Source organism: Castanea sativa, chromosome 5 (assembly GCF_040712315.1).
Source record: "Castanea sativa cultivar Marrone di Chiusa Pesio chromosome 5, ASM4071231v1".
NCBI classification, from domain to species: domain Eukaryota; kingdom Viridiplantae; phylum Streptophyta; class Magnoliopsida; order Fagales; family Fagaceae; genus Castanea; species Castanea sativa.
Genome location: NC_134017.1, coordinates 19939928 through 20000875, shown reverse-complemented (window position 1 = coordinate 20000875; position 60948 = coordinate 19939928). Strand labels below are relative to the sequence as shown.

The 60948-nt window shown below is 35.4% G+C and overlaps 4 protein-coding genes across 5 annotated transcripts; 2 read left to right on the top strand and 2 right to left on the bottom strand.

The window, feature by feature from the left end:
- Positions 1-4711: 4711 nt before the first annotated feature.
- On the bottom strand, positions 4712-7357 carry LOC142634878 (uncharacterized). Its single transcript, XM_075809126.1, has 4 exons — positions 6707-7357; positions 5845-6556; positions 5170-5484; positions 4712-5010 (listed from the first exon to the last, which is right to left on the bottom strand). Exons 1-4 carry the CDS (start codon positions 7355-7357, stop codon positions 4712-4714), a joined length of 1977 nt encoding a protein of 658 aa, XP_075665241.1.
- A 4661-nt stretch (positions 7358-12018) lies between these two features.
- Positions 12019-14893, top strand: LOC142634345 (G-type lectin S-receptor-like serine/threonine-protein kinase CES101). 2 transcript variants are annotated; one of them, XM_075808642.1, is made up of 2 exons: positions 12019-13250; positions 13979-14893. In XM_075808642.1, the coding sequence occupies exons 1-2, from the start codon at positions 12110-12112 to the stop codon at positions 14008-14010; spliced, it is 1173 nt and encodes a 390-aa protein (XP_075664757.1). In that variant the 5' UTR covers positions 12019-12109; the 3' UTR covers positions 14011-14893. The 2 variants fall into 2 exon arrangements, with proteins under 2 accessions (XP_075664757.1, XP_075664756.1); XM_075808641.1 differs by lacking the exon at positions 13979-14893 and adding an exon at positions 13596-13720.
- A 9852-nt stretch (positions 14894-24745) lies between these two features.
- LOC142634877 (uncharacterized) lies at positions 24746-25156 on the top strand. Its single transcript, XM_075809124.1, has one exon. It carries the CDS (start codon positions 24746-24748, stop codon positions 25154-25156), a length of 411 nt encoding a protein of 136 aa, XP_075665239.1.
- Positions 25157-55103: 29947 nt separating this feature from the next.
- LOC142634346 (dirigent protein 22-like) lies at positions 55104-55734 on the bottom strand. The gene has a single exon (XM_075808644.1). The coding sequence runs from the start codon at positions 55676-55678 to the stop codon at positions 55142-55144; it is 537 nt and encodes a 178-aa protein (XP_075664759.1). The 5' UTR covers positions 55679-55734; the 3' UTR covers positions 55104-55141.
- Between the last annotated feature and the right edge of the window lie 5214 nt (positions 55735-60948).

Sequence of the window (60948 nt, the reverse complement as noted above, 5' to 3'; positions counted from 1 at the left end):
TCACAAATATCACCAATTCCCACAATGTCGGCATAACTATCATTGCCCATCTTCACTCTCCCAAAGTTTCCTGCTTTGTATGAAGTGAATAACTCCTTTCTTGGAGTGACATGATAGGAAACAGCTGAATCAATCACCCATTCAACATAAGGATCTGAAACTATACAACAATCATCTTGTCCTATGGCTAGGACCTTATCTTCGAACACTATAACAACTGCAGTGTTCTCATCATCCACCTTTTTCTAATTTTTATCCTCTTTCTATTTGTTCTTTCAAGCCTTGCAATTTCTTTTTATGTGACCTTCTTTATCACAGTAAAAACACTTGAATTTTCCTTTCGACTCTGACCGACCTCTGGATTTACCTCGCCCTTTAGAACTTCTACTCTTACTTCTCCCCTTGTTCTCTATGACAAGAGCTTGTGCAATATCCTTGCCCATATCCTTTCTTCTAGTTTCTTCATTAAGAAAACTATATTTAACCATGACAAGTTGTAACACACCATTCAGAGAAGAATTACTAAGTGACACTACCAAAGCCTCCCAACTGTCAGGTAAGGAACTCAGAAGCAATAAAGCTTGTAACTCATCATCAATTACTAGCTTCATTGTAACCATCTGATTAACCAAGTCTTGGAACTCATGAAGGTGCTCGGCAATGGACTTACCCTCTTTAAGCTTCAAATTCACAAGCTTTCTAGGAATAAAAGCTTTATTTTGAGCTGTTTTTCTTTCATAAAGACTCCTTAATTTTTCCCAAAGAGCCTTTGCATTTATTTCCTGAGACACATGGTGAAAAACACTAATGTCAATGCATTTTCTAATACACCCAATAGTTTTTCTATTTAATTTCTCTCAGTCTCTATCTGACATATCACTAGGCTTGACACTCTCACCCTCAATAGGGTCATGCAAATCCTTGCAATAAAGGACATCCTCCATCATTGGCCTCCATATCGAATAATTCGATACCGAGAGTTTAATTATAGTATTCATATTCATATTCTCCATTTAATCCAACACAAGACAATTAAACCCAAGCAACCAAAAGCTCTAATACCACTTGTTGGGGAAAAATCCTAATCCCCTCTATGTCTGTGTGAATTAAAATATATAACTACCAAGCAATAACAATATTATGGAAACAAAAAAAATTTCAGCAAGCACGACATAAACACAACCACACAAGAACACCAAATCTTACGTGAAAAACCCTCCAGTGTAAAGGGAAAATCACGGGACAGCTCCGAAAAATATCCACTATGAAATAGAGATTACAACTATCAAGTTTATGCTAAACTTGAGTCCACAATAAATTGGATATACAACAAATAAATCTCAAGGAGTAAATACAATCTCACCATAAAACTAGTAGCAAAATCTTCCTCTGAATACTCCAACTCTCCATGGTTGTAGCACTCAAAAACTCCATGAAAACTCCACCAATTTATCTTCCTTGTGTGTAACTTGAGCAAAAAAAAATTTCATTTTTCTTTTTCACTCTCTCACACTCTCACTGTGTTTCTCTCTATCTTTTCAGACTGCACCTCCTGAAGCTCTCACTTGTGTTTTTCTCAATGGCCGAATTGCCCTCTCTTGCTTCAGCTTTTTCTCTAAGGTCGAATGGCCTTTCTTTTCTTTTCTTTTTCTTTTCTTGTTCTTTCTTTTCACCTCAGCGTGTCTCACACTCTAACTCAGCTTTGCATCACTTCTCATTAAGAGAAGTCAGACTTTCCCATGCATGCTCAGCTTTGCATCAAACCAAGGTCTGACTTTGTAGGCTTGAGAAGACAAACTCATAAATGAGCTTTGACAAGAGGCAAGCAAGTGGGCTGGACCCATTAGGTGCCACGCACCCAACACTAACTTCCTTCATACTAATCATTGTTCTCTTCGTTCACCACAACTTCTCCAGTCGCCGAAACAATATTAGAAGCCACTCCCATGTTCAAACACCCTAGAGGAAGGTCATGGACTTGTATCCAAAAGAACGCCTTATCAAAGAGCACTCCCTTGACCTCCGTGTTTCGTCGAACCTTCTTTAGAGCCACCAGATTCTTATCAAACGACCACGGCTCCCCCAACAGGATCTTGTCAACATCAGACTCATCTGAAAACACAAACGGAATTTTGTGGTCTACCATATCGCGCACCTCAAACTCCTTCTTGGTGTGCTAGAGAAGTTTAAAGGTACGAGCCACAACTTCCATACTCAGCGCTCTACCAGTAAAAAATTTCGTAGCAAGCAGAAATTTTCCTTCGTAGCCCTTCTCGTAAACCTGATATTTATTACCTTCGGACTCTGAAAGCGAGGAGTTCTCCCACAGAACAGACAGATTTTCCATCCTAGAGTGATTGAGAACGAACTCCACGCTGAAGAGAGCAAGAAAAACACTGAAAGATGTCCAACGGCAGCCCAACTCAAGGAGTAGGCATAAATTCTATGGACAGCAAGGTTTTAGGAAGCCCTAGCGTAGAGAAACATTGCTTCCTTTTCTTACCACATTATGCCCACGTGCTACTCATCTAATGTGTCTTGATGCATTTTCTTTTTTTAAAAGGATGAATAGTGCGATAATGCTTGTGTTGCTTTGGTTGTGAGACAACGCAGATGGTTATGGATGAATAATGTGATAATGCTTCTCTCTCTCTCTCTCTCTCTCTCTCTCTCTCTCTCTCTCTCTCTCTCAAGCTTTTGACTTTTGTTTGACCTTCTAATATTGTGCCACACCAAATTTGCTAGCTTCATAATTTTACACCTTAGAATTTATTTTTAATTAAGTTTTTAGTTCAACTTTTACCTGATATATCTCTCCAACTCTCCACTCTATAAGAGCTTCTTATTATTATTCTTCCTCTAACTTACCAGCATACATTAGAAATTTGCGTTAAATACATCAGAAACTATCGCTGCATAAGCTAAACAGACTACTTCTCTAACCAAACACTCAAGAGTTGGCCAAAATTTTGCAAGTAATATTTGCTTTATGCAGGCGTTGAAGTGCTTTTGCTACATTTATTTCAAGGTTGCATTAAAAACACTAGTATCTAGGGCAATTGCTTTGTGATAAGAATATAAAGTGAGAGAGAAAGACTGAATAGTCTGTATATTCTGTGTAAACAATAATGTACAATAGAAAGGCTTATATAGGCTAGGTATGTGTGCAGTACAAGTAATATGAGTAAATTACAAGTACATTATACTAGGCCAAGCCCAATGGGCTAATCTAGTCTAAGCTATACACTAACATCCCCCTTCAAACTCGAGGTGGCAAGGAGGAAGCCAACTGGAGTTTGGATATAAGATCTCGAAGACGACTAGGCGGGTGAATCTTGGTGAAGATATCAGCAAGCTGGTCAGCAGAGGAGATGGAGAACAACTGGAGATTGCCTTTCTTGAGATGTTGGCGAGTGATGTGGCAATCAATCTCAATGTGCTTGGTGCGCTCATGGAAGACATCATTATAAGCAATGTAGATGGCACTACGATTGTCATAATAAAGAGGAGTGGTAGTAGGCTATGGAGCATCCATGTTAGTCAAGAGCTAGCGAAGCCAGACAAGCTCGTAGGTGGTGTCAGCAAGAGCACAATACTCAGCCTCAGTACTGGAATGGGAAACTACATCCTGCTTCTTGCTACGCCATGAGACAAGGGAAGTACCCAACAGGAAACAGAAACATATAATAGAGCATCGATCAGTCGGATCACCTGCCCAGTCTGCATCTGAATAAGCATGAAGCTCGAGAGAAGACTGAGAGGAGTAGTGGAGACCATGATAAAGTGTGCCTTGACATATCGGAGAATCCAAAGAATTGTAGCATAGTGGACAGAACGAGGGGCATCCATGAACTTACTAACCATACCCACAACATGTGAGATATTCGGACGAATAACGGTGAGATAGATCAGACTACCAACCAATTGACGATAACGAGTAGCATCAGATATAGGTTCACCATCCAAGGGTGTGAGCTTTGCATTGTATTCCAAGGGAGTGGAAGCAGTCTTGTTGTCAGTGATACCAGCTTTGGAGAGAAGATCAGAAGCATATTTAGCTTGGGAAAGACAGTATCCATCAGAGGATGAGGTAACCTCAAGCCCAAGAAAATAGCTAAGAGTGCTTAGATCTTTCATCTTAAAATGCTGACTAAGGAAGTGCTGAAAAGAGCGGATACCTGCAAAATCACCTCTAGTAATAATTATATCATCAACATAAAGAAGAATAAGAGTGATACCAGCAGAGGATCTTCAAACAAAAAAAGCAGTGTCATGAGGACTTGAAGTGTAATCCTGCTAAGCAACAACTGAGCTAAACTTCTCAAACCAAGCTTAAGGAGCCTGCTTGTGGCCATAAAGAGCACGACGAAGGCGACAAACTTGACTTCCTGAGTGTAGATAGCCAAGGGGTGGTTGCATGTACACTTCTTCTTGGAAGTCTCCATTGAGGAAAGCATTCTTCACATCCATTTGATGAAGAGGCCAATGGCGAATAGCAACCACAGTAATGAGACATCTGACAGATGTAAGGCGAGCAATAGAAGCGAATGTTTCCTCATAGTCAATGCCATACTCCTGAGTAAAGCCCTTGGCAACAAGGTGAGCCTTGTATCGTTCAACAGATCCATCAACATTGGTCTTGATCTTGTAAACCCACCTACAACCTACTACGGACTGACCAGGAGGCATCTAGTTCTTCGTTCATATCTTGCTACCAAAGAGGGTCAGTATGGGTCTCACGATAGGTGTGAGGTTCATAGAAGGTGGCAAGAGCAAAAGAGCAGTGATAATCAGTGAGATAAGGGGGAGGAATGCTTACCCGGGTGGAACGACAAAGTTCAGGACCAACAGGTAACTCAGGAAAGGGTGGTGCCACAGGATCTAAGACAGGTGGGTCATATGCTTGGGACAAAACCGGAGATGAGTCGTCGGGAGAGGTAGCCAATGTCGAAGAATCCTCCACAAGTTCAGGATAGAGAGGGAGGAAAAGATTGGTAAAAATGGGAGACTCTGAGGAAGAGGATGCAGGAAACTACTGAAAACTCTTGAAAGGATGATGGTCCCAAAACTCAACATGACAGGAGACACGAAGCCGATGAGAAATGGGATCATAGCAGTGAAACCTCTTTTGAGAGACACTATGAATAAGGAAACAACAAAGACAAGCACGAGGCTGGAGCTTTGTTCGTTCATGAGGAGAAAGAGAGACAAAGCAAGCACAACCAAAAACCCGAAGAGAGGAGTAGTCAGGGGTTTGATCGTAGAGAAGCTCGAATGGTGATTTTTTATGTGTAGTTGGTGAAGGAATACAATTAATGGTGTACACAGCAGTGAGTACTGCCTCACCCCAAAAGCGCTCAGGAAGAGAGGCAGAAATGACAAGGGTGCGGACAACATCAAGAATGTGACGATGTTTTCGTTCTACACGACCATTTTGTTGAGAGGTGTAAGGACAAGACCGCTGAGGAAGTGTACCATGACTGTCTAAAAAGAATAGGAAAGATTTATCATTATATTCTTGGGCATTATTTGATCGAAAGACTTTGATGGTGCGATTAAACTGTGTTTCAATCATTTTATGAAATGTTTGGTAAATAGACATAAGTTCAGACCTATGGTGAAGCAGATAAATCCAAGTATATCGAGAAAAATCATTCACAAATATGACAAAATATCTAGATCCCCTCTCAGTGGGAATCAGTGCAGGACCCCAAATATCAGAATGTATAAGATCAAAAGGTGCAAAAGAAAAAGAGTCACTATTATCAAAGGGCAATTTTGCTTATTTGCCAAAATGATAAGAAGTACAATCAAATTTTTGAAACTGAATTGAACCTAAATGACCTTGATAAGCTAACAACTGAAAACGAGATAAGGATGGATGACTAAGACGAGCATGCCATAAATTAGGTGAGGGGGTGGCAGTGGTAGCAGCTGCAGAAACAATTTGTGAAGGAATCTTCAAATCATGAACCTCAAATATGCGACCAACCTTACGCCCTGTCCCAAGCACTTGACCCGTCTGGGGATCCTGTACATCCACACCATGATTAGTAAATAGAAGGTCTGCGCCTAATTCACAAAGTTGACCAACAGAAAGCAAATTGAGGGATAACTTTGGGATATGAAAGGTGTCACTAAGGGATAAACCAGGAGAAGAGATTGTTCCTTTATGACTAACAGGCAAAGGAGTTCCATCAGCAATGTAAATAGTGGTAGGGTGTTCTAAGGGTGCCTTATCTGAAAATTGGGATTCATCAGGAGTCATATGGTTACAACATGCAGTAACAAAAAACCAAGGTTGTTTACCTGAGGTGACAGAAAGGGTAATGGCAGTTCGGGATAAAACCTGTTGAACTACTGCCTCAATATCAGCCGTAGTAAGTGACGAAGGCAAAGATGGACCTGTAGGAACTGATGGATCTGAAGGACATACAACAGTTGCCCGAGGAAGAGAAGCTTTATTCTGCTCTTGCACAAATTTTTGCAGTTTGCGACAAACTGAGACGTCATGGCCTTTAGCACGACAAAACTTGCAGTGAGTACCTTTGGAAGACTAAGAGGTGGGACGCCCAGAGTTTATTCGTGGAGGAGTAGTGAAAGTAGCAACAGGAGGCTGTGGAGATGGTGTAGCCAAGACATGATCAGATGATGATGACATGTGATAAGTAGGCCAACGATTTTCCTAAAAAATGAGCTCCTTAACTGTAGCATCAAGAGAAGGAGTAGGAGACCGGCTCAGCAGAGAAGCCCTAGTAGGCTCAAAATCTTCACGTAAACCCATCATGAAGTGCATAAATTTACGGCGATCCCGATATTTGACAAAGAACTCAATGTCCTTAGAACACATTAGTGGAGGATCTGCAGCAGAGAGTTGTTCCCACATAGTAGAAGTCTGAGAATAATAATCAAAAAAAGACTGACCTGTCTCTTGGCGCATTTGATAAAGCTTTGATTCAATGTGGAACTCCATGCTTGAATCATTAGTGCAATTATAGCGATCAACCAGAAATTTCCAAGCTACCTCAACAGTCTCAAGACGAGGAAGAAGATTATGAATAGAGGGAATAGAGGTATTGATAAACCAAGACAAAACCTTACTCTGAATACTCTCCCATTCCTCTAGGCATTCTTTATAATCATCCACTGTAGTAGCGGTCTTTGAGGCATCTTCAGCAGCTGTGGCTATGGATTTAGGTTTTGGTATTGGCTTAGGAATTGAACCAGTCACATATCTCCACAGTTTACGACCCTTTAGAAAGACAGTCATATTCTGAGACCATGCATGATAGCTAGCAGGACCATCCAACATAATAGTGATAGGACGTATGATATCTTGTTCGTTTTGTGGAGCCATAATGAAGAAAATGACCAAAAAACTGAGATTTAATACCTCAAATGCAGAAACGGAGCTCAAAATCGGAATCTATGTGAAAAATTGAGCAAGACAGGTCCCGTTGAAAATTTTTGACTTTGGTCAAAAAGTCAACAGTCAAAGTGATGGTCAACGGTCAAAGTCAACGGCTGGCATGTGCTGACGTAGGTAGATGACTTAGACGCTGACGTGTGCAGGATGACACCAGCCTAGGGCTGACGTGGACAGACGCGGATGGTCTCAGGCGCGTGGCACGAGTGAAGGTGCGTGGAGGATCTCGTTCCGGCGCGTGCAGCGCGTGAAGAACCTCTAGTGAGATTCGAGAGTTATAGGGACTGTGGGCGTGATGGCGGTGACTCGCTTCTGACAGTGGCTACTGGATGAAGGCGAGGGCAGCGGAAGAACGCCGAAAATGTCCACAGGAACCAGAAAGTCAAAGGAATGACTCTGATACCATGTTAAGAATATAAATTGAGAGAGAAAGACTGAATAGTCTGTATATTCTGTGTAAACTAGAATGTACAATAGAGAGCCTTATATAGGCTAGGTATGTGTGTAGTACAAGTAATATGAGTAAACTACAAGTACAGTATACCGGACCAAGCCTAATGGGCTAATCTAGTCTAAGCTATACACTAACACTTTGGACGCGGCCATGAGAGATGAGGCTACTAAAATTGGGACCCTTGATTGCCTTCGTGTGGACCTCAAAATTATGACCAAAATCGTCTCTCGTTATTATTCCTAGTATAAGCTCCATATGTATACTCAATAGCTTTAATAGCCCAAATGACTTATACCGATTTGGAGATGGAGTTTGCAATCTAAGAGCACTAGCATTCGAAGATGCAAAAAAAAAAAAAAAAAAAAAAAAAAAACGATTTTGCATCCTCAAACACTATTTTATATATTTTACTAACCCATTTTATTACTCACCCTACATCCTAGTTTTTATTTTTACATACAACCTAATAAAATAATATAACTACCTAATAAAATAATGAAAATACTGTTCTCCCTCTTTTTCCTCCCACTCTCTTTTTCTCTTCACACAACCACAAGATTAAAATAATTTTTTTTTCTTTACAACCTATGAACCATAAGGTTGCATATGGTTGTGTGTGAAGAGAAAAAGAGAGTGGGAGGCAACCTTACTGTTCATAGGTTTCAAATTTTTTTAAGTTTACAAACCCAGATGGTGTGGGTTTTGGGTGTTTTGGGTTGTAAAAATAGCAATTGGGGTGGCTTTTACACCTCCTAATACTAGTGCTCTAACTTCAAATGACTGGATTCAATCTAGCTCTACCATTTAGAATGGTCCAACTATGTCATGTGAAGTAGCAAGGAAATCGACCAGCATGCATTTTGGCTCAATAAGCCAAAGGAGTTAATACTTTGTAACTTATATATAGGAAAATTCTACTTTTCAATGAAAGTTACAGTATTCTTATTAAAAAAAAAAAAAAAGGGTATGTGTACAAGTGCCTATTTGATAAGGGCTATACATAATTGTGATTAGACTAGAATAGACATGCTTGTATCCTTGTGTTTTATGATTTTTATTAGAATTGGTAATAACTAGTATATGCCTAAGCCTAATTTTGTTTATCTTTCTTCTTACTATAAGCAATGAGAGGCATTATTGTAAAAGTGTCCTTGCTTAGTTAACTAGACGTATCTGATATAATGAATGTAGTGATAGATATGTAATCTTGATCATTAGTTAATAAATGAGCATTTGGATTGTGTTAATTTCTCCTGCGTTTGCGTTTTTTTTTTTACCCTGGACAGTGCCTCTTGCACTGTTCATGGTCCATGAACAGTGCATTTAGGCTTATGAACAGTAAATTCTTTGTTTACGAATACCTTTTTTTTTTTTATTGTTTTTAATTTTTAATTTTCAACAAAATAAGCAGTATCCAAACAGACCCGAAATGATAACAACATCGCGCACCTTTGGTGCGATGGTCACTTCACAAGTATAAATGCTCGTAGGGTGTGGGGGCAAGGATCGAGGTTTAAGTCTCTAGGAGAGAGCTTCACATACATTTACACTTAGAGAAGAATTTCTATTTTGAATATTGAAAAAAAAGTCATAACTAAGGTTATAATTGAGTACTAACAAGTAGTGAATTGTTGAACCTAACTCAACAATAATAAAAAATTTGTTCAAAATCGACTCGAACTAATGTCAAGCCTACACAAAGCGTTTGAACTCAATCTTGTCAAAAAAACCCAAAAGCTTAAGCTTAGCTTGACAAGATTTGATCCATTACTAAAGTTGAGCTCAAACTCTATATTGAGCTTAAAAATCAAGCTCTTGAATTGGAGCTCAAACACAATCTTGGTATCAAGCTCATGCACTCAAGCTTAAACTAAAGCACATAATCAAATACCTAAATTTGAAAAAAAAAAAATTTGATGATAAAAGATACACACAAATTACAATGAAATAAAAATCCTGATTTCCCAATGCATTGTTTATTATTATTAACAATTGATCAACTTACAATATTACCGAACTGACATTATTATTATATATTGTTAAGTGCATATGCCTACACTTATATTGTTAATTTTACATTAACTTTAAAATTTGGTACATAAATCAAATAAACTGAATAGATTAAAAAAAATTATAGAAAACAGTCTCTGCGATTAAATATGATATAACACCCTAAAGCGACCTGGCCAATATTCTTCATCAGCTCCGAGACTTATAGTCTAAAAAACCCAATCAATAATATTATAAAGATTATGAAGCATCTTTGAAAAATAACCGGATTAGGTAGTGTATAAAGGATCATATATTAATAGAAGAAAAGACAGATCTATATATATATATATATATATATATATATATATATATATATATAATTCAGTTATATAGATAATTAAGTAGAATAATCATGAGTTTCAAGTAGTTCAACTGGTAAAAATTTTTATGGTTGAGTAAGAAATTTGAGATTCAATTAGAGGTTGAAACTCTCTTTAAAAAAAAGAAAAAGAAAGAAAGAAAGAAGAATAACGAAGCAGAACTGATATTTTGATGTTGATTGTAATTGTAGTCCTCCTCCCCTGGAATTATTCTTATTTGTCAATTGGGTATTCCAAATTACGTGGTTTAGGGGCTTAGACTTGTCAGTCATTGATAAAATACTGTATTGAATCATTGATGATCACTATGGGCCACTTCGTTCCTCCTTTTTTTTTTTCAAGAAATATAATTCATTCCACTCTGGAATTTGAATAATTGGAGGTTCCTCAAAATAGGTCAAGACCCCTGTTGAAAATAGGGAGCGACAAGCCCAATTGAACATTTTCCCAGTTTCGGGGGCCCGCCCCGAGGGAGTGGATATGTGATTGACCGGGCACTAATTTTTTAAGTAAATGGAAAACATAACAAGGAGAAACATTTTGTGGTCTCTTAGGTGAGCAGGGGCAGAAGCCTTTATGTGAGGTCTTCCATAGGCCATAGCTATTAGTTTTCTAGATTTGAGAATAGTAAAGAAGATAAGAAAGTGATAAATAGAGAACGAAAGATTTGAGTGTAAAATTGAAAATTGTGAGTTAGTGAAAGACAGATTTTTAGATAAGGAAAGTGACATTTTTTTCCTTCTTAAACGAAAAACTAAAAAGTGGACCTGCTTAAATTGCCTGTCAACCTGACCCAACCCTCTATTATAGCAGGTTGTATTTGGGTTGATCCATTTTTCAAGAATTAGAAAAAAAAAATAATAAATAAATAAATAAAAAAACTTGTAATTATACTTATTTTTATTCTTTTTGTTTGGGTAATGACTAATATGGTTGGGTTCAAATTTGCAGAGTATAGGACCTGTTTAGTCTACCTTTTGAAGAAATTTTCAAGTGCTTTAAGATCAGTATTTATTCTATTTCAAAAAAAAATTTATGGTTTATTCACTGAACAAAATAAAATGAAGATATGTGAAACAATGCCAAATTTTAGTTGGATTATTTTTTAGGAAAAAAAAATCATTTTGATCTCTATATTTTAAAGACATTATCAATTTGAACCATGTTATTTTTTATTTGCAGTAATTTAGTCCTTCTCATAAACTCACTTATAGAAATTGACTGTAAATTAAAAATAACAAAACCCAAATTAACTACTAAAATATATGGACCAAATTGATAATAATTATAAAAATGTAAGATGCAAGATAATATTTGTGCCTATTTTTTAATCAATTCATGGCTTGGCTTGGGTCCGAGATTTCTCAATCCGTGGTCCATGGATTGAAAAAAGAAAAATTGAAAACCAATCAACTTATGGGCCGGCTTTATAGAACGGACCACAAACCACTCACAGATTATGGACTTTTTTGTTTTTTAGCAAAAAAATTGTGGACTTCATTACAAGGGGGTAAAGTGATGTAAATTGATTATAGATTGAAAAAAAAAAAAAAAAAAAAAAACATTAAGACCAAATTGATAATAATTCCAAAAGGTAAGGTCTAAAATCCATGGTCCATGGATTAAAAAAATTAGAAAATCAATCCACTTATGCGCCGGCTTTATAGAACGGAGCACAAACCAAACCAGTCACAAATTGTGGACTTCATGACAAGGGGTGGACCGATATTCAAACTTTCTCATCTTCAACGTCTGTTTCTTTTCCTTCCATTTTGACAACAGTTGGTGGATTTTGGTCTCGCAGATTCTCTTCCTTCCGCCTCTCTTAACAAAAATAAAAAAATAAAAAACTCTGTTATGGCCAGCAAAGTGAGAAATCTTATCCCCTGTTTGTTATGTTTACTACTCTTCGTAGGGCCATCTTCTTCTCTGCGAGAGACATTAGTGCAAGGACAGGAGGTGAAGGATGGGGATGAATTAGTTTCAGCTCAAGGAAACTTTAAATTAGGATTCTTCACGCTTGAAAGTAACAGCTACTACTTAGGAATATGGAACAACGACAACCGTCAACGCCAGGACAATTTAGTTTGGGTTGCAAATCGAGACACTCCTATCTTTAACAATTCTGGAAGTCTTACCATTGATGGTAGCGGGAATTTGAAAATTTCACACGATGGGGGTCTTCCTATTGTTCTATATTCAGGACAAGAAGGAAGTAACACAAGTGCTGTTTTACTTGACACTGGTAATTTTGTACTGCGCGAACTGAATAATTCAGAGGAATTGTGGCAAAGCTTTGATTATCCTAGTCACATTCTTGTGCCAGGAATGAAACTTGGAGTGAATCGGAAAACGGGACATACTTGGTCTCTAACATCATGGAGAGGAGTGGTAGTTCCTGACTTGGGCGTATTTACCTTTGGCATGGACTCTAACCATACAAATCAATTGGTCATCATGTGGCACGACAACATCTATTGGACTAGTGGGTCTTTGGAACGAGGGCATTTCACCTCATCTTTTTCAGGTATTTCAGATTCTTACTACAATTTTAGCTACATATCAAATGAGAATGAAACATTCTTCAACTACTCTGTGGAAACAAGTTTCACAAAGTCGCCGCGGTTGGTGATAGATTACTTGGGAAGACTTTCTGACGATAGAGGCATTCTGGTTGATTGTAATTCTCGTTTCTCTGGTTCATCAAAAATGGAAAGATGTATGCCGGCGCAGCTTCCTGAGTGTAGGAGCCCTGATGATGTATTTTATTCACATTTCACTTTCATGTACAGTGATGGATTCAAGTTTAGTGAAAGTGAAAACCTGACTCTCATGGATTGTGAGGCCAAGTGCTTGACCAATTGTTCTTGTGTTGCCTATGCATCTACAATTGAGGATGCCCAAACTGGCTGTGAGATTTGGACTAGCACACCGGCAAGATTTAATGGATCTTCAAACTCAAATGCAAGGACAATATACTTCCTTAATTCAGCAATTGGTAAGTCTACTTCACACTCAACTTATAACATTAAAGCATATAATTGATGTATTACATGTACATGTAGAAAATAAGACCATACGCTATCCATGGCTTCCATGTGTAGGATTGATAATTTGATATACTGGTGGCTTGATGTAGAAAACTAAATTAACTGATTAATTTGTTGTGGACATGATAAAAATTGATAAATACAAATTGTTGGTTTCTTAACAAGTTCAATAATTTCCAAAAGATTTATCTGGACTGTGAATGCTAAAGCATATTAAATCATAAGAAAAAGAGAATTGAATAGAAGTACTATTGGTACGTAGTAGAACATTGAAAGTTTGTTTGTCCATGTAGCAAATAAAGAAGAAAACAGGAGGGCAAACAGGTGGTGGAGATGGCTCATCATGGCAGTGGGAGCGATTATTATCTCGTTGTACTGATTCTTAAGCAACACTAAATGAAAAAAAAAAAAAAAAACCTTGAATGAAAGGTAATTCATGCTTCTAATATAGATTTTTTAGATATATTACTGATGATTGAATATCTACCACTTTTTGTGTACTACTCTATGTGTGATTGGTAGAACATAGATACACAAAAATTGGTACAAAGGATTTGTATTCTATAAAAAATAAAAAATAAAAATTCAACTAACATTTTCCATATATGTCGGGAGAGAAAAAACAAACAAAAGTTGCTGATACAAGAAATTGGGGGTAATGCAATTCCTTCCACAGTACATGACGAAGTGAAGAAAAAAAAAAAATAAAGGTGGACAAGCTAGCCATGAGTTGCAAACTTCAGCTTTGAAGCATTTTGGCTACTACAAATAATTTCTCAACTGAAAATAAATTAAGAGAGGATGGCTTTGGATTAGTTTCTAAGGTTAGCTCTCTCTCTCTCTCTCTCTCTCTCTCTCTCTCTCTTGTTTTTGTTTTTTGGGTATGATAATGGAACTAAAGACATAGCCTAGCTAATCCTATTTGACCAATCAATAAATTAGTACTTGAGCTGAGCCCATGGGCTAGGTAGAATCTTGATACAAAGTTTAAAATGTAAGTAAAGACTGAATTAAGATAATGTGAGTAAGACTAACCCAATTTACTTTTAGGGTAAATTATCTTATGGGTAGTAAATAGCAATGAAGAGACTTTCAATAAGATTTGGATAGGGATTGGTAGAGTTCAAGAATAAAACTATTATTATTGCCACACTCTGACACACTAATCTTGTCAGGCTTTTAGGGTTTTGCATTATAGAAGAAGTAAAATTACTAAGCTATGAGCATATGCCCAACAAAAGCCTAACTTCTTCCTTTATGCCAAGACATATGATCATATTAGCAAAATTGGCTTATGTGAAGATTTTTTCTCTTTTTATTTAAAGTAAAAAAAAAAAACAAAAAAAAACAAAAATTAATCATTTGCTTGCTAGTGTTTTCTACTATGGGTCAAATTCTATTAAAAAGTGTTTATTAAATTGGAAAACATGCTTCAACATCATTGAAGACATTGCTCAATGACTTGCTTATCTCCACACATGTTCAAGTCTAAGAGTAATTCCATAGGATTTAAAATCAAGCAACATTTTGCTTGATAAGGAGATGCATTCGAAACTATTAGATTTTGGCATGGTAAAAATATTTGGGTTGAAAGGGTCAGAAGAAAACACAAATAAGGTTGTTGGAACATAGTAAGTATGCATTTCATTTCAAGCAATTATAATTTAATACTGTAGAGTTTGTTTAGACCCCTTAAACCATAATTGGATTAACCTAGTTAACAAGCTAAGTTATTACTTATTCCAAATTCCAGATCTAGGTTAACACAATCATATAATCATATCAATGCAAAGTGCGGAATATGAAAAACACAAAGATATGATGACCCAGGAAAACCAAACCGGTAAAAAACTTAGGGAGGATTTAACCTAGCTATCCTCAAGGTAAACCTGAATCCACTATGAAAGAATCGAAGTGTAAAATAGCGACTTAGACCACTAACATCTTATTGCTACCCACCAGTAGAACTTATTGACACAACCACATGCAAGCTCCGAGACCACGGACTCTTTCTTTCTTGGATTCTCCAGCAAGTACAAGCACCCCCTCTTGTGTATCTTTAAGCTCTTATAGCAGCAACTGAACGATCATCAAGCTCTCAAAGAAATCTCCTTCTTGATAATCCCAAGCTTGTGTGAAGGCAAGCACCTCTCAGATCTCACAAGAGATTCACACAACCAGCAATATGAGCAACCTCAAAACGTGACTAGGGTTTGCCTTTTATACCTAGGGCAAAACATAAAACCCTACACGTCATATGGGCTTAGGCTGAGTTGGAAAATCTGCAGAAAAAACAATCTACACGACTTTCAATTGGTCGAGTCTAATTCTCGATCGATCGAGTCAGACAGAAATGCACAGTAACTTCTGCAGTTAACCCGATTCCAACTATACATAAATTACATACTTTGAGCAAGTCTAAAACATAACTAGACACCTGTTTTGATCATGGTTTGCCAACAATACATATTAGAGTTCTAATACATTATTTCCTAAGTACTTAGAACCTAACAAACTCCCCCTTTGGTAATCCGTGACAAAACACAACTAAAAGCTCAAAGTTTACAAAGAAAAGCCCTTTACAAAAATATGCCCATTAGAACAAATCCAATCCTAACTACTATCCATCAGTTGCAAGTGTAGACAGCAGCTTAATTGAATCAACCTGTATATTTCCTGAAACACTAAACAAAACGCATAAACGTATGTGTGGAAAATACAAGTAAATAAACATAACATTCTTGATTTCACAAAACACAAAATATAGACAAATATCAATGAATAACTCATAATCATAAGCCTATAAGCAGTGAAACAAGAAACAATAAAACTCCCCCTAACAAGAATACATCAAGAACCAAAAACAAAAAGTACACAGTGAAGCATCTAGATACAATCTAATCTCCACAAGCTCTCAAGCTCTCCAAAAACAAAACTCCCCCTAAGATATACAATCTCAATCTACTCCCCCTTTTTGTGACGGAATGCCAAAGAACAAATCAAAATCCATCATCAAAAGGAGGTGGCGAAGATGAACGTCTAAGAAGCGCCAAGTCTGCTCGCAAAGCACGGATCTCGTCCAGAATGTCCACCAAAATCTGACCATGAGCAGCCTAAACGGTCACAACAGACTCCAAAGTACGACGAATGTCAAAGTCATCAGAAGTTGATGGCGGAGGAACATCAACAGCAGCATCTCCTACAGGATCAGCAGACTCCTCACCAGAAGGAACACCTGTATAAGAAGAAGGGAGAATGGTACCAGAAGACTCAGCTCGAGGACGTTTAGAGCGCTCTCTCATCTGAGTAGCCCTCTGCCTAAGGAAAGTGGCACCTATGGGAGCATTAACATGGACAGGCTCAGACACAGGGAAGTCGAACAAACCTAAAAACAAAAAAATCCTATGAATGAAAATAGGATGAAAAAGAGCATGAGCAGTAGAGGAACTCCTATACACCTCGTTCAAAGAACGAAGAAATAGATGATGAAAACTAATAGGAGCATCTGTAACCAGAGCATACAAAAATGCACATCGCTCCAAAGGAATGGTGTGTAGATGCGAAATAGGCCACAGGGAATGACACGCTATCCTAAAGATAAGATAGGTAGACTTGGTAAGCTTAGTAAAAGTGATCCAAGGATCAAAACCCCACCGGATAGAAGTACCAGTGATGTATGACATGATGTCGTCTAGGGGAGGAGACACGTCATAGGGGTAAACAGGATGCTGAACAAGAGGCACCCCAAGAGCATTAGCCACTACCAAAGGAGTAATGGTATAGTCATCACCACGAATCCAACTCCGCACAAGAGTGCCGGAATCATAGGAGTGAACAGAGAGGTTCAAATAGAACTCTCTAATCAAGATGGCTAGAGGAGGAGCATCAAAATCCAAAAGAGACAACCAACCCCGACGCTCAAAGTTTGCCCTAATGGCAGGATCAATCTCATCTAACAGAACCCTACGCTGAGCCCAAATCTTTCTCTTAGTGTTATGGGTCTCAAAGGTCTCTTGGTGCTTCGCACTCAAGAATTTGTCACTCTTAAAGGAAGGGTCAGAAGTAGAGGAGGATGACCTATTGGCTCTAGTCTTCCTAGGTATGGTGATAGAGTAAGAAACAGAGACACAAGAGAAAGAACAAAAAAAAAAACACAAGGGTAGACTGCAAGTTAGCACAACAAAAAAAAAACTATATGATGCATGAACAGATAAATGTCATGATGCATGCTCTAATGCAGTGACAACAAGTTCAAATTTTGAAGTTTAGAATAACAAAATTGGCTTGAGCATAGAGTTTAAAACATAAACTCCAAAATTTTGAAAAACCACTTGTAGAAATTTTACTCAATTGATCAATTGATCATCAAACAAGTGAGAGAACAATTTATAATGATCAATTATATCAAAACAACAAGCCAATTCTATCAATCAAACTCAATCTGCACTAAATCCCCAATTCAGATTAATACAAGCCCTAGAATTTTCAATTCTTCACAAAACACCAATTTGATCAAATTAAACACTATAGATCATGATGATAGCATCATATGACAAAAACCCATTGATTAATTTCAAAAAATAAAGCTTGAACCATCAAAAATCCCAAAATTTTCTTAGGTCCGAAAATATCCCTTAAAAGCATGAATTTATGCATGAAACATGAAATAAAATGCAAAAGGAAGGGTATAAAGGTCTTACCGGCCTTTGGAGAGAAAAACCTTGCAAAAAGAACGGAGGAAAACGACAAAAATTTGATGGAAGCCTTGACCGGTTCGTATAGAGAGAGAAAAGTTGAAAACTTTTTTTTGAAAAGTGGATGAACACGTGAAAAGAAATCTCTTTTAAAAAGTCTCTATACGATTTTCGATCGATCGAAAAACAGATTCGATCGGTCGAAAATGCTTCGATTGATCAAAAACCAATCGAGCACCGATCGAAACAAATAGAGGCTGACCAAAAATTTTAATCGCAATTTTGATCGATCGAAAAACATGCTCGATCGGTCGAAATTCTGGAAAACTCAAATTTTGAAGAAATAAACATTTTTATACAAAAACTCCTCAGAGCATTGAATTTTATGAATAAAATGCATGAGTATGAAATGAAATGTTTTTCAAAAACACAAGTTTTGAACCCAGTTTCCCAAAAATATAGATTTTCAAACATTTTCCTTGAATGTTCAAGCATCTAATCTATTTTGCATAAAACTCAAGGCATTTTCAAACTTGGTTGGTTAAACCATAAACACACACAATAACATGTACAAAGTTTAGCAAAGAATAACTTATGTAATGTATGCAATTAGCAAAAGCTTGAGATACATGTGAGGTGATATGGAAGTGGAAATCAACCACAAAGTCTTCAAAATTCATCACACAGAATTTGAAAGAGACTATCACCTAAAGAGTTACATCATATAACTCCCACATCTCCTAGATCATAAGCTTGTAATCATGTAAGTTTCTTAAGTTTGCCTCATAATGCACACACAGATTTTAAGATTTTCAGAAACTTATTAAAAAAAAGCCGGGATAATGTACACACCAATTTTATTTATTTGATTTAACAATAAGTCCAATAATGTATACACCAATTTTAAGCAATTAAACCGAGGCTACACCTTATGTTCTTTTTGTGCATGTGCTACACTTTCTCGAGCACAAAATCTTACGATATGCACTAAGGTATTCATGATTGGCTAGTGAACAGTGGTGAGATGGTTATTTATGCCTTTCTCAAAATGTTCAAGTCCGTCAATCAAAGACTTGTGACTTCAAGATCACGACAAAGTAGTCGAAAACTACAAACATCTTCCCACTCAACATGCACTACAAAGCTTTAACTAGTAAAGTGCAAGAAATAAGCTCATCCAAGCTAAACAGAGTACATGGACATGTTATGTGAAAATAAATTGACTAACCTTGTTTTCAAAAAACCAAGAAAATAAATGCAAAACACATTTTGCTTCCCCCCTCCTTTTTTTATAATAAAAAATAACAAAAATATCCTAAAATGAAATGCATGAATGTTATGCAATGCAAGTTCTAGAAAAAAATGGTCACAAAGAGTAAAGCAATGAAGCACAATGACCATGAAGGCTAAGAAATCCTAGGGACACAAAATCACACCAATGACTTCACAAAGAGCTTCAAACCTGCTTCCATCAAGTGGTTTGGTGAAAATGTCAGCATTTTGACGTTCAGTAGGAATATATTCAAGAACAACAGTCTTCTTGTCAACCAAATCCCTAATGAAGTGGTACCGAATCTCTATGTGCTTAGTCTTAGAATGTTGAACAGGGTTCTTAGAGATATCAATAGTACTAGAATTATCACAATAAACAACCATGGTGTCTTGAGAAATTCCATAATCATTCAAGAGCTTTTTCATCCAAAGAAGCTGTGAACAACAACTTCCAGCAGCATTATATTCAGCATCTACGGTAGACAGAGACATAGAATTTTGCTTCTTACTCATCCAAGCAACAAGATTAGCTCCTGCATAAAAACACTCACCAGTGGTGCTTTTTCTATCATCAACATTACCGGCCCAATCAGAATCAGAAAAACCAGCAAGAGATAGATTAGACTCTTTGTTATAAAACAATCCATAATCACAAGTTCCACCAACATATTTAATGATCCGTTTAACAGCATTTAAGGGTGAAACCTTAGGATTAGATTGAAATCTAGAACAAACACCAACACTAAAGGCAATATCAGGCCGACTAGCAGTTAAATACAAAAGACAACCAATCATGCTTCTGTATAATGTAACATCAACAGACTCACTTGACGGATCATTGGTTAGTTTTGCATTTGCAGCCATTGGTGTTCTAGCATGTGCAGCCTTGTCAAGTCTAAATCTTTTAACTAGATTTTCTTGCATACTTTGCTTGGTTGATGTAAATTCCCGAATCTGTTTGCTTCACCTGCAATCCCAAGAAATAAGTCAGTTCACCAACCATACTCATCTCAAACATCGCCTTCATTTCATCTGCAAAAGATGTAGCAAGAGAGTCATTAGTAGCACCAAAAACAATATCATCAACATATATTTGAGCTACAACAAAAAAATTCTTATCCTTTCGAATGAAGAGAGTAGCATCTGCAAATCCTCATTTAAAGCCATGCTTAGTGAGATATGTAGTTAATCTATCATACCAAGCCCTTGAGCTGGTTTCAAGCCATAGAGAACCCTCTTCAACTTGTAGACATCATTCGGTCTGTGAGGATCAACAAAACTCTTTGGTTGTTCAACATATACCTCTTCTTGCAACATACCATTCAGGAAAGCACTCTTAACATCTATTTGATACAACTTGAAGTTCAAATGACTTGCTATGGCCAAAAGTATCTGAATGGATTCCAATCTTGCTACTAGTGCAAAGGTCTCATCAAAATCAATTCCTTCCACTTGTATTTATCCTTGAGCAACAAGTCTTGATTTATTTCTGATAACAGTACCATGTTCATCAGACTTGTTCTTAAAGATCCACTTAGTATCAATGACATTTACTCCCTTTGGCCTAGGAACCAGTTCCCATACATCATTTCAAACAAATTGATGAAGTTCTTCATGCATAGAATTAACCCAATCAGCATCTTGAAGAGCTTCATCCACCTTTTTCAGCTCAAATTGGGACAAATAGCATGAGTGAGTAATGACATTCAAGGTTTTGGATCTCAGTCTCATATTATCATTCAAACTACCCAAAATATTTGTGGCAGGATGATTTAACTTCACTTTGGAAGATGGTCCTTTGACCAGAGATGTGGAGGTACCCTTCTGTTCAGATGAAGGACTAAGCTCACGCTGTATTGGTTGGGTATCATGCACTGGTGTGGATGGTTCTGAACTTGATGGTACAGAGACCGCATCATTTAGCAACAACAGCTCTTCCTCAGTATGCTTCCCCACATAATCATCAGGTAGTGAATCATCAGCTTCCATGATCTTTTCTTGAACTGGAGTAGTGTTTTTTGAAAGGCTTTCAGGACTTAATTCATCATTGATCACTACATTTGAAGATTCCATGACTGTTTTAGTTTTCAAATTGTACACTCTGTATGCTCTACTAGTAGAAGAGTATCCTAGAAAGTGTCTTTTGTCACTCTTTGTATCAAACTTTTCTAGGTTCTCTCTATCACGCAAAATATAGCAATCACTACCAAAAATTCTGAAATATTTGACAACAAGTTTCTTTCCTCTCCAGAGTTCATAGGGAGTTTGCTTAGAATCAAGTCTGAAATACACCCGATTGATTGTATGGCAAGCAGTGTTAACTGCTTCTCCCCAGAAGGACTTAGGCATCTTCTTATTGTGTAACATGACACATGCCATTTCTTGGACAACACTATTCTTCTATTCCACTATCCCATTCTACTGTGGTGTCTTGGGAGAGGAGAACTCTTGATACGTGCCTTGATCATTGCAAAAGGTAGCCAATTTTGAATTTTCAAATTCTCTTCCATGATCACTTCTGATTCTAGCTATCACGGTACCTTTCTCAACTTGCAATTTTTTACACAAATGAATCATTTTTTCTGGAGCCTCAACTTTATCTTTCAAAAGCACAACCCATGTATATCTAGTAAAGTCATCTACAACCACTAAGATATACCTCTTTCCTCCCAAACTCAGAACTCTGGCCGGACCCATGAGATCAATATGTAATAACTCTAGAGGTCTAGTAGTTTGAACATCAATTACAGACGGATGTTTGGACTTCACTTGTTTACTCATCTGACATGGTCCACATATGTATTTTTCAATCTTCTCAAACTTGGGCAAACCAATAACTGCATCACACTTGGAAATCTTCTCTAATTGTTTATGACTTGCATGTCCCAACCGTTGGTGTCATAAGTCAACTTGATTGATCTTTGCACTAAAACATGTGTTGCTTATACTTGGTGTGATACCATAACAATTATCAAATGTTCTCACACCAATACACATATAATCACCTCCTCCATTGAGTATCTCACACTCATACCTGGTGAAGAGAACATTCAACCCATTATCGCAAATCTGACTAATGCTGAGTAAGTTAGCCTTCAACCCATCAACATGCCAGACATCTTCAAAAACCGCCAGCCCTGGGATGTCCACGGTTCCAATGCCTTTGATCATAGACTTGCTTCCATCACCAAATGTGACTGTACCAATCTTTCCTTCAAAGAGAGTCTTGAATAAAGCTTTATTTCCTGTCATATGCCTGGAACAACCACTATCCAAATACCAGAGACAAGAATCACGTGCCTTTAAGGCGGTTAAAGCAGTGTAACACAAATAACTATTATCAGACACAATTATATCAAGATGCTCAATGGAATATTTAATGAAAGCAACAAGGGACAAAAACAACAAGTAAACAAGTTGGCATATATGCAAAAAGATATTCCAAGAATCCATGACATCAGGGGTCAAGGATCAGCTCAGAGATTAAAAGATCTACACACAAGAGCTATTCGCTCTAATATCACTTGTAGAGTTTGTTTAGACCCCTTAAACCACAATTGGATTAACCTAGTTAACAAGCTAAGTTATTACTTATTCCAAATTCCAAATCTAGGTTAACACAATCATATAATCATATCAATGCAAAGTGCGGGATATGAAAAATACAAAGATATGATGACCCAGGAAAACCAAACCGGTAAAAAACTTGGGGAGGATTTAACCTAGCTATCCTCAAGGTAAACCTGAATCCACTATGAAAGAATCTAAGTGTACAATAGCGACTTAGACCACTAACATCCTATTGCTACCCACCAGTATAACTTACTGACACGACCACGTGCAAGCTCCAAGACCACGGACTCCTTCATTCTTGGATTCTCCAGCAAGTACAAGCACCCCCGCTTGTGTATCTTTAAGCTCTTATGGCAGCAACTGAACGATCATCAAGCTCTCAAAGAAATCTCCTTCTTGATAATACCAAGCTTGTGTGAAGGCAAGCACCTCTCAGATCTCACAAGAGATTCACACAACCAGCAATATGAGCAACCTCAAAAATGTGACTAGGGTTTGCCTTTTATACCTAGGGCAAAACATAAACCCCTACACGTCATATGGGCTTAGGCTGAGTTGGAAAATCAGCAAAAAAAACAATCTGCACGACTTTCGATCGATCGAGTCAGGCAGAAATGCACAGTAACTTCTGCAGTTAACTCGATTCCAGCTGTACATAAATTACATACTTTGAGCAAGTCTAAAACATAACTAGACACCTGTTTTGATCATGGTTTGCCAACAATACATATTAGAGTTCTAATACATTAGTTCCTAAGTACTTAGACCCTAACAAATGCAACTTGTGTGTGTCTGAACATTTACATATTTGCTTGTTCATGTTAAAGTTTATTGGTCACTTTTTACTTTAGTGATGATATGCCCTTGGAGTTTGCAATGATTGGTGTTGTTTCAATAAAATTTGATGAATTTAGCTTTGGGGTTCTACTATTAGAAATCATGAATTTAGCTTTGGGGTTCTCTATCACTTTGAGTATTCACTCAACCTTATAGGATAGGTGAGTTTCTCACTTGAACCCTTCTTAGCTTGTATTTGGAATTTTGAACTTAACAATTGTCATTTTATGAACAATTGGACTTGTATCAGGTATGGTAGATATGGAATGAAGGTAAAAGTAATTTAGAGCTAATAGACCCAACAATACTAGATGCATGCGCCATGCCCTCCATTTGAAGTGTTGAGAGGCATTCACGTCGGTCTCTTATATTTACAGGATCAGGCAATGGATAGAACCACCATGTTAGATGTTGTTTCTATGCTTCAAATGACACTCTTAAACTATCTCCTCCTAAACTACCTGCATTTTTTACCAACAAAGTTGCAGAAGAGTCAGAGGTTTCAAAAATTAAGCCAAAAAACTATTTCATATGTTGAGACTAATGCAAGCAGTAAATAGCAAAAGGAAACAAAGCTTAAACGACAATCAAGATCAAAACAGAAGAAGAAAAATGACACACCACAAGGATAATGCCTCAGCACGTGTGAAGAAAAGAAAGCATGTGAATTAGAAGTTAGAAGCTCCAGCTGTCATGTATTCACTGGTGTAGTCATAAGTGATAGTTATACTATTAATATGGTTGTTAGAAAAGTTAGTTAGAGTTGTTATTTTGGTGCCTCTTTGCATCTCTGTTTGTACATGTATATATAGTAACCAATGCTTGTAAATTAACACTTTCTTGATTTCAATGAATTAGAATCAATTCAGAAATTCTCTTTCTCTCTCCAGAAACTTCTTTTCATTACATGGTATAAAAGCAAAGTGCTTCTACTGAAGTTCTGTTTTCCCTTTCTTGTTTTTCCAATCCCTAATTTTCATTTTCACGATCCTTGAAGTTTCTTCAATGGCTTCCACCACTGATTCCTCACAATTAGTCCTTTTGTTTCAACAAATCCTTCACAATCTATGCCCGCTTCAAGCACGACTATAGTAGACGAGTATGCTAATAATCCATACTTTCTTCCAGCTAATGAAAATCCAGGTTTTATTCTTACTTCTCAGCCTTTGACTGGTCTTGAAAACTATATGAGCTGGGCTAGATCTCTGTTTTTGGCTTTAAGCTCTACGAACAAATTTGGTTTCGTCAATGTTTCAATCACTGAACCAGATCCTAATTCTCCATTGTTCAATTCATGGAGTCGTTGCAATACCATAGTGCTATCGTGGTTAACCAATTCTCTTAGTTTGGAGCTTAAAGTAAGTGTGATGTACATCAATAATGCTAAGGATTTGTGGATTGATCTCAAGGATAGGCTTTCACAAGGTAATACTCCAAGAATGTTTCAGCTTGAGAAGGAGATTTCTCATCTTTCATAAGGGTCTCTCTCGATGAGTTCTTATTTCACCAAATTCAAAACTTGGTGGGATGAAATTGTCAATTATCAACTCTTTACTATCTGTAATTGTGCTTACACTTGTGGTGCTAAATCTTCTCAATTGGATGCTCAACATAAGGAACATGTTTTTCGTTTCTTAATGGGGTTAACAATAGCTATGGAAATCTTATTGGTCAAATTCTGTTAATTGAGCATTTTCCTTCCCTTAGCAAAGTATGTTCTTTGATCTTACAAGAAGAGAAAAGAAGAAATATAGGTCATGGGGCTAACATGACATATCTTGTTGAAGCTGCTGCTACAATGTTTGTGAATAATAGTAACAAAGGTCACACTCAAGCGTATAATTGTGGTAAAGGAGGGGGGAATTCTAAGAAAGAAAGGCCTATTTGTACCTATTGTGGTCTGACAGAAAACAAGCCAAAATGGGGTAGTAAGGCTATGGCTAATCAAGTTTCTAGAAATTTTGGGAATCCTGATATTCTTGCTGCTTCAAACAATCATCAGATTAATGGTGGTCTACCAAATGTTGGTCTTCAATCTGATTTTGCTGTTGTATCACATAATGCTTTTAGTGTTCCTCTTGGAAGTGTTGGTTTCCAATTTGGTCCACAACCTTCCCTATCATAGTGTCCAATGTCTCAGGCACAATGTGAGTAGTTACTCAATTTCTTGAAAAATATTCAGCATCTAGATCAAGCAATGGTACTCAATCCCTCCACCAGGCTGCTTCAGTAATGGCACTTGCTGTTGATATTGTATTTTTTCCGCCCTCGATTTGCGTGCCAAACCCCGAAAAATCTAAGAATATTAATTTCTCCTCATGGGGCCGCGAGAACATCCAGAATGACGTTGCAAAACCTGTTCGGACACAAGAGCACCCAAAGTACCTTTTTCAGCTAAAATGACCACAATGCCCTCGGTCAACCTAGGTCAAAATCCACACAAAATAACACCTTTCATAGTTTTTCTTCAAAAATGAGCTTCTCGGAGATTTTTAGCGACTTTGACCAAGTTTGACCCGAAGTTGATTCTGCGTGGGCCCAAAAACTCGAATTTTGATCCAGCCGTCGAAACAGGTTGAAACCGATGTCATTACGAAGATTATCAAATTCTAATTCCAAAGACTATTCATGGGTCAAAATCGGAGTTAGAACGGCCGAAATATCACAAAAACGGGTTAACACACCAACTGATGCACCGCTAACTTCCCGGGGCCATAACTTTTGATCCGACCGTTGGATTTTTGAGTTCCATACCTTTCTAGAAACTAAAAATCGAGATCTTTCCAAAGGTTCAAGATCAACCCGATTAGAGGACTTTTGAGGCTGGTAACCTTTGAAGGGCCGCCGACAGCCCTTACCTCGAAAAGTGCATCGGGGCTATAAATAGCCCTAGGCACCCGTCAGACCAAAGAAGAGACAACTTTTTGGGTTTTTTCTCCCTACCTGGACGATTTTTGAGGAATGTGTGGAGAGAGGGACACCAATGGCTCACCAAGTGTCTACGACCTTTGGCGTCCCTAAAATCTTTAAGATTCCTAGAAATTGTTACTGATTTCAGGATCCAAGCGCGCTCCAAGCAACTGACAAACTCACCATCAGAAAGCTCCTTCCCACCCAATTGGACCAACCAGTAATGTTCCCCACGACAAAGTCAAAGACAATGGAAACTGCCTTGCTAGATCCCCGTCTAATCTGAAGATCTAAAATCTCCCTTTGATCTTAAATCTGGGCAGAACTGGCGAACCCAGGCTAATCGAAAAACACCCAAGTGTGAAGGGAAGGAGGAGCCTCACTGTGGGACACTTGGGGAAAGAACAGGCTAGGGGTGCACTAGGGGTCTCGTAAAGGGAATGTTGGATGATCTACAACATCATGCACCTCACCCTAAATAACCCTCACCTTTAGAAGGAGTTGGAGAATGCTCCCTCCTTTTACGTGAAGAAGAAGAAGCCATGGAATAATGGTGCAACAAGAAAGGTTAAAGGAGTGTAGGACAGAAAAGAAGAAGGGACGAAGGAAAGAACTGAGAGGAAGAAGGTGAGTTTGAAAAGAAAAATATCTTTGGAAGTGAAAAGATGGCTTGAGGTGATTGTAATAATGGCGTAGAGAAAATTGGAGAAGACGAAGTATAGGAAAATGCACCAATTGCCAATATTCAATTTTATAAGAAATTATCAGTTATTAATGAGAGTTACGGGAAACGTAAAAAATGGAGGGGGAAGTTTACTCAAATACTTAACTGCCACGTTCTGTGGAAAGAGGGGGAGTTACAAAAAGAGTGGGATACGTGAAAAAAATCAGGATGCCAGAGGATAATGTAAAGGAGTAGGACCCCAAGAAGTAGAGAGAAGGGATCCTGAAACTGACTGAGACAACAAGTGAATTTTTTTTTTACAGAAATCAAGAGTCTCATCTGCTCATGCGTGGGCTGCAGGCAACCCACGAGCTCGGGGTTCTAAATGTTGAAGTCCAAAATATCATAATATTGCATCAAAGCCCAAAACAATACAAAGGATTGAAGTCTAGGAACCATTTGGGCTTTCAATGAAAAGGGAAGGCCCAAATTCATTAAAATTCAATGGGAAGGGACCCAAGCCCAAGAATAGACAAGCTTTGGGTCTCACTAAATAAAGAAAAGAAGAAGTTCAGCCCAGCCCTTAAGGGAGAAAATCGTTGGAGAACCTAGGGATAAAGCTGAACTAGGATACTTAGGAATTCCTAGAAGCCTAGGATCCTCAGGATATGCAGCATGGCCAGGTTAACACTAAGACAGCTCAAGGGGGCATGCCCGAAAACATAAAGAACGAGGTCAGATATGTCTCATCAGCCACCCAATGATGCAGAAAAGGAACAGAAGGCTTGGGAACCAACAACTCATGAATAAGAATTTGGTACCTTAGAGAACCCAAAAAGATGGACCATGAAGGAAGGTGGCTAGGATCTTTCAATCTGATAGAAAGAAATCAGCCCATTTAGGAAAAATGACAAAAAAGGAAAGCAGCCAAAATGTGGGTCTGAAAAGGTGGAATCTAAAAGTTTTGGAAAATGAAAGATCAAAGGTCAGCCCTTTGAACCCCCCAAAATGGGAAAGTCAACTAGGGGCTTTTGAAGAAGGAACATCAAAAGAGGGAAATAGTGAGAAAATAAGGAAGGGACCAACCATCAATATTGTTGACACCACATTGGTTCTGGTACCTAGGGCAGCAAATGGAGGGAATTAGTGGTACCCTAGAAGTCTTAGTATGGCATTTTAAAAGGAGGGGTAGCCAGCAGTGAAAAGCATTCAGCAACAACGAATTAGAGGAAAAGATCCTTGAGAACACTCTGTTAGAATTCAAAATAAAGAAAAGAAAGGGGAAGCACCGCCCGAGATCCTCGAACAGCCACTAGAGAATACACTTGGATTCAAAGGGATTCAAACTTCGCAAGTCTTAGAGGCCTAAAGAGCCATCTATGTTCATGATTTTTGAACTTATTTGGACCTTGTAACACATCCTAGTGAGCATGATGTATTACAAACTTAAGAAAACAATGAAACATTCCATATTATTCTAAGGATCCCTAACGTTTTATTTCGCTTTTCTTTCTCATATATCATTCTTTACTGTTCCTTGTTAAACCATGAGTATATGTTTTCTGTATGTTAGTGTGTATGTGCTGTAGGATCTGCGCTTTGTGCACAACTTGGTTCGAAATCAGCCCAACTTAGTTGCGGTGAACCAAACCCTATCCCTTAAAACATAAAGCATTGGGCCCAGGATCCCTGTTTGCTACTTGGGCCTATGTGCTGTTTCACTAAAATAAAAATAAAAAAAGAACCCACATAGGGGTCTGTGCCTAAACCTAATTAGTTTTATCTTTCTTCTTGCTATAAGTAACACGAAGAATTATTGATTCGCGTGAGAAGTATTAATTTTACAGAATTAGATTGATTATGATGTGTGTCACTAATATGTCTTATTATGTATCTATTAGTAGTGTACATTGTGATGAGTGATCACACTATAATAAAATATGTACCCTCACATACAATACTATTATTATTATTATTATTATTATTATTATTATTATTATTTTGAGAATCCACTTTTATAACCACTTTGTGGGATGATGTTGCTTCACTAAGAGCACTAACATCCGATGATGCATACGGGTCTCTATTTTACACCATAAAAACCTACTTTGTTTATTTTATTATCTCATTTTATAAACTATAACATTAAATGATATAAATAATTCAACTCTCTCACTCTCTCTCTCTCCCCAGTAAACCCATACAACCACCTTCCACCAAAACTCAACCACAAACACCAATTCTTCACCACCAAAATTACCCAAAAAAATTTTCCACCACTAATCAATAGCACCACAATCAATACCCATCCCAAAAATCAAACCTCATAGCAAAAAAAAAAAAAAAAAACCTTAACCTCAGCAGCCACCATCCCTGCAGTCCATTACCACCACCAATGACCACCAAAATCATAGAGAAAGAGAGAACCACCAAAACGACCCACCACTAAAACCTAGCAGCCAATCCCAACCTAGCCACCACAAAAACCTAACACCAAAACAACCATTACTGAAACCCACCCAAATAACCACCACCCCATTACCACACACATCCCAGCAATCACCCAAAAAAAAAAAAAAAAAAATCTCACAAAACCAAAGCAATTGCCGATCCACCATGACAACAACCCCACTTGGAAAGCCATTGAAAGTTCCAAAAAGATCATAGAAAAAGGTGTATGCTAGACCACCGGAGATGGGGCATTTATCAATATCCGGTAAGATCCAAAGGTTCCTTGGATTCTAGAATTCAAGTCCAAACCCAAATCCGAGTAAGTTTTAACTGCCGAACCCCCACTTATGGTTTCACAGCTCATCAACAATGACCTTCATACTTGGAAGGCTAACCTTATCTATGACACTTTTGATGATGCCTCTGCTTAAGCCATTCTCTCCATCCACTCCCTGTCAGACAAGCTAATTTGGGTGCACAATCCCAAAGGAAACTTCTCAGTCAAATCAGCTCTATCCTCAATGATCCTACAAAGCAACGTCCCCAGCCCATCCCAACTGCCTTGGAATAAACTTTGGAAGCTCAAAATGCCATAGAGAACCAAAATGTTGTTATGGCGCGTTGGGGTTAATGCCCTCCCCACAAGAGAAAATCTCCATCAAAGGATACCCATCCCAGAGTCAAGCTGCGTTCTCTGCAATCATGAACTATAATCACTTACTCATCTCTTTCTCTTCCGCCCCGTTGCTATGACTATTTGGTTCAGTAGTTGCTGGGGGTTCAAAGCAAATAAGCATGACATCAATTCCCATGAAGGTATATGCAAACTTATTCTAGAACCTCTCTACAAATGAGCATGATATCACTATTTCACTCTCTACAAATGTTAATAGGATTGTAGAGAGTGAAAGATAGAAAATGTTCATAATATAAGGTAAAGAATTACGTAGATAACTTTTGATTAAACATGAAATTATGTTAGATTAGCAAAGAGGTTGACATAAACTAATAAGGCATGCAAAGATCTCATATTTAATCATCTCAAGTAAGTTTATTCAAAGCATAAGATTAACACTTACTCCTTTGTTTTCATTATACATCAAAAAAGTTGAAAGAGTGCTAAATTGATATGTTTTATGGAGTCAGTTCCTCTAGACTTATTTTCTGTGATTGGAGTTGATTTACCAACTATTAATAACATGCTTGATATCTTTTTCCTCAAAAAAAAAAAAATCTCCTCAAAATGGCCATTTATTACAAGAGTATTAAAATAATTTCCATTTGATATACTCTAGGAAAAACTCTGTTAAACTTTCAACTTTCAAGTGGTTCAGCAATCATTAAGATAATTTTGATAATGTTAGGAAAATATGCATTTGTACTTTCATTTATTATTAAGTTTGTTATCAAAGATTAAACTTTATTACTAATAGTTTACTATGAATAAAACTTTATGTTCCAAGTTCTAAAAACTTTTAAAGTACACTTCATTTTAAATTTTATTACAAAATGTTTCAAGTAATTTAAAATAAATTTAATACTTATTTAGATTATAAATCATATAACTTTATGTTTTAATATGTATAATTTATATACTACACACCCTGTATGCACAAAGTGACTCTGTATTACATGTTTCAAAATTAATTAGTTTTTATCGTGTGGCTCTAAAATTATTAATATAGTTTCAACATACCTAACTTTTAATTAAGTGCTTCACATGGGAATAATACTATCTTTTAAAATAAAATAAAATAATATATATGGATCTATTATTGATCTCAATTCAATTGAAATTAAGGTAATCCTGAGTTGAGGTTCTATTACGTTAAAGCAAACAAAAATAATAAATATATACGTCAATACTAACGTATATATTGCAAATTGTATGAGTTATAATTTAGTGTAGTCCCCCCCAGTAGCCACGAGTGCAAAAACCTTAATGGTCTGTTTGGATTGAGAGGAAATGAGGGGTAGTAGAGTAGAGTAGAGTAAATTTGGCCCAAAATTAGCTTAATTTTAGCCAATTCTACTCTACTCCCCTCCACTCTCCATCCTTCTCCCCTCAATCCAAACGGTCCCTAAGTGTCATGGACAACTCCTTCAGATTTTTTTAAAAATCAACTTTGATGGAGCCAATTTCAAAGAAGAAAACAAATCTGGGATAGAAGTTATCATTCGCAACTCTTAGCATTCTCATCAGCTCTCTAAAAAAAAAAAAATGCTATTTTGACACACCAAAAGCTTACTTTACTATTTTACCACATCATTTTACAATATGTCATTTATCACATGTTCTATTCTTTAATTCTATATATTAAAATAATATATACAACATATTAAAATAATATATACAACATATTAAAATAATATTTATAACTCATCAATCACAATCAACAGCCACCACACAACTGCCAACAACCAACAGCTACCACCACACAGCCTGTTAGGATGTGTGCCCTTAAATCCTATTGTATGATACTATGTATGACATTATGTATGATTTAATGTTGTGTTTAATAAAGTTATTTTATTATTATCTAAAATAATAGTAACATGAATATTGAGACATTATCATATAGTCCATGAGATGCATAGTATGTGATTTATGTGATTCAGTCACAAAAGATATAAGTCACAAGTTCTTTGTAAAGTCAGAATTTATAGTTCATAGTCGGTGATGAAATTGGACATTTCATCTGTGAAAACTATAACGTATCAATTAAGATGATTTGTCTTGATCATGGAAGTGTGGACTTCTAGTTGATATGTTAATATGTTTTAAGAGTTAAGACATATTGAACTGGACCGTGTGAGATTTATTATTTTCCTAATGACTGTCAAATGAATAATAAATCTCACGACTTCTATTTGCATGAACTCTTAATCCTGAGAGAATAATGGACCTGATCATGAGGTGTAGATTGCTTTGATATATCAGGAGTGAGATCTAAAGTAACGGTCAAAACCTCAGTATGTTGGGCAGCCACACTTGGTGTTGATGGAACATATATTCTTAAGATGGAATTCATAATCTCTTAACGGAGATACAAAATATTCCCTTGAGATAAGTTTAATGAGTTTGTTATTCAGAGAGTTAGGCCTAACCACTTTGATAAGAAGTTACTAAAGTATATATTTAAGAAATTTGATTTCATAAATATATGATGAATAACTTAAAGGATTAAACCGGGTATTCAAGGATTAAGATGTAGTAATTTTCAAAGTGGCAGTCTATATTCATGACTTTATATTACTACAAATATTTTATGAAGGGGTTGCATGTATAATAAAGTCTTGGGATATAATTTATTAATAAGGCCTAGAGTGCAATTATATTTATATAGTGGTATTAAATATAATTAATGGTAACTTTGGACTTGTCAAGAGTTGACAGAAAAGCCCAAGGCTCATTGGAGCTAGTGTCTTATTGGTCCCTTTTGGTCCCACTCCAAGCCACACACTAAAGCCCAATTGGAAAGACCCAATAGGTCAGCTCAATTAAAGAATCAGTTAGTTATAAAAGAGAAAAAAAATAATAAGAAAGGATCATCATTGTGAAATGGTGTATATGTGTGAGTGAAACCACTCGATTATTCTCCCTTGGAAACTAATTGAGAGACTACACTTCTTGGGTGTAAAGTGGAATTAGAATGAAGATTAAAAATGTTCCCAAGTGCTTCTAATCTTTGTTTTGAATTTCATCGCACTAAGGTACGCTATCTTGTTCTTAAATTCTGAAATTTACATAGTACATGTTATAAATCATGAATGAAATAGATCCACGTATATTGCTTCCGCTGTGTGTTTTGTATGAGATACAAAACTTGATTTTCTAACAATTGGTATCAGAGCCAAGTTTTCATCTCATGATTGTATAATATGTGATTGAATTTTAGAATTTGAGAAAACTGTTATCTTTGTGTTTCAATTTTCTGCATCAAGTTATGGTGTTGTGTCATGGTTTTTAATTTTCATAGAATCCGTGTATATATATATATATTGGATGATACAGATTGCATGACTTGGCCATCTATGTAGTGCATTGAATATATACTTCCATATTGAATCCATATATATATATATATATATTGCAAGTGGGATTGAATAGTGCCGTATCTTGATATGGTTATTGAATGGATTTCGTGTAACTGTCAAATGCACTCGAATTTAATGCACCGCTTGGCCTATATTTTTACGGCTTGGACTTAATGCATGGATTGCATGGCTTGAATTTATTGCACGGCTTGGCTATTCAAGCATTCAATTGTCTTGCATGCATTAATATAAAAGTTTCCATTTGCATGTATCATCCGTATATAAGATTACATATAATAATAATATATAATGTAATAATTATATATTACATATATTAAGTCATATTATATATTAGATATATAATATAATATGGATTTTTAAATGTAATATGAGTTTATATTACATTATATATATTTATATATGTTAATGCTAGTTTAATGAAATTTATTTCTAATGAGATTAGGATTATGTTTTTCAAGGGTTTCTAGCATTATTATGGTTCTTGATCTACAAAACTTTTAATTTAAAATATCTAGTGGGAGAGAGATACAAGGATTGCATCTCACGGCCTCTATTGTTGGTTCATAGTAGTATGAAATATATACTTTGTCTTTGCCTCGAGCTTTTAGCACTCCATGCGGAGAGTATTTATTTCATGGTCCTACAAGATTGAATTTCCTGGTTTATAGTGGTTTGATAAACACCTTGTCTTAGCTTCGAGCTTTGCATTCCATGCGGATGGTGTTTTTATCATGGTACTACAAAATAAGCCTGTTAAAGGGATGAAATGTGGCTACACATGATTCTAGACAATAGTATACACTAGACTAAGTATTATAGTATCCTCTATGCTGAGTTCTTACTATTATTACTTAAAAACTAAATGTAAAACGACATATTATTAGTGTTTGATAAGAGTTATCATGATAGCACTAATAATGAGAATGGTTCTCAATCAATCATAGTATTTAATGTTCACTCTATGCTGAGAGATATTGAATATGAGATTGGGTTGTCGTTGCATATATATTGTGGTTTTATTAAGGTTTCATACTATATGTTTATATGCTAAATTGATAATGTCCAGTTTACTTATTATGTTCATGTTTATTATTTACAGATTTAAATCATGACATCATTTAGCCCACTTGTTGCTATTCTTAATCAAAACAAACTAACTAGATCCAACTATGTTGACTGGAAAAGAAATTTGGACATTGTTCTTACAGCTGAAGAGCACAAATATGTGCTTACTCAACCATGTCCAAGCTTTCCTTCATTAGATGCTCCTTTTGAGGAAAAACAGCGATATGATCGTTCGCAACAATCTAATGAGATGGCCAAGTGCTATATCCTAGCATCTATTTCCAATATTCTACAACATCAAATGCAGGATGTAGAACTTGCTTCGAACATAATGCTAAGTCTGAAAGAGATGTTTGGTGAGTAAGGTCATTCTGCAAGGCAAGAAACCATGAGGCAAATTTATAATACTAAAATGGCTGAAGGTAGTTCAGTGAGGGAGCATTGTCTTAGGATGATCTTTAATTTGAACACATTAGAAGTTTTAGGTGCCGACATTGATGGAGAATTTCAAGTGGATATGATACTCTAGTCACTACCGGAATCATTCACGGAATTCAAACTCAATTATAATATGAATAAAAAGATTTATTCTTTGTCTGAATTAATGAATAAGTTAGTGGCGGCAGAAGGCATCCTTGATACTTCTAGTGTTGAAGCCAATGTTGGTGAAGCTTCTATTTCTCAACCTAAGTTGAAAGGTAAGGGTAAGAAGAAGAAGAAGAACTTCGCTAAGCAAGATGGTAAACAAATTGCCTTAGGAGTTTCCAACAAAGGAAAGAAAACCAAAGGAAAGTGTTTCCATTATGGTGAGAAAGGACATTGGAAGAGGAATTGTCCAACATTTAAGGCTGCCAAGAATAAGGGTATGAAAAGTTCATTTCTTCTTGAAATATGTTTGGTACAGAATCCCACAGATTCCTGGTGTGTGGATTTAGATTGTACTAATTATATCTGCAATTCTTTGCAAGGGTTCCAAGAGACCAGAAACTTGATTGAGGGAGAACTATTTCTTACTTTGGCTGATGGGAGCAGGATTCCGGTTGTAGCTATTGGAGTGTTTAATTTATGCTTTAAGTCTAGAGTTTTAATATTGGAAGACTATTTGTATGTACCTAATGTTCGTAGGAATTTAATTTCTGCAACTTACTTAGGTAAACATGGATATTGTATTATCCTGAAAGACAATGTTGTAATAAAGAATGATAAAATGTTTATCTGTTCTAGCAATATTGTGGATGATCTTTATATTTTAACTCCTGACAAGCATGAATTATACAATTTAGAATTAGATAGTAGCTCTCATGTAAAATCATTGAAGAGAAAGTTTTCTTCTACTAGTGATGCATATCTATGGCACTTGCGTTTGGATCATATTAATTCAAATAGGATTCAAAGACTAATCAAAGATGGACTTTTACAGCCCATGAAATTTGATGGATTTCCAGTTTGCGAATCTTGTTTGGAAGGTAAAATGACCAAACGACCTTTTAATTCAAACGGTAGAAGAGCCTAAGAGTTGCTTGAATTAGTTCATACAGATGTATGTGGTCCTATGTCAACCCAAGTAAAAGGAGGTTATAAGTACTTCATCACTTTTACGGATGATTACTCAAGATATGGTTATGTGTACCTAATGAGACGGAAGTCCGAAGCCTTTGAAAAGTTCAAAGAGTTTAGGGTTGAAGTTGAAAATCAATTGGATAAACGCATAAAGGTCATTCGATCTGATCGAGGTGGCGAATACCTTCTTGGGGATTTCAAGGATTACTTGATTCAAAATGGGATTGTCTCCCAATTGACTGCACCTAGAACTCCCTAACAAAATAGTGTAGCGGAAAGAAGGAACAGTACTCTTTTGGAAATTGTTAGGTCCATGATGAGTTATTCAACTTTACCAATTTCCTTTTGGGGATATGCACTAAAAACTACTATGCATATTTTAAATTTAGTTCCATCAAAATCAGTTCCCAACACACCTAAGGAATTGTGGAGTAGGCATAAGCCTAGTATGAAATATCTCCACATTTAGAGATGTCCAGCACATGTGTTGAAAGGGAAGTCTGATAAGTCGGAAACTAAAACGGAAGTATGCATGTTTTTAGGGTATTCAAAGGAAACCAAAGGTTATTTATTCTATAATTATAAGGATAACAAAGTGTTTGTTAGCACCCTTGCCAAATTTTTGAAAGATGATTATGTGAATAATTTTAATCTTAGAAGTAAAGTTGCATTAGCTTAATTAGATGAACCTGTAATTGAACAGCCAATGGATGAAACTAGGAATGATGTGGTTGTGTTGGATACACCACAAGACATTACTCATGAGATGACTAATACACAGATGGCTCGTCATAGTGGGAGAATTGTTCGGCCTCCTATAAGATTTATAGGTTTGGGAGAAACCTATGAAACTATCCCAGAAGAGGCTGAATCGGATCCCTACACTTATGAAGAGGCAATGAATGAAATAGATGCACATCATTGGGTCCAAGCTATGAAATCTGAATTGGATTCTATGTATTCCAATCATGTATGGGATCTTGTAAAGGCACCTAACGACATTAAACCTGTTGGTTGCAAATGGGTTTACAAGAGGAAGAGAGGGACAGATGGAAAGATTGAAACCTTTAAAGCAAGACTAGTGGCGAAAGGGTATACACAAAAAGAATGTATTGATTATGATGAAACTTTTTCACCAGTAGCCATGCTTAAGTCTATCAGAATTCTCTTATCCATAGCTGCTCATTATAATTATGAGATTTGGCAAATGGATGTCGAGACTGCATTTCTTAATGGCAATCTTGAAGAAGAAATATACATGTTGCAACTAGAATGTTTCATAGCAAAGAACCAAGAGCATATGGTATACAAGTTGAAAAAGTCCATTTATGGACTTAAGCAAGCATCTAGGTCATGAAACATCATATTTGATCAAGTAATCAAGTCATTTGGTTTTGAACAAAATCTTGATGAACCATGTGTGTACAAAAGACATCGAGACAAAGTAGTAATGTTCCTAGTGATTTATGTTGATGATATTCTACTCATTGGAAATGATGTAGAGGTAATGTCATCAGTAAAGAGTTGGTTGTCAAGCCAATTTGATATGAAGGACTTGGGTGAGGCTAACTTTATTTTAGGGATCAAGTTTTGGCGAGATCGCAAGAATAAGATGTTAGGCTTATCACAAGCTAGATATATAGATAAGGTTCTAGAACAGTTTAGCATGCAAAACTCCAAGAAATGACTGCTTCCTTTTAGACATGGAGTTCCTCTGTCTGATGACCAAAGGCCTAAGACTCAAGAAGAAGAAAATATTATGAGACAAGTTCCTTATGCTTATGTAGTGGGAAGTCTCATGTATGCCATGCTTTGTACTAGACTAAATATCTGTTATTCAGTTGGCATAGTCAGCCGATATCAATCAAATCTAGGACCAAAACATTGGCAAGTTGTAAAGCATATTCTCAAGTATCTACGGAGAACGAGAAATTATATGCTTGTTTACCATAGTGAGGATTTGAATCCCATTGGCTATACAAATTCAGACTTTCAATCAGATCTAGCTTTCAGAAAATCCACTTCAGGATGTGTTTTCACCTTGGGAGGTGGAGCCATAAGTTGGAAGAGTATTAAGTAATCTTGTATTGTGGACTCCATCATGGAAGCTGAGTATGTTGCTGCTTGTGAAGCAGCAAAGGAAGCTGTTTGGTTTAAGAAATTCCTTTCTGATCTTGGTGTTGTAAGAATGGAGCAAGTTCCTATTAAATTGTTTTGCGACAATACTGAAGCGGTTGCACAATCCAAAGATCCAAGGAATGACAAAAAAGGAAAGCACATTGAGAGAAAGTACCACATTATTCGAGACTTTGTTGCTCGAGGAGATGTAGTAGTAGCAAAGATTGAAAGTGCAAATAATCTAGCAAATCCCTTTACCAAAACCTTGCCTTAAAGGACTTTCGAGTCACATTTGGAGGGAATGATAATTAGATTAGTGCACAATAGTCTTTAGGGCAAGTGGGAGATTGTTAGGATGTGTGCCCTTAAATCCTATTGTATGATACTATGTATGACATTATGTATGACTTAATGTTGTGTTTAATAAAGTTGTTTTATTATTATCTAAAATAATTTTAGATAATGGTAACATGAATATTGAGACATTATCATATAGTCCATGAGATGCATAGTATGTGATTTAGTCACAGAAGATATAAGTCACAAGTTCTTTGTAAACTCAGAATTTATAGTTCGTAGTTGGTGGTGAAATTGGGCATTTTCATCTGCGAAGACTATAACGTATCAACTAAGATGATTTGTCTTGATCATGGAAGTGGGGACTTCTAGTTGATATGTTGATATGTTTTAAGAGTTAAGACATATTGAACTGGACCGTGTGAGATTTATTATTCTCCTATCGACTGTCAAATGAATAATAAATCTCACGACTTCTATTTGCATGAACTCTTAATCCTGAGAGAATAATGGACCTGATCATGAGATGTAGGTTGCCTTGATATATCAGGAGTAAGATCTAAAGTAACTGTCAAAACCTCAGTATGTTGGGCAGCCACACTTAGTGTTGATGGAACATATATTCTCAAGATGGAATTCATAATCTCTTAACGGAGATACAAAATATTCCCTTAAGATAAGTTTAATGAGTTTGTTATTCAGAGAGTTAGATCTAACCACTTTGGTAAGAAATTACTAAAGTATATATTTATGAAATTTGATTTCATAAATATATGATAAATAATTTAAAGGATTAAACCGGGTACTCAGAGATTGAGATGTAGTAATTTTCAAAGTGACAGTTTATATTCATGACTTTATATTACTACAAATATTTTATGAAGGGGTTGCATGTATAATAAAGTCTTGAGATATAATTTATTAATAAGGCCTAGAGTACAATTATATTTATATAGTGGTATTAAATATAATTAATGGTAACTTTGGACTTGTCAAGAGTTGACAGAAAAGCCCAAGGCCCATTGGAGCTAGTGTCTTATTGGTCCCTTTTGGTCCCACTCCATGCCACACCCTAAAGCCCAATTGGAAAGGCCCAATAGACCAGCCCAATTAGATAATCAGTTAGTCATAAAAGAGAAAAAAATAATAAGAAAGGATCATCATTGTGAAATGGTGTGTATGTGTGAGTGAAGTCACTCGATTATTCTCCCTTGGAAAGTGATTGAGAGATCACACTTCTTGGGCTTAAAGTGGAATTGGAGTAAAGATTAAAAGTGTTCTCAAGTGCTTCTAATCTTTGTTTTGAATTTCATCACACCAAAGTACGCTATCTTGTTCTTAAATTCTGAAATTTACATAGTACATGTTATCAATCATGAATGAAATAGATTCATATTTGTTGCTTCCGCTGTGTGTTTTGTATGAGATGCAAAACCAGATTTTCCAATACAACCACCACAACCCAAAATACAATTCAAAACAAACCCCTAGCCCACCAACACCAAATCGAAAGCCCCACCACCACCACCACCTCAACCACAAAACCCGACAAAATTGAGCTTTTGGCCATGACCATGGGTTAGAGACGAACCAAAAAAAAAAAGAGTAAAAAAAATATAGAACAGAGAGATGGCGAACCTCACCGCCTCCACACCCTCACCCACACCCACTTCCAAACCCAAAACCTTCATAATCCAAATCAACTTAGACTCCACCATCTTCCCCACTCACACTCACTAGTACACTTCTCTTCTCTCCTCTCAACCACCAACACCAACACCAACACCAACACCACCACCACCCAAACCCCCACCATTCTTCACACCTACTCCACCATCTTCCATGGCTTCACCTTCCACACTCTCTTAACTGACACTCTCCGCTACCTCCACACCACTTGCTCCCTTAATTCCTCGGCCTCAAAACCACCGGCAACTCTAGCCTCCTCAAAGAGTCCGACTTTGGCTCTGACCTTGTCATCGTCGTCATCATCACCGTCTAAACCCACCCATTGCCCATCCCACCCATCAAACCATAGCAAAAAAAAAAAAAAAAACAGAAAAACCATTGCTAGAGAGAGATTGGCGTGGAAGTGATCATCAGCTTCAACGTTGGCGTGGAAGAGCAGTGAGGGTGAGAGAAGAAAAGATGAGAGGTTGAGAGAGAGGAGAGGATTGGGGTTTGAGAAAAAAAAGAGAGGAAGAGACTAACGGAGAGATGAGAGAGAAAAGGAATAAAAAATAATAAACACATATGCCATATTCTTTCGTACCGTGCCAAAGATGGGAGTGTACTGATGCTTTATTTTTGGTGTTTGGTGTGTCAAATGCCAAATATTTGACATTTGGCACACCTAATGAGAATGCTCTTAGGGACTTGCGATTGCCTTTTTATCTCAATAGCTACCACATGCTTTTCAAGTTCTAGATATAGAAGTTATAGTTGTAGGTTAGGTTCTTGAGTTTGGTGCAGAGATTGGGGTTAAGCGAGTTGTGTTGGAAGGTGATTCCGAGGTGATCATGAAAGCATTGGTGGAGGATGGGGTATTCAGCCTCTCTAAACCCTCTTATAAAAGATGCTAAGTTTTTTAATAGGTCTTCTTCTTAATTTTTTTACTCTCGTACAAGTAGAGAAGGTAATAAACTTGCCCATTGTTTGGCTAAGAATTCTCTTACTGTTTCAAATTATGCTACATGGATGGAGGATGTTTAGCAAGTTTTCATTAATAAAGTTTCCAATTTTACCTCTAAATATATATATATATATATATATATATATATATATATATGCAAATGTTATGAAGTATCATTAGAATTAAACATCAATGATTATGACGTTCATATTTTAAAAATAAATAAATTATATAATTATTAATTTTGATTGTAATCTCTTTAAAGAGCTTCTTCTCAATTGGACAACTCAGAGTTACGTGCTATGAGGGCTGAAGAGTGAAGACCTATCATTCTTTCCTGGAACACTGTATTGACTCTAGAGTATGGACATAAATAAACTTCCAATGGTCCACTATGTTCCCTTGCTCTTTCCTATTATTTCAAAACCGTCCACTCCAATTTATTCCAGTCACCCGAAGAAATTTGGAACCATTGTCATATTTGGCAAGATGAGTTGACTCAAGGCCACACTAGTGGGAAAAAATTTCTCTCCAAACTAATTTGGAGATAAACACTTCAAATTCTTCATATATTTTTTATTATGTGTGAATTTTGAAAAGGACAAAGTTTAGCTACAAAATTGGTTGTAACTTAAGGCTATAAATTGGCGCAATAAAATAAATATTACTATATATTTTGAAAATTTAACCGTTGAATTGCATGTTCCTTATGCTCTTAATAAACATGTCAAATTTTGTGTCAATCGGATATTATTTACTATATAATTTATAAACGTATATTTTATGCATGATTTTAAATTACAAAAACTTTCAATTTAAAAATTTATTGATGACATAGCTATTAATCTTTAATTTTCTTGAAATTTTGCAAACATGGAAGATATAAAAAGAAGATGCAATCTAATAGTTGATTTGTCAAAATTCACCTCCAATAAAAAGATATTGAATGAGTTTGTAGCCTAAGGTTACAACCAATTTTGTAGCTAAACTTTGTCCTTTTGAAAATCTAACCTTTGGATTACATGTTTTTAGTATAACCTCCATGCTTGCAAAATTTCAAGAAAATAAAAAATCAATAACTATGTATTTAATCAAGTGTTTAAATTTCAAGTTTTGTGATATAAAATCATGCATAAAATATAAGTTTATTGATTGAATAATAAATGATATTTGGTTTGAATAAATTTGATATGCTTGTTAAAAACATAAAAAATATATGATCCAATAATTTGATTTTCAAATTTCACATATAGGGAGACCAAACTAGAGAAAAACCGTGCCCCCACTAATGGGTCCACACGCTTAGTTACAGGGGTATGAGTAACACTTTTACTTTGTTCGCACAAAACCTTTTGACCCTATGGCACTTGCATTGGAGCTTGATCCTCCATATTTTTAAGGCGAAAATGCACTTTTCGTCCATACATTTTGGGCGAATTTTCATTTTGGTCCCAAAATTGATTTTGTTGCAAATTTCATCTCTAAAAAAAAATCGTTTTTAAAATGGTCCCTGTCGTTAATCCACTGACAGAAACCTCCTACGTGGCAGACGGAGTGTCCTGCTTGCTGACGTGACCATTAAAATATTATTAAAAATAATTATTTTGCATTTTTAAATGCCATGTCAACATTTTAATTTTTTTAAATAGAGACATGTCAAATAATTTATATAAAAAGGAAATTAAATTAAAAAAAAAAAGCTTAACCCAAATTACAAGAACACAAACCCACAACCAATAACTCAAACCCAGATCACAACAACAAATGAAAAAAGAAAAAAATAGAGATCAAACACAAACACAGACCCTGATCACAAAGAGAGATCAAACACAAACACAGACCCTGATCACAAAGAGAGATCAAACACAGGCCCAGATTATAACAACACAAATGAAAAAAAAAGAAAAGAAACGGAGATCAAAAAATTTCTTCATCTTCTTCAACTTGTTCTTCATTTTACGAATTGTCCTTCCTAAATCAAACCCAACATCAACCACCACCACAACCATCGTAGCTCTCTCTTCCTTTCATGGCCGAATCGCCATGCCCGAAGCTTATAAGCTCTGCTACTTTCCACCATGTGGATCTCTACCCCTCTCTCTCTATGCAAAACACAACAACTAAAACCCACACGATTCAATACGCAAAAACTGGAAAAGTGTTGAAGAACCTAGAAAGATGAGCTTATGAAAAAAAAATCCAGAATCACATAATCACAAAATCATAAAACCCAGAATCACAAAATCATACACAAAATTAAAACCCAGAATCACAAAATCATAAAACCCAGACTCACGGCCCGGATCGCAGCCCACGACCTCTGCTTCTTACCGGCGTGGAGGCCCAACCACTGGCACAAAGAGAGAGGGTGAGAGATGAGCGCAAGTCATAGAGACCCACAACCCACTCCAACTTGAAAGAGCCACAACCCACACAAATCTGAAGTTGATCTCCACACCTTCACTAGCCTTGTCTCCGCGCCTCACTACCGTTGTCTCCATGCCTCCACGCCCCCACACATGCCCAGATCAACCCACAACCCAGATCAACCCAGACCAAGCACCAAACTCTGAAGCTGATTTTTCACAAAATCTTAACCCAAACCCAAAAACCCGTGGTGACAACGGCTTGGTGATTCGGAGAGAAAGAAAGAAGCTTGACAATAGCGAGAGAGAGAGGGAGGGGATGAGAGAGCAAAAACCTGTGTGTGGTACTGTAGCGAGAGAGAGAGAGAGAGAGAGGCTTGAACAGATTAAAGTATACTTTTTTTTTTCATAGTGCTACAGTTTCGGTGAGATTGTTGAAGAAACTGGGTAAGATGAGCTTAGAACCTAGGTAAGATTAATAAAAAAAATTGTTTAAAAGTAAATAAGCAAAATTTATGTTTGTTTTTTATTTTTAAAATTAAAATTAAAATTGAGGAATTAAAAAAAATTTTGTTTTAATTTTTTATTAATTAAAATGCTGACGTGGCATTTAAAAATGCCAAATAATTTTTTTTAATAATATTTTAATGGCCACGTCAGCGCCATGTCAGTAAACAGGGCACTCCGTCTGCCACGTAGGAGGTTTGCGTCAATAGGTTGACGGTAGAGACCATTTTAAAAATGATTTTCTTTTTTTAGGGATGAAATTTGCAATAAAATCAATTTTGGGACCAAAATAGAAATTGACCCAAAATGTAAGGACGAAAAATGCATTTTCACCTATTTTCAATTAAAACATGAATTGATCCCTTCCTCTATAGCAGCTTACCGTAAAATGACTTTTTTATGACCAGCAAAGCACATAAATTAATATTGATCATGTATGACAAAATTTTTAATTTAATTTTTATAATTTATAATTTTATTATTTTTATTTGATTTCCAAAATTTTATGTTTAGGATTATTATTTCCATGATTTTAAGAATATTTATGCTTTTCTAGTCAAATGACTCAAATTAGAGTCTTGTTATGGCATGGTATCAATTATGATCTCTTTTAATATCTTTTTCTCACCAATCAAGTTTTTTGGAGCCCTTAAATTTTCATCCAAGTTTGTAAACAAAAATTAAAAACATATTTTTAGTTTAATAAAGATTTAGAGACTTTTCTCCTTTATTTTTCTGGTGGATTCTAGGAACCCTCATTAGGGATTTAATATATATATATATATATATATATATATATATATATATATATATATATATATATGAGATAGGCGTGTTTTGTTTCTTATGGCTTTCTACTTAGCAAACATACAAAAAGTGAATACAAGTAGAAAGCCATAAGAAATAAAACACGCATGTCTCATTAATATATATATATATATATATATATATATATATATATATAATTTTGTTTTTCATTCAAATTTCCTTATACCAAACAATCAAGGATTTTAAATAGAACAAAAATGCCTACCACATAGTAGTTCTGATGGTTAACCACTAACATTATACGTTGATCTCTTATGAGTATTATAAGACCAAGCAACAGACAAACCTATCATGCTAGATGTTTTTTCTATGTTTTCAAATGAAATGAGCCATATCCTTCATCAAAAGTATTGAGATGCATTCATGTTGGTCACCAAGTAACAGATAGACCTATCTTGCTAAATGTTGATTTTATGCCTTCAAATAAAACTCTTCAACTCTCCACCTAAAAATAACCTTAACCTGCATATTTTATCAACACTATTGTAGAAGAGTCGTCAAATGTTTTTGAAATTAAGCCTCAAAATTGTTCCACAAATATTGTTACACTTTATGTGATGAAGCGAGCAAATAAATACTAAAACCTGCTAGTTATGTATGAATGAAGTACGTATGCACACTTCCTCAAAAAAAAAGAAAAAAAGAAAAGAAAAGAAAGTACGTATACATGTGCCTAATTGAGAAGGGCTGGCCTCAGTATACCTAACTGTGACTATACATACTTGTATCTATGTGTTTTATAATTTATTAGAATTTGTAATTTGATTGTGTAATACACAGATAATGTTGTAATGCTTTATTTAAGATAATTTTAAAGAATGTTTACATATATTATAGCATAATTGTTATATAAGTTATTAGTGTTGAGTTCATCATAAGAAACAATAATTATAAATTACATACACATATTAATTATAATTATTCAATTTAAATAATCAACAATAAAAAAAAATAAAAAAATATTATAAAATAAAAGATGATATAAAAACTGTCTCTCTCTTTTTCTTCTCAATTCTACAATTACAATACACTTAGAGATTGTAATTGTAGGCCTTCCCTCCAATTATTCTAATTAGTGAATTGGGTAGTCAAAATTACGTGGTTTAGGGGCGGAAGACCTGTCAATCATTGATGAAACGCTGTATTGACTATTGACTATGGACTATGGTCTCTGGAACAGGGGACTTTATTACTGTATGCAGTATACGTTGAATATTATTGGTCCACTCTGTTCCATTTTTTCTTTCATAGTTTCAAAAAGTATCCTCGGGAGCGCGGTGGGCCCAGTTAAACATTTTCCCATATAAAATGCAATCGAGGACACTAGTTTTTGAGCCAATGGTCGACCTAGCAAGGAGTCAAGGACCTGATGGTTTGTCGTCTGATATGCGTTTGAAGCCTTGTTGGTGAGAGTCTACACGCATTTGGATCATAATAAATATTTAAGTATTTGACTGTTTCTAAATATTTTCATTAACAAAAACAAAGAGAGAAAAAGACCCAAATAAACGAAAATACTCATTTATAAATTCTACAATGTGAGTATATAAAATGTTGAATACAGTAAACAAAATAATGACCAAAATTTCAAAGTCTTACCCTAAAAAAAAAAAAAATCATGGCAGGATTACACATTGACTTTTTATGACAGTGTAGGACAATGTTTTTTTAACCCAAATAATTTAAAGAAGTTTTAAAGGGTTATAAAAGAAAACAATAATATCTCTTTGAAAATCATGAAGTCTAAAAATAAATTAAACAAATTGTATAAACAAACTGTCATATATTAATTTTTTTTAATATAAAGTAGAATTACGCAAGATTGTTTTAGTCATTTTTATATAATATTTATGACTAAATAAAATTTGAAAACAAAATTGAAACCAATAAAATAAATGAGTAGTTGAAGCTTCAAACTATTGTTTATATTACATAAACTTTAATTCATTACTTTTCTTAACAAAGTTAAAATGTAATATATAAAAAAAAGTTGAGTACAAACAAACTCAGAAATTATGGGTGTTTTAATGAATGTGAAAAACAACCATCAAGGTTGACGGCTAAAGTTGGTACAGGTATCTTGTTTAAGAGCTCATATTATCATTCAATTGATACCAACCATGAACCATTCACAAAGGGATAAATTGATTGTTAAAGCATCTTTTATCTATTATATGAGGTTAATTATGCAATATTCAATTATGCATTTTATTATGTGAAGGAAAAAAATGATAGGTTAATTGGGGAGGGAAAAAAACAAAAGGAGTGAATGATTTCATGTAGTTAAAATAAAATAAAACAACAGATGTGGCTGTTGATCAATTATTGATGTGGATTCGACTGAAATTAAGGTTTTTATGAGTTGAGTTCTTATTATGTTAAATAAATAAAAAAACATATACGTTAAAAATAATAATGTATATTGCAGGTTGCGCGAGTTATAATTTAGTGGTGAAAAAACTTAATCATCAATAATCCTTTGTTGTTTTATGTTTTTTCTGGCATGTCCTATGATAGGCTTAGGCCTTACTTTGTTCCTTAATGTTTTCTTGCACTAATAAGATCCTGGTTTACCAAAAAAAGAAATGCTATGAAGCATCTTTGGAAATATACTTTTTTTTTTTTGTGGTCAATCATGGAAATTGCATAAAACTAGGAATTAATTAGTCTGTTACATTGCAAGTTAGTTTTATCAGAAGTTATAATGCTTTCTACCACAGGCGGTGGGTTCAAAAATACAACAAAAGATGATAAACTACTTGCACCTAATTTAGCCAACGCATGGAAATATACTTTACTGACTAGGGTGTGCATATTTCATCAAAAATAAATAATATATACAAATTAAAATAATAAAAAGGTAGAAGAAAAAATCAAATGATAAAATTATCAATTTTAATTTTGATTGGAATCCTTATAAAGAGTTACCTGCTTTTGGGGTGAAGAGCGAGGACCTAGTATTCTTTGATGGTCCCCTATGTGCTCCCTGTTCTTTTCTTTTCTGTTACTATGTGCTCCATTTATGCAAACAGCAACATTTTAGGCTTTCAAAACCACTCTCAACAAAAAGAATGTAAAGCATTTAAGATCCAACACACACACACACACACACAACAAGTCTAACCAATTTTATATTTCAAAAACAAGTTAAGACATTTTAGTGAGCATACATTAACATGTGTATTTCTTGTGATGGTCAAATCACATTGTACCTGCACATGTATCAAAAGTAACAAAGAATTTTGCGTGTTGTGTGTGAAAACATCGCAAGATTACATAAGTGTCTCACGTTATGACGATTTGAGATATGAGAAAATAAATTTAACTCACACACAATCATAATTTCTTGATGGGGACTATCACCTTTGAGGTACATCCTATAACTCCCACAGATTCTGAAAACATGCTTACAACCATATTTAAAAGCGTTTTGACTCTTTTTGCTTTTAATTTTCTTTGCATATTTTTTTCTTTTGAGCATATCATGAATGGGCATATATAGAGAGAGAGAAGAGACACCCAATTCTGATTGGCGGGCTTTTGTGGTGAGATGGTTATTTATGCATTTTTCTTAGGATTTTTTAGTCCTTCTCGTCAAAAAGAGTGATACGAGTGTTAAGTACAAGTGATTACTTAATCTTACTCATCACAAACACGAGCCACAAAGCTCACTTGCTTAGTTGTGCATTGAGATGCTCATCTAAATTACAAAAGATACAATGTTTAGAAAACTTTGTTTCAATGGTCATCTAAGATAAACAAGTACCAATGTACACAAAACACACTGTTTTTGTATTTTTCTGATTTTTCAAACTTTTTTATTTTTATGAAAAAACAAAATAAATCAAAACTAAAGGCAAACCAAAAAAAAACATGTTAACACAAAGCATAGCATAAAAACTAGATTGACTCAAAAACAAGAAAACAAAACATACAAGTAATGCATAAACAAAACAGAGGGAAAGAGAAAAAGTGACTAAATCAATTTGAGCATTTTTCCTTCCATACCTTGGAAAATCCTTTCCTTTGTGCGAAACCTTGAACCGGAGGTGAGGGGGAAGAATTGAAACCATTCAAGTTCGAAAGAAACATAAGGGCCTTGAGAAGATCTCCAAGAGGAGCAAGAGAGGATGGAAGCTAATTCTAGTTTCCAAATGAGATTATACTGTTGCTCTGTTGAGTGGCTAACCACTTGTAACAATTAGGTTGAGTATGTCCTGTAGCTCCACAGTGGTGACAGAGATGCTACTTTTATGTTTAGGCTTTTGGCTATTACCCTTCTTAGTCCTGGGGTTTTTAGTCTCTTTTTTTTCAAGCTTAGGGGGTGCTCCTAAGATAGATTTACCCTTGTCTATGTTCTCACTAGCTAAAACAGTTTTAACATCATTGTTCTCAGAATCAACATTATTAACGGGTGGAACAAACATAGTAGTACTAGAAGAAGCAATATTAGAAGAAGAGAAATCATACCCCTAAACTGGTTCTATTAAGAGCAAATTTTTGAAAGCTAAGCATCTCATCAAGCTTTACACTAGAATTCCTCTTCAATCGAGCTCTAACTTGAAATAACTCCTCTTTAAGCTTTTTGGTCCTTTCAGCCAAGAAGTTGTTCTCAAACTGCAGTGCTCCAATAATTTGATTAGCTTCATCAACCTTTGTGGAGAGCTCTTCACGATCAAGTTCCACATCACTCAGCTTCTTGGTGGCCAGCCTATACAATTTCTCATGCTTTTCGGAGACCTTGTATAGTTTTGCATAGGCTGTATGGATGTCATCCTATTCATCCATTTTCTCAAACTTAGACTCCACCAAGTCCTCTTCTTCATCTACCTCTTCAACAATCCCTTCAATAGGATTTACTGTGGCAGTGAAGGCATTCAAGATTCCCTCGTCATCATTTTCTGAATCATCCTCAGGCTCGGTGTCACTTAAGGTAGCAGCAAGGGCTTTGCTTTTTTCAATGGTCTTGAGATAAGTTAGACATTCTTGTTTCATATGTCCTAAGCTTTGACATTAGAAGCACTTGGATCCAAAGGGAACAGTGTACTGACCGCCATCCCTAGTATCCTTCTTCCCTTTATCTTGGCTCTTGAACTATAAAGAACTTGACTGCTTTCGGTCCTTGTCAATTCCTTTCTCATTGACATTCTTCATAAAATTTTTGAACTGCCTTGTGATATAGGGTTTTATCTTAGAATCTTCATCATCAAAAGACTCATCGGTGTTATTGGTTTTGGCCTTCAATGCCATGCTCTTACTTTTGCTCGATTTCCCAATCCTAGACAAACCCAATTCATAGGTTTGCAAGTTTCCAACCAACTCTGTCAAGGGAATTTGATCAATGTCCTTTGATTTCTCAATGGCGGTGATCTTGGCATGGAATCTCTTTGGAAGAGATTTGAGAACCTTCCTAACAATCTTGGGTTCTAGAATGGTTTCTCTAAGATTAAAAGCAAAGTTCACTATGTCCTTCAGCTTGGTATAACTCTCATCAAATGATTCACCCTCCTCTATCTTAATCTCTTCAAAGCTCGTGGTAAGCCTTTGAAGCTCTGAGTCCTTGATAGCCTAAGTTCCTTCATAGGTTGTCTAGAGGATGGTCCATGCTTCCTTAGCAGTTTCAATAGAGGATATCTTCTTGAACTCCTCATTTGTGGCTGCACTGAATAACACATTTAATGCTCTGCTATTGAAGTTTTCTGCTTTGATCTTTGCATCATCCCAATCAGCTGGTGCTTCCTTTAGCTTGGTCCAACCTGTTACGACATATGTGATTTATGTTAGGAACATATGTCAACATTTTATGTAATTGGTTAATCCTTTAATAAACGCACTTTATTTGTATTTGGGTAGATCTAGGATGTGTTTAATGCTTCAAGAAATAAGGTTTCAAGTTCAAGTGTTAAAGCCATGCAAGTCTGTCCAAGGATTAAGTGATGAAGTGTTGTTCATTAAAGCTCAACAGCTAGCTCAACAGCTAGTATCTATCGAGTTTAAAAGAGTTGTTTCAGCCCGAGGCTTGACAGCTGCTCGACAGATAGGGTATCTGTTGAGATTTATAAAGTTCATTTTTTCAAAGCTGATTTTTATCCAATCCATGAATATATGTTTGGGCTTTCTTTTCTCATAACCCTAAACATCTATAAAGATTATTTTAAAAACCGTCATAGGTTGCACAGTTGCACAAGATCACAATTCCACAAGTGTGAAGAAAAGTATGACCGGAAACCTAGTTTGCCCTAATTCTTCTTTCTCTTGAAGAAGTTAATGTGTTTGTACACCATAGGATTTTGTGACCAAGCAACTTCATGATTTTCATCGTGTGATGAACAGAAGAACTTTGCAGCCAACATTCTTCTCAAGTTGGTGATTAAGTCGTGTGCTGGGATCCATGCATCAGATTAGTTAGTCACGTATTGGGAGCCGTGCAATACAAGGAGAGATTGTCACTACAAAACAAGTCCAATCGGGCATTAGGGTAAGGGTTCAACTGTAAGTTGGTATAAGGTACTGGGATTCCCTTACTTGTAACCGCTTGTTGTGATAATAGTAAATTCTCGAGAGTGGTGACCTTAAAACCACTCGGTGGGGTTTTTGCCTTAAAGGTTTTTCCCATTCGTATACAAACCACCGTGTCAATTTATTTTTCATTGCATATTTATTTAGTTGGTGATTTGTTTGTACTGCCATGTACATTGCATGTTAAATTGATTAATTAATTAAACTTGGCTAATTAATCAACTAATCTATCACAATGGGTCAATACATTTTTGGTCTATCAAGTGGTATCAGAGGAAGAGATATGTGATTTTTGGGCTAATTAATCACTCTAATTAGGGTTTAATCTTTGCTATGTGATCCATTGACCCCTATTTGTAATGGATAGAGGACAGTCACTTATTGTACCTCCTTTCTTGCAGTCATTAGATGAGAAAATGTGGCAAGCTGTGGAGATAGGTTGGACCAAGCTGAAGGAAGTGCTGACCGACTAGGATGATGCAAAGATCAAGGCGGCTAATTTCAATAGCAGAGCATTGAATGCTTTATTCAGTGCGGTCACAAATGAGGAATTCAAGAAGATATCCTCCACTAAAACTACAAAGGAAGCTTGGACCATTCTCTAGACAACCTATGAACGAATCAAGGCTGTCAAGAATTTGAAATTTCAGAAGCTCACTACTAGCTTTGAAGAAATTAAGATGGAGGAGGATGAGTCATTTGATGAGTTCTATGTCAGGCTTAAGGACATAGTGAACTCAGCTTTTAATCTTGGGGAAACCATTCCCAAATCAAAGATTGTGAGAAAGATGCTCAGATCTCTACCCTAGAGATTTCATGCCAAGATCACCGCGATAGAGGAATCAAAGGATATTGACAAGATTCCTTTGACATAATTGGTTGGTAATCTGCAGACCTATGCGTTAGGTTTGACGAGGATTGGCAAGTCGGGTAAGGGCAAGAGCATGGCATTGAAGTAAAGTGCATTTTTTCAAAGGATTAGCCAATTCTAAATGACATATGTTCATAAAAAATTCTACATATGTCCTAACATATATATTTTCATTTCAATTTCCTTATTCCAAACAATCATGGATTCCAAATAGAACTAAAATACCTACCATACAGTTGTTTTGATGGTTAACCACAAGCATTATATATCTTATTTCTAACACCTTAGTAAACCTTGGAGAGAAAAAAAAAACACATTGTATTTGACCCTTGAAGATTAGAGAATTATATATAATGTTCATTCACTTACAATTTCATATATTGGTCCTTCTACCGCATTATATTACCCATAAGCCACTAACTAAATTAAAATCATTTTCAAGTCCCTAGCTTATGTAATACTTAATTTTTTTTTTTTTTCATTATTCTATGGACTCTAAAAGAATTTTTGGAAACTCTTTAAATATATATATATATATATATGAAAAAAATAAAATTTACTCACTATATATATACATTTAACTCAAAATATAAGGACTCAACTTAACCTAAAATTTCAAATTTATGAGTTCGAACGCAACTATGTTATGTTAACCACTCATTTTTTTCCTGATTTTTATTTAATGAGACTTGATTCCCACTTGTAGTTTGATTGTAATCTTCTTCTTCTTCTTCTTTGAGTTTTTTTGCAATTGGATAGCTCAAAGTTACATGCTTTAGTGGCTGAAGACCTATCATTGTTTGATGGGACTCCGTATTGACTTCACCTGGGGAACTTGGAACTCCGCTAGTCCACTATCACTCTATTTCCTATTTCTTTCCTAAACATTGGCATTGAGTCTTGCAAATAGTATATGTTTGGGGATTTCAGCATCAAAACACAAAACAAGCCCATTACCCAGTCTTTTAATTGCAAAAAAATTTACAAATGTGTTCAGTACACTTTTACATTTAGACTTTACTGTTCATGGATTATAAAACTAAATATCGTTATTTTATTCTGAGTCTTTCTCCTATTTGTCTTTTCCTCACTTCTTTTTCATTATTTTAATTATTTTTTATGAAGAGGAAGAGAGAAAGAGTTGGTGAAAATAATTTTTTAATGAATAGATGAGATAATTAAGAAATGGGATATTGGGTGAGAATAATGTTTTAGCACCCTCATCCTTAAACCCATAACGACCATTAAGTTCATCCCATAAATCTTTAGCACAAGTAAAATGACAATAATTATCAAACACCTTGTTAGATAAACCACACTTAATAGTATGAACACATAATTTATTTGTTTTTTCCCACTTTGCTATAATTTTAGGATCATCTTCGGGTTTAGGCTCATAAAGAACCCGGTCAATTTTGGTAAATTCCAAGATGGGCAAAACCCTTTCTTTCCAACGTTTAAAATTATTTCCATCAAAAGCCTCAAGCTTTGTAATTTCCGAAATGACCTTAAGAGAATCAACAACTTGTTTCTTCATTTTTAAAACACAAATATCAACATTTAAAATTGTTGGAAAATATGGCTAAATAAACAAGTTTTGATTCAACAATACAAACCCTAAAAATTTAGCAATGACAAAAATAAATTATAGAGTTAGAAAGATCTCACAAACTATAGAATCACACAAAATGCGTTGTCTTTAAAGGTTGATTCGTGCCACCTAGAGTAGAACTTGGTGTGAATGACTCTCTTGGTCGAACAACCCCCCAAGATTAGACTATAGTAATTTCTTCAAGTTGGTTACACATTCAGGCAAGAAGAACTAGGAACAATCTTACTTGCCTTTCCTTTCCTTAAAAGAAAAATGAAGCTAAAATTTCTGTACAGCAAAAAAAAAAAACAAAGCAAAACAGAGAGATATGGTTAGAGAAGAAAAGAGAAAATATATGTATTGAATAGTGTAATTTGTAAGGTTTATAAGCTAACTGATGTGAGGGCTAAGGGCTGCACCAACGATTACTGTGTATGCCAACGGACAGCACAATAAATGCCCTAACGGGCAAGACCAAATTGGGCTAAAGCAAAAGAAAGGGAAAAGGAATGAGGCCCAAGAGAGATAGAGACAAGCTTTAGTCCAACCCAAGCCCAACTTTAACCCTTAGCCCATTACCTTTCAATCTACCACTTAAGTGGTGCTATGGTTTATAAACCTACATGAGAACTCATCTCTAACCAATGTAGGACACAAGCATAGTTTAAGAGTTTGAAACACACATACTCCAACAAAGCCAAAAATAAAAATAAAATAAACAAACAAAAGGTTTATAGGGTGAGCGATTTGTATGATATGGGCATGATTTTGGTGCCATTATTTAATGTTAGGCTTGTAGAATATCGAACAAACATTCCATACACATTGAGAAAGTTGAAAGCTCATTCCAAACCAACAATGGAGAGTACGAGTACCAATTAATGAGAAGAAAACTTTGTTTCTTAAACATTAAGGTACTTGTCAAAACAAATTATTACAATCATTTTATTATATGGTAAATCAAAACATATGACAAACCATTCCATTTCTATTTTACGCCTATTCCATACTAATATTCCAACAACTCAGTAGTGAAAAACTGTCACATTCCACCTGATGATTGCATTAGAATTGGGAATATCAAGAAAAATAGTCTCCAAAGTAGCATAACCACGAGCCAACCTGAATAACCCGGTTCCTGAAACCACGGATACCTCTCTATACTTTTGGAAGATCCGATCTGCCCCTTGTATTTCTAAGGTGCTACCATTGTACTCCTTGTTGGTGAACACAAATGACATCAATAGATGCAAATCAGAGCCATCCAATGCTGAGTTCACGTAAATGCCATGAGCCCTTCCAACCTCAGATGAGTTCCTTTCAATAGCTACTGCCAACTTATCATCCGTCGCAAAGATTGTTCCGAACCTAAGGATCAACCATCGCTTGTGGGGGATGCCAGCGACTGGGGTGGCGGTGACATTGGCACCCGTCTCCCAATCTTGCATGTAGAACACCATGTTGGTTTCTTTGAGCTTTTGGAACTGGTACTTTGAGGCTTCAGTGGATGTGGCTAGAGCTAGGAGGAACATAAAAGACAAGGTGACAATTTTAGTTGCCATTGTGGATTGAGCTAACTAAAATGGCAAGCAATTAGGCTCTTAGAGGGTGAATGAAGTTGTTTGTGTGATGTGGTGATGAATGGTGAGGGTGCAAGGGGTTCTATTTCTATATACTTACAATGCTAGAGAGAGAGAGAGAGAGAGGGAATATATCTACGTCACGTGCGCACGCCGGCCGGCTTGATAACTGATTGATTGTCCATATTAGTGCTGCGTTGGTACACTTTGGAAGTTTATGACTGAATTGTATGAGTTTGGTAGGTCAGAGCAAGTTAGAATTAAAAATTATTTTCTTAGTGGGTGGGACGAATCATTTCAGATGTCCATAGTTAATTATTGGCCAAATATCATTAAGCAGTGCTAAGAACAGAACTTATCACGTAATTTTTGTCGTAACTCATCACATAACGAGTTGTGAGTGGTGAAAATATAGATCTATATGTGTAGAGTTTATAATGCATGAGCAAATTCTACAAGAAAATAGGGAAATCACTTTAGAGTTAAAGAGAGAAAGTCTCTCTAAGTCTTAAAGAATTAATACTTAACATAAAAGAAACTCTTAAAGTCAAACTTCTAGAGTTTCTTTAACGTTAAGGGGCAAAGGGGTTAGAGGTGCTGAATTTTGGATTTTCTCCTTTATTTATAGAGGTGTTTATGCTTAAAAATAAGCTAGGATTGCTTAAAAAATCAGCAGATACGAACTAGATCAGATCGAATCTGATAGGCCTAAATCTGAGCTAATCGACAATCGTTTTTGGGCCTAATTCACAACATGTGCCAATCGGCACTCCTCAAGTGCTGATTGACACTCCTCAGTGCTTGGCCTGGTTTCCTCTTTTGATTCGTTTTGGACTCTTTTCTGGGCATTTTCTTGGCCGGGAATTGTACTTGGACGTTTTTCAAACTTATATTCCAAATAAAATCCATTTTAATTAGATAATTAAATCCTTAAAAGAATAATTATCTAAAAGATAATTACCTTTAAAAGCCTAATTATCAACAATTCCCACATTATCAGATTATCCATTTTATTCCTATGCAACCAAACTCATTTTTACTCAAAATCAACAACCAATTACATAAATTATTCAATTAATTTTAATTATTAACCAATCAAAATTAATTTCAATTAACCACATATGTTGGCTTCACCCAAATGAAATGCATGCAAATCGTGAAAACTTAATCTCATGATATCTTTCAATCTGACGGTCTGATTTGGTAACCAGACATATTGTCGTGATCTTTAGAATCTCAAGATCATTGTTATGATATGTGATGGATGATTCAATGCATGAATTGCAATTATGATTTTTGGGTATTTAGAATGATCATTTCAGTCATTTTCCAAGATTAAATTATGGGTGCAAAATTGAGTGTCTACAGGAATGTAATTTGAATTCTTGATTGAGCTTCCAATTTAACTGTAGGAGGCAAAATTTTAAGCCAATTATAAAACGCCACATCAAAATTTAGTAGCAAATTCTAAATTAATGTCATTAAATTAATTAAATCAAATGATGACATCTGTCATCCAAATTGATATTACATTGGCATATTGAAATTTGCCATATGTCACTTGGACCACAAGATAAAGATAAATCCCCTATTCAAAGTTTATGGATAATTATCTTTATTAAAAATAAATAAAATAAAATAAAGATAAATTTTCTATTCAAAATTGATGGATAATTATCTCCATTAAGATATATAAATTAAATAGAGATAATTATTTATCTTTATTGATTATTATCTTTATCAAAATATGATCTTTATCAAAATAGATAAATAAAGATAATTATCCCTAAGCAAAATTTGGACCAATTTAAAGTCTACTACATATTTTCAAGCATATCAATTGAAAGTAGAGCTTATTCTCTGAAACCATTATAAATAGAGAACATCCCCTCTCATTTTGAGGACCAAGTTTTCAAGAGGCCTAAGCTCATGAGAAATTCTGTCTCAAGAATCTTTGAAAAACTTGAAGAATATGCGAAGGGCTTGGAGAACTTGAAGGACAACAAATCTCTAATAAGCTCAAAGCCAAAGATTCGTTGTTGGCTTTGATTCGTTTTAAAGATCGTTCAATCCATCTTCCAACTAAAGTCAAGAAGATTTCTTGTTCGAGTCAAGTTCAATGAAAAGATTTCTCGTTCGAGTCAAGTTCAATGAAGATAGAATTAGAGGGTGTTCTTTTGTAAAAGAATTGAAATAGAGATTGTACTTATTATTCATCAAAACAAATTTATATTTGCAAAATATATTTCTTTTCAATTGTTTGATTTTCCGCAATTGATAAATTTTGTGTTTACATTAATATACATACAATGATCGATGTGTTATTATTGCACATGGAAGTTATTATTGCATAACAAAGCTAGCTTTAAGTGTGTAAAGTAATTAGCCTAAACCATAGGTGTGGAAGTTTAATTATTCACAAAAATTAGCATATAAAGTATGAAGCTCATATATTTATGTGTGTGTGTGTGTATCCTAGCTTAATTACGTAGAGACGTAGTTTAAGATAACGAGAGCACACCACAACTATATATATATATATATATATATATATATATATATATAAAGAGAGAGAGAGAGAGAGAGAGAGAGAGAGAGAGAGAGAGATGAGTTCAAGTTATACCTGGTGTAACTCTAAAAGAGTTACACCTTTTCTAAACCATTGAATTTAAGTAGATCCAACGGTTAAAAAAAGATACTCACTAATGTTAATATTCTTATTCATCTCATTTGTTATCTCTTATTTATGTCATTCCATACTTGTCTCTAAACCCAAAAAAAAGGTATATGTATTCTCCTCCACTACAGTACGTCTCTCTCTCTCTCTCTCTCTCTCTCTCTCTCTCTCTCTCTCTCTCTCTCTCTCTCTCTCTCTCTCTCTCTCTCTCGGGTTCCACCTCTATGGACAGGTCGTCAGCTGCAAAAAAAGCCACATCCGCCAGTTGCATTTCATTCTTCTCAGATCATTTTGCACTCTTGTCCTTTTTTTTTTTTTGACATGTGTATTTTATCTTTGGATGAAAATACAATTTTGTTGATCGATTTCTATAAGCAGAAGAGTCCTGAATCAAGATAATAGGTAGGCTACGAATGCATTATAAAACAACATGTTGACAATGTTTAATTGAAAGCCATCCTTGTAGACATTATCACGGTTTAGGCAAAATTGTTAATAGACTTCCTCCAAAACATTTTCATCATTCTTCTAACAGATTGCTTCTCCAATATAAAATTTTATCCAATTTCCATGCCATTTAAATACTACAATTTGAATCAAAAAATTTAAATAAATAAATAAAAGCACTTTAAAAATTTGATTCTAAAATGAGAATAATTATTATTTTGAATGACAGTAGGTATGAGAGTATCGGACATCTTGCATTTTATATGGTGGGATGCGCGTGTGAATATTTAAATTGTGTAAGTCTAAGCATTTGAGTGCAAGTAATAGGTACTTTATCACATGATGTTTTACTAGTGAAAACTTCAATAAAGTTGAAGGAAAACCAATCATGATTGGATATGATGTTCTTGTTATAGGAGGGGAAAAAAAAAAAAACCATATACTTAAACCATATTTTGAGAGAGTATGCTTACTATGAAACCTTACGAGCATCGATTTCTTATGACTTAAGAGAGGTTATTTTGAGAGAGTGTGTTTACTGCTAAAGTTTTCAAGGCATTCATACTTCTTGGATCTGTTATGACTTAGGAGAGTTTATTTTGAAAAGATATGTTTACGGCTGAATCTTATGAGCCATTCACACTTATTGGATTTGTTAGGACTTCTAGGCTAATCGGTAAAAGAATTTTTTTTTTTTTTAATAAAAATGTTACCACCAGACTTAGCATCTATTGTGTATCTCTGTTTCCGTTTATTTTTAATTAAAAAAAAAACTACATACTATCATTTAAATTTATGCATGATTGTCTCCAATTTGGATTGATTAATTGGTAGATTAGTGTTGCCTCTACTCATCTTTCAATTGATGGAATATACAATCATCACATTAGCATATCAGTTGGTAGAGTATACGTATTTTGCTAATGACAATTTGGTCGTGGAGGTGGAACCCTAGAGAAGAGGAGGAGAGAGAGAGAGAGAAATACATATACCTTTTTTTGTGGGTTTAGAGATAAGTATGGAATAACAAAAAGAAGGGATAATAAATGAGATCAATAAGAATATTAGCATTAATGAGTATCTTTTTTTAACTGTTGGATTAACTTAAATCCAATGGTTTATAAAAGGTGTAACTCTAAAGAGTTACACTAGGTGTAACTTGAACCCATCTCATATATATATATATATATATATATATATATATATATATATATATGTATGTATGTATGTATGTATGTATGTATGTATGTATGTATGTACGTATGTATGTATGTAAGTATGTATGTATCCTGGCTTAATTAAGTAGAGACGTTAGCAGTTTAACATAACAAGAGCACACCACAACGTGTGCCTACAAGAGGCTTTCAAGCTTTTATTAACTAGTTCTTTCCCTCTAAACCAAAGGAAACAACTACTGAAGGGTAGAACACAAGCTGTGCTTAAATTTTTTATTTTATTTTTAAATTTTAATCTTGTGTTTTTATGTATATATTTTAGTTAGTGGTAATATATTGAAAAAGTCTTTATTTATGCAGGTTAAGATTTCTAAAATCTTGTTATTGTTCGGTGAAACTACAACAATATTTTTTATATAAATCAGGTTCTATTTCTCATTTGCTCTATACTTGAAAGTTATTTTTTATTTTTGTCTTTATAAATATATTATTTGATTAGAAATCTCTACTAGAAAATATGCATCTGGATATGAAAAACTTTTAAAAAATTGAGTTTAAAAAATGATCAATGGATAAATTTGTTATTAGTAATAAATAAAATATAATACAAGATTTGGATGAAAATACCACAAATGAGCAAGAAATTCACTAAAAAGAGTTAGAAGATAATGAAATGATACAGTTGCAAGATAACAATGATGTTAAATTTTGCAATACAACAAATCTTGATAATGAACTTCAAAATAATTTAGATGACAATGAAAATAATGATGAAAATGTCACAAATGAACAAGTTCACCATAATGATGTTCAATTAGAAGAAAATGAAAATAATAATGACATGTTGAATTATATTCGTTCAAATATTTATGATCTAGGGAATTGAAAAAATATTAACACAAAATTAAGAGATTTATTAGTAGAAAGAAGTCCAATTAGAGACAATGTCCCAA

What these genes read in the sequence shown, in the direction of transcription:
- LOC142634878 (XM_075809126.1), bottom strand. Translation starts at nt 7,357, where the DNA reads ATGGCTCCACAAAACGAACAAGATATCATACGTCCTATCACTATTATG. An exon ending in CTCCTTCTCTTGATGCTACA is followed by an intron (nt 6,557 to 6,706) that starts GTTAAGGAGCTC and finishes CCCACCTCTTAG; the next exon opens with TCTTCCAAAGGTACTCACTG. An exon ending in TCAGTTGTTAGCTTATCAAG is followed by an intron (nt 5,485 to 5,844) that starts GTCATTTAGGTT and finishes TATTCTTTTTAG; the next exon opens with ACAGTCATGGTACACTTCCT.
- LOC142634345 (XM_075808641.1), top strand. Translation starts at nt 12,110, where the DNA reads ATGGCCAGCAAAGTGAGAAATCTTATCCCCTGTTTGTTATGTTTACTA. An exon ending in CTTCCTTAATTCAGCAATTG is followed by an intron (nt 13,251 to 13,595) that starts GTAAGTCTACTT and finishes TTGTCCATGTAG; the next exon opens with CAAATAAAGAAGAAAACAGG.
- LOC142634877 (XM_075809124.1), top strand. Translation starts at nt 24,746, where the DNA reads ATGCCCGCTTCAAGCACGACTATAGTAGACGAGTATGCTAATAATCCA.
- LOC142634346 (XM_075808644.1), bottom strand. Translation starts at nt 55,678, where the DNA reads ATGGCAACTAAAATTGTCACCTTGTCTTTTATGTTCCTCCTAGCTCTA.